This window comes from Lynx rufus, unplaced genomic scaffold (assembly GCF_022079265.1).
Source record: "Lynx rufus isolate CCGP_SWC_20201006 ecotype Redwood Valley unplaced genomic scaffold, mLynRuf1.p SCAF_3, whole genome shotgun sequence".
Classification (NCBI taxonomy): Eukaryota; Metazoa; Chordata; class Mammalia; order Carnivora; family Felidae; genus Lynx; species Lynx rufus.
The window spans coordinates 137,615,705-137,687,793 of record NW_025814845.1 but is presented as its reverse complement, the minus strand read 5'-3'; the positions used below and the strand labels follow the sequence as shown (position 1 = coordinate 137,687,793).

The 72,089-nt window shown below is 36.8% G+C and overlaps 1 protein-coding gene across 1 annotated transcript; it reads left to right on the top strand.

Moving 5' to 3' along the window:
• The first annotated feature begins 15,828 nt into the window (after nucleotides 1-15,828).
• NAF1 (nuclear assembly factor 1 ribonucleoprotein) lies at nucleotides 15,829-58,724 on the top strand. Its single transcript, XM_047091922.1, has 8 exons — nucleotides 15,829-16,288; nucleotides 20,838-21,006; nucleotides 35,890-35,983; nucleotides 39,821-39,903; nucleotides 46,452-46,612; nucleotides 50,005-50,056; nucleotides 54,076-54,178; nucleotides 57,862-58,724. Exons 1-8 carry the CDS (start codon nucleotides 15,960-15,962, stop codon nucleotides 58,323-58,325), a joined length of 1,455 nt encoding a protein of 484 aa, XP_046947878.1. The 5' UTR covers nucleotides 15,829-15,959; the 3' UTR covers nucleotides 58,326-58,724.
• Nucleotides 58,725-72,089: the final 13,365 nt, after the last annotated feature.

The following is a 72,089-nucleotide window of genomic DNA, read 5'->3' as shown; positions in this document are numbered from 1 at the left end:
CTTGCCTCCCCAGGGAAACCCCAATAAAGACTGTGGCCTACACCTTCCCATCCTTCCCATCACTCCTGCTTCTGCCTCCTGACCACCCTGGTGGCTTTCCCACATGGTCTTTGTGGCATGCTATGCCTCCTGTCTGCAGAAACTGTGAATACAATAAACTTTGCTATTTCCTCGGCCAGTCTTCTGTGTCTTCTTGCAGTACATCTGTCTGACCATCTCTTTAAAAAGTACAAAACTGGTGCACGTACAGAAAAAAAGTTTGGAGATCTCTACCCTACAAGTTGTCTAGTTCATGTTCAAGCACAATATAAGACTTTCTTTGAAATATTCCAATATGGTTTTAAACTCCCCCCCCTCCCCCCCCCCCCCCGCCCGCAAAGAAGCTGACTACATTGTTGATTTATGCTGTTTGCAACAAACAATCTTTAAATTGGCAATTCACAGGCCAGAGAAGAATAGACAGAGGTAGTAGGGTCACTGCTTTTACCTTTAGGTATGACACAGAAGTGTTACAAAGTGAGTTAATCATTTCCTGAGAAAAACTGAAATGTTTCTGCCTACCACCATCAGTGCACCACAGTGCCTTTGACAAAAGGACCTCAGGACCTTTCAGGCAAAAGCATCTTTTCTTCACTCCATCATTCAAATTTACTTTCCTCATGATATGCGCAGTAAATAATCCAGCGATTGCCATCGTCATTTAATTCAAAGAACTGAGCAAGAATGACTCTGACATACTTTAACTTGGAATCTAGAGGAAAATAACGTATTTCCTATAAGAACTTCTTGTCGATCATTAGTAAATCTCAACAAGGCAGTGTGAAAACAATTTTCTCTGATTTCACAGACAAACCACCAAACATCTGTTTTTACTGCTTCTTTCCCAAATTGGAAATAATGGCAGCTGCAGCATTCTAACTGGCTGGCTTGTGAAATCATTCAACTATTGACTGACCTCTGTTTAACTTTCATATTGCTTTATTAAAAAGGAAATTTTTTTTTTGGAAGAGTACAATCAATTTTAGTAACTTCAAGATTGAATTATAGATAACAAATTGAAATATTCAATGTTAGCCTGTGAACTGAAATTTAGAAAAAGAGGAATGCAAACCCTGGCTCAGACAGAACTGAAAATAAACAAAAATGAAATGTAAGAAATTTGTCGAGCGTATTACCTTTACACCCTGCCTGGGTATAGCAGTTCCAAAAATACTCACACTTTCTCTTTTCTTACTTCTTAAAATTTCAGCTTTATTTAGGGACAACTAGCATATAAAATTAACTCAAGATTTCTGGATGCTGTCTTCTTCTCTCATACTCCTGTGCCTGTATTCCTGCCTAACTTGATTCAGATCCTGCTCTTTGTCAAACAGCAAAAATTCAACTGAGTAAATTTGAAGATCTCACTGGCTTTGTTCAGTGACTCAAGAATTAAGCAGCATCCCATCTAGCAAGTGGAAGGGAGCTCCTGAGAAGCTGTACAAATAGAAGACTATTATAGGTAGAAGAGGGAAGACCAGATTGTTTCATCTTCCTTTTGAGGATGGGAAGAGTCTGTGCGGCAGATGACCTTATTAGTGCTGGTCAGAATGTTCCAGACTGACCAGTTAACACTACATTCCTGGAGAGAAAGTGGAAATTGCAATTTATTTAGATATTAAGTCTTGATTTGGTGACATGGGCTTAGCACAAGTGACTCCATTTTGGGAAACGGTTTTCTTTTTAACAGTTTCCCCCTTTTGATCAGATTCTCATCTTTACTGAGGGATGTGATACAAATATGAAGCATTAGCAGCACTCTCAGCTACTGCTTGAAATTTTTGTTTGTTCTTTGTGTGCTACCTATAGGTCATGATGTTTTTGCTTAATGTCTGTAATGCTCATAGGTCACAGAGGTTCACAATCTTTAAGTCAGTCATTCTCTTTGTTCCTTTTATGATGTTCCAATCTTAAGGAGATCATTTACTGCTGGTTAGTGGCTGAAAACATGCATTAAAAACTTCTGAGAGGATACAGCACACCAGGGACAGTATTATGATTATTACAAGCAGAATAATTCCCAATGTTTGAAGCACACTTCAGAGTCATGGTCCCCCAGACCCAAACTAATCAAAATCAAATAAGTCAAAGACAGACCTGCTAAAGGAATTATCCTTGTAAGCCAAATGGCTTGCTCTGTGATTGCATATAACTGAGTTTTGACTTCCTCAGAAGCGTTAATCCAGATATAACAGGTAGTATTAGCCACAACACAGAGACCTCTTTACTCAGCTAAAAGATAATTGAACAACTTGGAACAGAACAACATGGAGGCAGAAAAGACCTATAAATACAGAGAACAAACTGATAATTGCCATAGTGAGTAAGGTAATGAGCAAAATGGGTGAAGGGGAGTGGGAGGTGCAGGCTTCCAGTTTTGGAGTGAAGAGTCATGGGAACAAAAGGTACAGCACGGGGAACATATTACTGATATTGTAATTGTGTTATATGGTGATGGATGGTAGCTACACTTGTGTGAGCATAACATATAGAATTGCTGAATCACTATGTTGTACACTTGAAACTAATGTAACATTGTGTGTCAACTATATTCAGATAAAAATAAGATAAATGTTAACATTTGCTTTCAACAAAAACAACAATAGCAACAACAACCGCAACAGCACTTTGGCCAGAGAGTCTAAGGATCTTTGCAGAGCAGCAGTCACCTTAACAGTAGATTCTGCAATATTTACAAGATTTAAGGAGGTGTTTCTAATCATAAGGTCATTTACATTTATTCCTAACCAGAGAAATAGAACCCTGCCAAAGAAAGTGAATCCTGAATCATGAATGCCTTCTGGTAATTATTTGAGATCATGTGAACGTGAAAAATAGTTGGGTTAATTTTTATAAAGTTTTTGAAGATTTTTATGAATGCTTAATTTATATAAGGGTTTGATTTTCTTTAAACTAACTAAAAAGAGTTCTTTTCCAAATTAATTTTGGCAATACCATTCAGAAGTAGAAAATATCACACATCTACAATCTACAACACACACACATATACTATACACATACATGTATATGTATATATGTATATGTACATATGTATATATATGTATGTATATATTAAACTGAGAGACAGACAAGAGAACTTACAGCTTCCATACACACATTTCCCATTAGCCCAAATTCCAAATTACTTTTTTTGATAAGAATTACATCCATGCAGTTTGTATTTTAATATTTATATCTCAAAGTCTCAAGACTTTTAAGAGAAATAGAAGAAGTTTGGGGATTGGTAAGAAAGAATAGGTACATTTTGAACTTCCTCTAGAGTCGCATTTCTAGTTTTTGTAAAGATTTGTAAGATAAAGACAGTTGCTCTCAATTCCTCAGGAAATGGGCTTGCAACTTAAATGGCCTGATAGGTTGATCCACCCATAAATCTTTTCACAAGGGCTTTAGAAAGTTTTTCTTTTCCTCTGAGTATATCGTTTTATTTTAACTTGGGGAGAAGGCCTAAAAAAAATTTTTTTTTCTATCAGACTCTATAATTTGACCAATTTTTTGACCACAGAGCTACTTTGTAGTTTTTAGCTGGAACAAACAATAAATATTTCTGGCAGTATTGAACAACCTCTTGCACTGAGGAGGCGTTCTCAAAGATGGTGCAAAAGATATTTTATTTTCCTCTTTCTGCTAGGTACTACAGCAGAGATCCAGGAGAGCTGACTCCGATAAGGATTCTTAGTCTTAACTGGCTTCTGCCAGTTTTCCTAGGATCTCATCTGTAGTTCCAGTATATTTACCAGAATTTGGCAAGGTTTTTCATTATTTTTAGTTTTAGTTTTCCCTTGGCTATTTGAGAGAATAACAGCAGTTTATCAGAAAATTCCTCCAAGTCAGGTAAACTTCGGGAGGGACCCATTTAGGGTCCCAGCTTTAAGGGTAGATTTGAAGGCACAAATTGTTGAAAATTTTGCAGAGGCCTTTTGAGCACAATCTTTTTTCCAGGATCCTCACTGATAACAACTGAGACATTAATCCCTGGGCCAGTATTTTAACGATGGACCCCAGGAGATTGTGATATGGAGGTGGAAGGAAAAGTGTTATTTTATTTTAGGTGTCTGGCCTTGGAGCTGTCGTAGCTGTAAAGCTAATGGTTTGGTAAACTTTTGTTTATGCTCTTGTGTCTTTAAATTTTCATTAGTCTTTTGCAACGAATTTTTTAATTAAGCTATTTTGGAATCTTGGAGCCTTTGGAAGCTTCCATATACCAATTAAAATAGGTATCCCAGGCGCATCTCGGTGGCTTAGTAGTGAGGGCCAACTCTTGATTTTGGTTCAGGTCACAGTCTCTCATTTCGTGGGTCTGAGCCCTGCATCAGACTCTGTGCTGGCAGCACAGAACCCGCTTGAGAGTCTCTGTCTCCCCCTCTCTCTGCTTCTCCCCTGCTTGCTCTCTACTTCTCTTTCAAAATAAATAATAACTAAACATTTTAAAAAATAAGTATCCCATTCTGTTTGATATAGGGACCCTTACTTTTAAGTATACTTAAGTAAACAATCTTGTCTAATAGGAATATTCCACATAATGAACATTATAATTCTAGGTTGTCTTTAGTAAAATTTTGTCATTTTGGTGGATATTTAAAGCTTCCAGGAACACAGTTCTCAGACCTAAAATGAACAGGTATGCTAGGAAGATGGTGTGCTTGTTGAACTTTGAGATTACTATATAATTACTGTTATTGTTATTATTTTAGCTAAGCCTTTGGGTCACTCAAGCCAAACTAATACTTACGAGGGATGTGCCATAGGGTTGGGGTTGTGTGGTGTTTCACAGTGCATCTCATTCCACACAAATTATCTTGAGGTTGGTGGGTGACCTAGGGTCAATCTAATCCATTGTGTGACCAACTAATCCTCACATAAGAGTCTTTGAAATAGGTGGCAAGTGCTCTAAAACAGCCTTTAAGTTCTCAACTTGTGCCTGCCATTTTTTGTGGCCTTTTTCCTCTCAAGATTCCCATCAGCAATTAGCCTTTATCTACACAAACCCAGGCAAACAGACACATAAGCCTTAATAGATTAGCAATAAGCAAGAGAATGTTACTGCTTCCTGGCCAAGAGAAGAGCTTGTGTATACCACCAGCAAATCCCAGCATGGATTAAACCAGCAGAGTTCAGTAAATGGGGATTGTGGACTAAAACTGGGGAAAGAGATTCCAAACAACTGGGGAGTTTTGGACTGAACCAAGGGCTAGGGACTCAGGTTCCAGTGGAACCATTTGACAAAGCTGATCTCCTAAGCCCTGAAAAGCCAATTAGATCAGGATCTCAATGTAAAGACAGTGGAGCTCAGAACCAATTGGACTTACCCATGGCTCTCATAAAGAGCAAGAAAGACAGTGAATTCAAAGAGGTTCACAGAGCACCATGCCTATGTTTTTCATTGTCCCTGAATGCCATCAGAAGTTTGCTTCAGATCTAGCTGCCACCACCAAATCCATTAAACAATAAAAATTCAATGCAGTAAATTTGAAGATCTAAACAGCTTTATTCAATGATTCATGAATCATGTAATGTCCCATCTAGCAAGCAGAAAACAGCTCTGAAGACCCGTACGAGATGGAAAGCTGTTATACACAGAAAGGGAAGGGATAAAGAAAGAGCAGATTAATTCATCTTCCTTTGGGGAATGAAAAAGGGTTTATGTGGCAAATTACCTCATTAGTGCTGACCAGAAAATTCTGGACTGACTGCTTAAGACTACATTCCTGGAGAAGGTTGAAAGTAGAATTAGGTTAGGTATTAAGCCTTGGTTTGGTGACATGGGCTGAGCACAAGTGACTCCATTTTGAGCCTATTATTTCTTTTTACACCTTGACGCATAGATAAACTGAATTGCAGGCAGCACTGCTCACAGCAATATGTCCTTGGGCAAGAGGTTATTTGAGGTTAAGTAGAGGTTCTGAAGCAATATTAGTCCAGGTTGTTTTGAGCTATGTTGGTGGGATAAAGAGACATTTAAAAGTGTCAAAAGTGCAATATTAATGAATGCTAAGTCTGATGAGATGGGACTACAAGAAAATTACATAGAATTCACCAGAAGAGTAAAGACTTAAAGATAGATTTACAGTATGGTTTGAGTATGGTTTGTGTTACGCGGTTCAATGTGTTACAGACACCACCCCCTCTTTTTGAAAACTTCTTTAAGGCTTTATTTCTTATTTCAATTTTTTAAAGAGATGTTTTTTTTTTTTTCAACGTTTATTCATCTTTTTGGGACAGAGAGAGACAGAGCATGAACGGGGGAGGGGCAGAGAGAGAGGGAGACACAGAATCGGAAACAGGCTCCAGGCTCCGAGCCATCAGCCCGGAGCCTGACGCGGGGCTCGAACTCCCGGACCGCGAGATCGTGACCTGGCTGAAGTCGGACGCTTAACCGACTGCGCCACCCAGGCGCCCCTCTTATTTCAATTTTTAATTGTACAGATATATATTTGGATTTTTAATTTTCTTGGAATAATTTCAAAATCATAGAATAGGTATAAGAATAGTACAAAGAGAGGTGTCTGGATGGTTCAGTCGGTTGAGCCCCCAACTCTCGATTTCAGCTCAGGTCATGATCTCATGGTCATGGGATCGAGCCCTACACAGGGCTCTGTATTGAGCATGGAGCCTTCTTGAGACTCTCTCCCTCTGCCTCTGCCCCTCTCTCCTGCTCATGCTTGCTCTCTATCTCTCTCTAAAATTAAATAAAGAAATAAATAAAGAAGAAGAATTAAAAAAAATAGCATAAAGAACTCCCACTGACTCATTACCCAGCTTACCTAAAATTAACATTACTGTAATGGCACAATCTTCTGATGTAATTTGCTGCCAGAAACACAGCATTGTTTTTGTGATATCCTTGCAAAATAAATATATCATATGAATCAAATAATGAGAAAATATCAGATGAACCCTAGTTAAGAAACATTCTTCAAAATAATTGCCTTGTTCTCCAAAGAAACAATTGATTGTTACGTACAATTGGTAATTTTATTGTGTTTATACGTGAAATGTCCTTTTTATAGGAAACATGCACTGAAATATTTGGGGTAGAGAGGCATCATTTCTGTCACTGACTTCCAAGTGGGGCATAATGTTGTAGACACATGCACAAACAGATGCAGACGTATGTATACACACACATGGGGTGACAATGAGAATATGTAATAAAATGTTAACATTCTGAGACCCTTTTTCACCTGAAGCCCTAAGCTTGCTGTGGAAGCTGCCTTGCCAGGAAAGGCACAATCACTCACTCCTGCACCATAACCACAGGAGTGCAGGGTTTGGAGTGTGCTTGAGGAGGCTAAAGGCCGTAGCTATGCCCCCTCTTGCCCATAATCTAGCCAGGGACTGAAGCTGAGTGTCAGGACAGAGAAGCAAGGCGATATGGAAAAGTAAGGCATAATAAAGAATGAAGAAAAACGAGATTAAGAAAGTGCAAGAGCAAGAAAGTGATGAGAACAAGGACACTAGTTCTCTGGTATGGGTCAGGAACTCAGTCGTTGACTTTGCAGCAATTTGCGTCTTTCTTTGCATTACCTTCAGCTCTCAGCAAAGCATGCTTTTCTGGGGGATTTTGAGGGGTGTTTGGCTTTGGTCATAAAGGAGTACAATGTAGTGGGGAACTCTTCTAGGTTTGGAAGGACAGATGGCTGGGAAAGTCTGGGGGCTAGGACTAGGTAACTGGTATTTTGAACACAATGGACTTGAGCAGCGTAATCCAAAAAATGAACTTTACTTCCTCCATTGTCCCATTAAATCTGCCCAGGGGGACAATCCTTCTATTTGTGTGAAAACTCAGTCTCTCTGACTTTTCTGGTCACTCTGCAAAAAGAGAAATTCCTATGATCTTTTAACATGGCAAACATAAAAATAACAATGTGTCTCACATAATAATCAAAATTCTAAATTTTATTTCAACATAAAATCTTCACACTTCTCTCCAACTGAAGACTTCTTTGAGCTGGTTGCTGACTGTGGGAAGCAGGACATGATTTTCCTTTTGTCTTTTATCCTGTCCTAATATTTCTCCTCCTTTCCAAGGTTGTTATCATGCTAGATTTTTTTGGTCCTTCCTGTGTTGATGAGAAATGGCAGAGCGAAAACAGGGAAGATGGATGGAGAGTGGGGGTGAGAATCACAATAATCCATCAACTTTATCCTTCAACAGTTTTTTTTAATGTTTATTTACATTTGAGAGAGAGAGAGAGAGAGAGAGAGAGAGAGAGAACGCTTGAGTGAGGAGAGGGGCAGAGAGATGGAGACAGAATCTGAAGCAGGCTCCAGGCTCTGAACTGTCAGCACAGAGCCCAAAGTGGGGTTCAAACCCACGAGCTGCAAGATCATGACCTGAGCTGAAGTAGGATGCTTAACCGAATAAGCCACCCAGGCACACTTCAACTTCTGTTTCAAAACCTCTTCATAAAATCCTTTGTCCGTCCTACTTTTTTATATTTTCATTGTGAATAAGGGAAATTTAAGGTTTTCATAAATGAGCATTGGCTGTTTCCTTTGAAATTCTGCCTTCAAGGAAGTCTAGCACTTTCTCAAAGGTAGCACCACTTGTATTCTGGTGCTTTGTTCAAAAGTTCCAATTTAATATCCTGTTAGAACCATATCATGGAATATTGGTGTCTTAGTCAAGTTAGGCTGCTAAAATGAAGTATTGTGGACTTGTTAGCAACAGAAACTTACTTCTCACAGTTCTGGAGGCTTGAAGTGTGAGATCAAGGTGCCAAGTTTGCTTGGGTTCTGATGATAGTTCCCTTCCTGATTGCAGAATGCTGACTGCTTGTTTTAATCTCACATTGCTAGAAGAGCAAGGAAGTTCTCTCAGGTCTTTAATCCCACTCATGAAGGCAGAGCCCTCATGACCTAATCATCTCCAAAGGCTTCACATCCTAATACCATCACATTGGGGATTAAGTTTCAACATATGAATTTTGGGGGCATACAAACAATTAGTCTATAGCAGCAGGTATATATGAATTCTATCGTCAGGGAAAGAGGTAATCCTATAATCATGCTTAAAAAATTTGTTTCCCTGGAGACATTCTTCAAGGACCTAATTTATATGGTCCATCTGGTTGTTCTCATAGCAAAGGGCAATGGGAATGCATACTTGTCTTGAGAGAGCTTTCAACCCTGAAAGCCTGACATCAACTGGCATTCTGAGTGAGATGCATTAGGGTTTGGAGGACTTTAACAGCCATAAAAACAGGGTCAGAAGATGATCTAATGCAATCAACAGATGATCATTTTTAAGGGTCAACAATAATGTATGTGGAGTCCTCAGGGCAGTCTAAGATAAAGTCTATAGTTCCAGCTCTCAAGACCACTCAAGTATCAGAAGATCACATCCTGTATATTTTGACATATTTGAGAACAGTATGTTGAATGTAGAAATAAAAAACAATGCCTAGCCCAAGAGAAGGAAAACCAGCCCAACTTTCCCTGTCTCCTTGCTTTGCTTAAAATAGTCTCTGACAACACTGTCTTCATTCCCATCACCTATTGGGTGGTTGCTTTGCAATTTTGTTTTCATGTCATATTTAGGAGTTTTCTTTTATCTTAAGGAAATGGTGAATTACGGAAAGATTTTTTAAGTCAGAAAAATTATATGATCATATTTGCATTTCAGACATCTTATTCTGGCAAGAGTGTAGAGCATGGGTTAGAGACAGGTGAGACTAACTACTACATCAACAGTTAAGAGAGAATGGAGGAGAAGCCAAAAGTAAAACCAAGAAAATGAAAATAAAGCAGAAAGGGGGAAAATAGAAGAATGTACCATAAATGTCACAGGTAGGTGGAGGGAGTGATAAACAGCTTATAATCGTTATGTGACAAATGTTACAAAATCTTATTTCCATTTAACAAAGGAATTGTATGCTTCTAACCATACATGTGTCTATTCATGTCTTTTTTTTAATCTAAATTTTTTTAAATATTTTTTTTCAGAGAGAGAGAGAGAATGGGGGAGGGGCAGATAGAGACCAAGATAAAGAATCTGAAGCAGGCTCCAGGCCCTGAGCTGTCAGCACAGAACCTGACATGGGGCTCGAATTCATGAGTTGTGAGATCATGAAGTGAGCTGAAGTTGGACGCTTAACCAACTGAGCCACCCAGGCACCCCTATTTATGTCTTTTTAAACATTGAAATAAACAGATCAATCACTGTGTCATATTCTATAAAAATTCCTCAATTCAAAAAACCTGAGAACTAAAAGCAGACTATATGAAATCACAATTCTATAAAAGGTCTTAAGTTTCAAGTTGTTCTTTTTTTTTCTTTCCTAAACCTTTTCTTCAAATGAAATCTTACTTGAAACCCAACACTTGGGGCGCCTGGGTGGCGCAGTCGGTTAAGCGTCCGACTTCAGCCAGGTCACGATCTCGCGGTCCGGGAGTTCGAGCCCTGCGTCGGGCTCTGGGCTGATGGCTCAGAGCCTGGAGCCTGTTTCCGATTCTGTGTCTCCCTCTCTCTCTGCCCCTCCCCTGTTCATGCTCTGTCTCTCTCTGTCCCAAAAATAAATAAACGTTGAAAAAAATTAAAAAAAAAAAAAAAAAAAAAAAGAAACCCAACACTTGTAATCAATCTGGAATGCCAATCTCCGCATTCCCTAACCCTCAGTTTTATTGGCTCCTGATGCACTCTGAGGTCTATCAAGGCCTGTTCTTGTGACCATTCATCATTTAAAACTGAAATTTATAGTGTGAGTTCCATAAGCTCTAGGGCCATTTCTGTTATATTTACCACTTTATTCCCAATACCTAGCACAGCATGTGACACAAATTGGTGTCTGATGAATATTTATTGAATGAATGAGTGACGAAAGATCAGACAGAGAAAATGACATGACTTGAATTAAGTCACACAGCAAATTGATGAGGCTCAGACTTAGTATATAGTGACTGGGTAGGTACCGGTGGCATTACCAGAATAGGAAATAAAGGAGGAGAAATAGAGTGAAAAAGGATGCTGAGGTCAGTTTTGGATATTAGAGTTTGAAGTGCTTTGGGGGCATCCAGGTAGAGGCACCAACAGACAACAAACTGTTAAGTCTATTTAGTTTAGACTCAGTGGTCTAGCTCTTCAACTCCTCTTGCAAAAGGCTTTCATTTGTTTAACTTTCAAGCACTGTGTTTGTCCAGGCATGTATCCCACCCTCACATAGCCACCAGAGCAGAGTTTCCTCAACTTTATTGTACATGCAAATCAACATGAGGAATCTTCTTAAAAGACAGATTCTGACTCAGAAGATGGAGCCTGAGCTTTGGCAGTCTTAACAGGCAGTCTTAGTAAGTTTCCGTGTGATGCCGAGGCTGCTCATCTACATTTTGAGAAGCAAGACCCTGCAAATCAGTGGAAAATGGCACGAAGAGTTGGTTGGCAGTTTGTTTTTTTCGTTCTGTAAAATTTCACTATCTTTATAATAAATAGAGATGGGGAACTTGCAAAGTTTTATTTGCTTTTCAAATGAATTTCTTCTCATAAACTTTTCTTTTGCACTTCAAAGAATATGTTTAGGTGTTTTACATGTTTGCTTTGTAATATAATGTGACTGTTAATTCATAAATTAATTCAAGACAAATTTTCTTTAGTTTTATTTTTTTGTTATTTTATGTATGTATGTATTTACTTATTTATATTTTATTCTTAGGAGAGAGAGAGAGTATGAGCAGGGAAGGGGCAGAGAGAGAGAGAGAGAGAGAGAGAGAGAAAGAATCTCAAGCAGGCTCCACACTACCAGCTCAGAGCCCAACGCGGGGCTCGATCCCACCAACTGTGAGATCATGACCTGAGCTGAAATCAAGAGTCCAATGCCCAACCAACTGAGCCACCCAGATGCCCCAATTTTGATTTATTTTGAGAGAAAGATAGAGAGCAAGGGGGGGAGGACAGAGAGAGAGGAAGACAGAATCCCAGGCAGGCTCTGCACCATCAGCCCAGAGTCCGATGCAGGGCTTGAATATACCAAAGCGAGATCGTGACCTGAAGTCAAGAGTGAGAGGCTTAACTGACTGAGCCACCCAGGAGCCCCAGAATTTTCTTAATTTTAATAGTGATCCCATAAACTGCTTATTCTTTCTAGGAGTTTTTTTTTAGCTGTTAGCCTCAGGCTAAAGATTTCAGGCTAAGTTTAGCAGCTGTTGGAAGTAAAGCTGTTAGAGAGGCAGGCTCTGGAAGTAGGTAAATTCAAGACATTTTGAAACATTCAAGTACTTATAAAAAGTACCAATTGCAAAATAGTAACATAGTTTAAATCTACAGAGAGGTCTAGTTATTCTTATCCTGAAACATGGAGACCATCCCAACTGGAAAACAAAAAGATTTTTATGAGAAACCAGTAGCCTTTCTTAGATATCATTACATTCATCTAAATTGAATGAATGACTTAGGCATCATCTGTACTTTTATCTGTAAGTCATTTTTCTTTTAATGTGATTGCTATACAAAACTTCATTGTTTTCTTTTTCATTCTTCCATTCAAAAAATCTTTTTATGATTCGTTATGCTTCTGGGCACTGAGAGACAGCTGTTGAGTCAGATAAAGATCTTGAGTTCACAGAATTAGTTTTGTAGGAAAAGAGACAATAAGTAAATAAATGCGATCGTTTCATGTGAAAATATGTACTACTAGAAAAATAAAAAAAAGAACAACCAACTAGAGTGGTTCAAGGGTGGTATTCTTAGATTGGGTGGTCTGGAAAGCCTTATCTAGGGTGTAATATGTGAGTAGAGAAATGAGTAAAATGAAGACATGAACCATATTTTTTTATTTTTTTAACTTTTTTTTTTGACGTTTATTTATTTTTGAGACAGAGAGAGACAGAGCATATGAACAGCGGAGGGTCAAAGAAAGAGGGAGACACAGAATCAGAAGCAGGCTCCAGGCTCTACGCTGTCAGCACAGAGCCCGATGGCAGGGCCCGAACCCACAAACTGTGAGATCGTGACCTGAGCCGAAGTCGGACGCTCAACCGACTGAGCCACCAGGCGCCCCAAGACATGAGCCATATTAATAAGAAAAGATATGAGCAGAGCGGAACTGCCATATACCAAGAGTAAGCTTGGTGTGTGGAAGGGAGATTAAGACCAGTGAGATGACAGGCACAAGGGAGGAAAAAGAAAAAGAAGAATGGAAATGAGAGACATAAGCAGCAGCCAGATCAAGCAGAGCAGGGAGAATGGATTTTATTCTAAGAGTGACTGCAAATATGTGGAGTTTTTAACAGAAAATTACATGTAATTTCTCTCTCTTCAGCATTTCCATCTGTACATTCCACTACTATAGTACATGCTTCTATAATACATTTCTTCACTAACGTTATTTATCACTTATTTCCAACATGTCTTTTCTACTAAACTGTTAGCTCCTTAAGAGCAGGGACTGTATTGATTTATCCACCTTCTTGTATGCCCAGTTCATAGTGCAGTGCATAATATATGGCAGTGCTAAGTAAATGATTACTGAATGAACAAATGGGTATTTTATTTGTTCATAAACCTCTACTCCTGGTTGTAACCTTTCTATTGAATTCTGGTCTCATACTTGCAAATGCTACTGGCATTTTCAATTAACTGTCCAATTTTTTTTCCCTCAAGTTCAACTACAAACTCATTATTTCATTCCAACTTCTCCATATTTATTGGTTAATATCAACTTCTTTCTAGTTTCCTCAGTTAGAAATGTTAGAGTACTGGGGCACCTGGGTGGCTCAGTCTGTTTAGGGTCCAACTTCAGCTCAGGTCATGATCTCTCAGCTTGTGGGTTCGACCTTGTTTTGGGCTCTGTGCTGACAGCTCAGAGCCTGGAGCCTGCTTCAGATTCTGTGTCTCTGTCTCTCTCTGCCCCTCCCCTGCTCATGCTCTGTCTCCCTCTCTCTCTGAAAAACAAATAAACACTGAAAAAAATTAGAAATTTTAGAATACTTTGATTCTTCTGATATTGGGAATTTTCTTTACTTCATTGACTCTAGCACTGGTTCAGACTTTCATTATTTAACCTGGAATCATCCAACAGACTTTTATCTGGCTAGGACATTCTGACTTAAATTTCTTCTCTTTTCACATTGACACCACATATCTCTGCAAGATCATTGTCGCTGAAGTGTCATTTTATTCATAAGTTTGTTCATTGTTCTATTTATCAACCATTTTTCACACTAATGTGTGTTTGATATGTGGCATTTTCTTGTATAAATCCTTAATTAGTGCTCACATGAACTATAGGAGATAGTATTTTTATCTCCATTTTATAGGTAAGGAAAATGAGATTTTGGTATGTCAGGCTACCTGCTTAAGGTTACTTTTTTTTTTTTAAAGTTTATTTATTTATTTTGAATGAGAGAGAAGGAGAGAGCACAAGTGTGAAGGGGCAGAAAGAGAGCAAGAGAGAGAGAGAATCCCAAGCAGGCCCATGCTGACAATGATGTGGAGCTCAAACTCACAAACTGTGAGATCATAACCTGAGCCAAAATCAACTGAGCCATCCAGGAACCTCCAGGTTACTATTACACCAATAAGGAAATGGTAGGGCTGAGATTTGAACACAGGTCTATTTAGCTGGGAAAACTAAACTTTAGTTATTGCATTCATGAGTGGTATCTCAAGCTTAAATTCCTGCTTGTCTTTGGAGGTTATCCATGATACAGCCTACCAGTCTTACTGAACTTCTTATGACTGCTGAATTTGCATCCTGTATTTCACATTTAAAATGTTTTTCTAGTTATCTTCTGGGCATTGACCTTTTTACTTCAATTACATTGTAAGCTCCTTAAGATCAGATACAATGTATTACTCTTACGTTTCTGTGAAGGTCTGCTAATGTGTGCACAGGACATATTCTCAGTAAAAAAACTGACAAATCTTTAGCACAGTTCTTGGCACATAGGCATGCTTACTAAATGGTAACAATGATTATTATTTATTATTCCTGAAGAGCTGATACATTAAACTGAAGTTCTAAAAAGATAACTATGGAGAAGCCTGGGTGGCTCAGTCAGTTAAACGTGCGACTCTTGATTTTGGCTCAGGTCATGATCTCACGGTTTGTGGCTTGGAGCCCCATATCGGGCTCTGAGCAGAGCCTGCTAGAGATTCTCTCTGCCCCTCCCCCACTCACACTCTCAAATAAACATTAAAATTTTTTTTGAAAAAGATACCATCGAATTCCGATCTCTGCCTCAATCCTAAGAAATTTTTGCTTACCTTCCTTATGATCTAAACAGTTTTCCATGCTAAGTTTGTTCATTTTAGTCCCATCCTACCCTTTCTATTAAGTGGCATCAACTACAATATAGATCTCACCATAACATCAACAAGCAGCAACATTCCGTCAACTATTACTGCTCTTTTTGAGAGTGCTTTGAAGAAAAACAAGGAATAGTTGGAGTAATTTTTTTCAGATGATTGTTAACGCGCTTGCTATCTATCTATCGATTTAACTTTAATGAAGTTTACTAGAAGTGTCTGTTCCAGACTTCTGGCTCAAGTTTCTTACTTACAGTGACTCGTGCAATCAGGTAACTCCCTTGCCCTACAAGCCCTCCTTCGCATCTCAGCTTGAAGTTGAATTGCCCCAGATGCAATAATTGGAACGTCCAGCCCCCTGACCCCAAGGTGCCCGGGACGCAATAAAACGGAGGGTTTAGGGCCCCGCGGGTCCGCCCCGCCCCCGGTGAGCGCAGTCGCGTCCGGTCACGTCGTACGCTCCCCCGGAAGTGCTGCTGAGTAAACGGCGGGGGCGTGTCTCCAGGCAGCTAGGCGTGCAGTTACCCAGAAACGCGGGAAGTCGGGCCCTGGCGCGGTTACAGACGGGAACCCTGTTGTTCTGTCCTTTTCCCGAGGGACCCGCGAGCCTCTCTGAGGGCCCTGAAGGTGAATCCGACTGGGTCTCCGGCGCGACGCCATGGAAGTGGTGGAGGCCGCTGCCGCTCAGTTGGAAACTCTGAAATTTAATGGCACCAGTTTGGGAGATAGCCAGGGTCAGGCGGTGCTGTCTCCGAGCTGTGTACCTGTCCCAGACCCTCGGCCGCCACCACAGTCGGGTGAGCCGTCCCCGGACACCGGGCAGGCCGCGGAGGCTCAGCCTGCAGAGGAACAGCCGCCTGAACTCGCGCCGCAATCAAGGCCAGAACCTCCACAGGGAGGGAACTGCGTCACCGGCTCGGGCTCCGCAGAGCAGGCGCGGACCCCAGACTCTCTAGAGACCTCGGACTCGGATTCAGACTCGGACAGGTCCGGTGCCTAGGGGTTCCGGATCTCCGGAGGGTGGGGGGAGGCGCGAGGCCAGGGACTGAGAGGGTTCTCGCGTGGGCCCGGGAGGGAGGGAGGAGAGGTAGCTAAGCTTACTGAGCACGTGTTGACAAGTAGCTCGGACCGCCCATTCCTCTCTCTTCTGCAAATCGCGTGGTGAATCCGAGATTAATAATCAGATCCCTCTTTCTTAAATGTGGTCGTCTGAAGGGTCCTATGTATAGATCTTAAAAAAAAAAACCTGAGGATGATGGATTCGATAACCACTCAGTTTGGCGTGTGTCCCTTTACGTTTATGATTTTGAGTTTTGTCGGATCTTCAAACAAACAAACAAACAAACAGGCTTAGAGTGTGTTTTTTTTTGTTTTTTTGAGCCAGATGAGTTAAGGAAGGACCAGTTACAGGATTTCAGACATTTCCCGTTTGGCTCCTGACAATTTTGTTAATTCGTAGAATTCTTGCAGGGAGCACGTGTTCGTGAAATTAGGGAAACGTTGTTATGTAGCATTATTATATGATCTGGATAGATTTTATAAACAGTTTTTTTTTTTTTATAAATATGACACGTGGTGAGAGAGGACTTAAGGTTGTAGGATGTTACTAAACCACACTGAACGTTATCTACACATATTTGAGTGTCATGTGGGATACTGAATAGGTGAATAAAATAGAGAGAGGGACCAAAACTAAAACTAAACACATCAATACATAAATTAGAGGTGGTGAGAATTACAGTGAAGGGACAAGTGAGACATTGAGAAAGTAATAGGAGAGGCCAACCCTGTAGGACCCTGTAGCCATGTTAAAGTTTTCATTCAAAGTGTTAGAGAAGCTTTTGAATTTTAAGCAGAGAAATGGCATTCTCAGGTGAATATTCTAATAAGTTTTGCTCTGTAGAGAAGGAATTGAACTGGAATCAAGAGTGAAAGAAGAGGGGTGCCTGGGTGGCTCAATCGGTTAAGTCTCCCACTCTTGGTTTCAGCTCAGGTCATCATCTCAGGGTTTGTGGGTTCAAGCCCCACATCGGGTTATGTGCTGATAGTTTGGAGTCTGCTTGGGATTCTCTCTCTCTGCCCTTCCTGCACTCGCTCTCTCGCTTTCTCTCTCTCAAAAAAAGAGTGAGAGCAGAGAAGCAAGAGTGGAACAGGGGTTGGTGTGGAAGTAGTTGGAAAGATGTTGCATGAGTCCATGATGTGACCATTGTTGTCTGGGTTAAATATTTTGAAGTTGCCCTAATAGATGGGGCAGTGAGCTAGACAAAGAGACATTGGTGGTGCTGTTTAGTGAAGTGGGGAGTAACCTATCTGGGATGGGGGCTGGAGACAAATAAGAGTGTTTAATTTGAACAGTTAATTTGAGATTTCTTTGACAGCTAATTGTAGATGTCAGGGAAGCATGGGATAGTAAGTTTAGAGTTCAGAGGACAATTCTTGACTAGAGATGTAAAGTTGAACATCAGATTACAAATAGGATTTAGTTTAACTTTTTATTACAGACATTTCAAATTTGTTGAAAGTAGAGAGTAATGTAATGAATGCCCATGTACTCGTCACCACACTTAAACAGTTTCCATTATTTTGCTAATCTTGTTTTATCTTTTTTTTTTAACCTGAGAGTTTTAAAGGAAATCTAAAACAGCATGACACCTTACCTATATGTTCTTTACATTTCTGACAAAGTACTTGTTAAGCAACCACCATGTCATTATCAAATGTAGTAAAATTAACCCTAATTCCTTAATACCACCTAATAGCCAGTCTGTATTCATATTTTGCTAGTTGTCTTTTAATAGTTGGTTTGTTTGAATTAGAATTCAAACAAGATTCTCAAACAGTGCATTTGGATGTTATGTCTGTTTAGTCTCTTTTAAGTGAACGACATTTTTTATTTAATGTTTATTTTTGAGAGAGAGAGAGAGAGAGAGAGAGAGGGAGAACAAGTGGGGGAGGGGCAGAGAGAGACGGAGACAGAATCTGAAGCAGGCTCCAGGCTCTGAGTTTTAGCACAGAGCCCAACGCGGGGCTTGAACTCACTGGGATCATGACCTGAGCTGAAGTTGGACGCTTTACTGACTGAGCCACCCAAGTGCCCCAAGTAAAGGTCATATGTAAAGCCGTGAAGACAGAAGAAGCAACATGAGGGTGGAATACCCCCTTAACATAGTGGATGCCAAAATATGGAGTTTTTTGAGGAAGCCAGTGGGAACCATGTCAAATGTTGCTGAGAAGTTAATTAAGATGACAGAAACATGTCCACTGGACTTGACAACATGGGGAATGTTGGTGATCTTGTCAAGGAGTGGTGGTAATGGAAGCCATTTTGGGGTAAAGACTGAATGGGAAGTAAAGGAGCAGAGACAGCATGTGTTAACAACAACCGTGTCAAGAAACTTTAAGGGGAGAAATCAGGCCATAGCTGGAGGAATTCAACAGAGGTAGTGTAGAGTTTTGATATGCTGATGGGAATGATCAGGGATAGAGGGGAAGATTCCTGATAATAGTAGTAGTGGGAAGGAGTTCACTGGTAACAGAAGGAAAGACCATACTTGCCAGAACTAATGTCTTAATTTCAAGCACTTAATAGCCCATTGTTTTTCAATGAATTATGGAATAGTATGGACTGGCTGTAGTAGGCAGTTTGAAAAAAAAACGCTGTGCTAGACAAAAAAAGAAATAAGTGTACCTTTGGTGGGTAGGGGGTGGCTTCAGAGGAGGTAATATTTGAGTTGAGCCTATAAAGAAGAATGGAATTTTTCTGCCCTGGGGACATTCCAGTCAAATAGCACAAATAATGGCATGAGGTGTGAAAATAAGGGAATTTGGGAAGTTTTATATGCTTCTGTGCTAGAGAAGTGGCAGGAGATGGGATTGTAAAGGTTATCAGGAACCTGATTGCAGAGGGCTCTGAAATACACTAGGAGCATGGCCTGTGTCTTGCACCCAGCATAGATTTATGGAGAAAGTTTTAAAGGTTTTCTCTGTTTAGTGTTTTCTTAATAAAGAAATGGAAAGAATGGTACAAACACACAGCTGTCATCTTGATTTAATACTTATTAACATTTCAGAAGTTAGTTTCAGAGCCATTTTATTTTTTTAAATCTTTATTTATTTTGAGAGAGAGGAGGAGAGAATCCCAAGCAGGCTCTGCACTGTCAGGGCAGAGCCTAACACAGGGCTCCATTTCACCAACCATGAGATCACGACCTGAGCCGAAATCAAGAGATGCTTAACCGACTGAGTCACCCAGGTGCCCCATTAATGAGCCATTTTAAAGTCATTTATAGGTATTATGACACTTTCTCCCTGAGTGTTTCAGCATGCATTTTCTAAGGGGACATTTTCTTACATAATCACAATTACCACACATAACAAAATTAATAATTCCCTAAGATCTGATGTCCAATCATGGATGGTTTTTTTTTTTTTTTTTTATTTTAAGCAAGTGTGAACTAATTAGGGAAGGTCATGAAAGGGTGAAAGTTAACAGCAGTAGAAGGAAGGGTTGACTGTAGTGGAAAGAGACTGCTAGTGTTAACGCCAGTTATACAGTTATTACAGAAAGATAGGTGAGAAATGAGGACCTCCCCCAAATATGGTCATAGTGACAGTGGAAATGGGAGTGAGAAGTGGAGTAGGAGTGAAGTTTGCCATCTGAATGAAGATAGTATTTTATCACTGTGAGATTGCATTAGCTCAAAATGATTCCAACTTTTCTACCTATAGTGACTGGATTGAAGAGTAAGCAATGAAATAAAATAGTAGCTCAAGGAGAGAAGCAGGTTTAATAGGGAGAATGTTTTTTTTTTTTAAACTTGTTGCTAGTATGAAGTAAGTGTAGGTTATTCATACAGAAGTGGCCAGTGTACAGCCAGAGATAAGGGGTGGAGCCTAGAATTTTCAGTATCAAAGCTGATGATTTAGAAGTTATCTATACAGGAGTGATGATTGAAATCATTGGAATGGATGAGGTGATCCATGGGAAGAGGACAAAGAAGAAGAAATGAGGATGGACTTTTAAAAACATAAAATGTACTGAGGGACATAATCAGCAAACAATTTAAACTAAGAGGGTTACTGGTAATTGCTGTGGAAATCAAGGGCTAAGGGAGTTTTTAGAGAGTTGAGTGGTCAGCATGATTGGTAATTTTCAGGAGTTTCCCAAGTTGCATGAAACTGAACATTTTATTGGCAATTAAGTGATCTTCTGGTCATTGAGTAGTAAGAAAGGTCTCTTGTTCAGAGATTTCTTTTGTGAGTGATTTGTCACATGCATAATTACATTAAGACAAATGTATGATGTGTGAGACTATTTTAATAAAAAGGTTTTGGGTTATAGCAGAGGTTTTGCAAATGTTACCAATGGATTAAAGACTACTTTCCAAAAATCATAGTCAATTTCGAGATGCTAGCTTTTGAATTATATCAGCAACAGTAAATACATAGTAAAGTAGATATTTCCTAGTTGAACACTTGTAATTTAGTACTGTTTTACTACTGCTTTACTAAGTTTTCAACTTTTTCTCCCCTACAGTGACACAGATTCAGATAGTTCAAGCTCCTCCTCATCCTCATCGTCTTCCTCATCATCGTCCTCTCGTCTGTCACTTCCTCCACTGCTGTCAGATGGAGAAGATGATTTACAAGTTGAGAAGGAAAATAAGAATTTCCCTCTTAAAACAAAAGATGAGTTACTCCTTAACGTAAGTACTTCTGTTTGTTCTTAAACTTAATTTGCATGTTATAAAAGATGTTACGGTACTAATTCTGGTCTCATTTGGCCTGTATCTGCCTCCATAAATTTGAAGACTTCTCAACCTGTTATTGGGCAGACTTTTGCTATGCCTTGTTTTTTGTTTTGTTTTTGTTTTTTTTTTTTAACATAAAAGCAAGGATTGATCTGGTTGCTAAGGTTTCTAAGGTTGCTTCTAACTCTAAAGTTTGAAAATTGTTCATGCTGGGCATCAACTTTAGTTTGCTACTTTTTTTTAAATTTTCTTAGAAAAGATTTCATATGTGGATTTACAACCTTGGTGATGTGTGCGTGTGTGTGTGTGTGTGTGTGTGTGTGTGTGTGTGTGTGTGTTCACATGTCAGAAAATTTTGTCCAATAGTAATTGAAATCTTTTTTTTTTTTTAAAGTTTATGTATTTATTCCGAGAGAGAGAGTGAGGGGAGAGGCAGAGAGAGGGAGACAGAAAATCCCAGGCAACCTCTGCAATGTCAACTTTAAGCTAGCCGGATGTGGGGCTCAAACTCATGAACCATGGGATCATGACCTGATCTTCAGCCTGAGCTGAAGTCAGGCATTTAACCGACTGAGCCACCCAGGTGCCCCATAATTGAAATCTTTTTATTAATTTATTTATTTTTAAATGTTTATTTACTTTTGAGAGAGCAAGAGTGTGCATGCCCAAGTGAGCAAACACAGGTGGGGGGAGGGGCAGAGAGAGCAGGAGAGAGAGAATCCCAGACAGGCTCCACACTCAGTGCAGAGCCCAATGTGGGGCTCATTCTCACAAACCATGAGATCATAACCTGAGTTGAAATCAAGACTTGGACACTTAACTGACTGAGCCACCAAGGCACCCTTGAAATCTTTTTAATTGATTGCATTTAGAGGAGTAGAAAGTGAAATTAGATGGGTAGAGTTTCTTAGGACCCCTATTTACTTGAGGTTTGGGAACATTTTATTGTTGCAGATGGAGAAAACTTGTTCATTACAGGATGGTATTTATTGGCACCTGATTGGTTTGTAAAGTAGTCTCGTGTGGTTATTTCCTCTTAAACTGTAAACCGTTCCTAGAAGGATGGTGATAGTTTGGTTGAAACCTCATGATCCAATAGAAATATCTCCTCAGAATTTCAGAATATAGGCTATATTGCCCCATGTTTATTCTCTCTATACCCATATGCACTTTACTTATTGCTAATGTTTTTTAAAAATTTAATGATCACTAATTACAGTTATTATGTAATAACTTAAATCAATGAAACATTTTAGTGCAAGGTTTGAAAGCATTTAATTTTTTAATTTTTAGTTTTGAAAACATTTTAAAAGCCTGGAGGTAATTGGGCACCTTTTTATGACCTACCAATATTATTTCTTTTTCTCTACTTGTAGTGAGAAATATCCTATCTTATGCTTTATGTATTGAAAACCGCTTGGATTTTTATGCAGCTTCATCAAACTACAGACATTGATATCCCTTCCTGGCCTTTTTATGCACAGGCTCTCCCAATTTATGACTGTTTTCTGAAAATATTGGGAGACTTCTTTGGTCTTTCTCTTGTATTTTGGTCACCTTTCTAAGTTTTCTCAGATCAACAAATAAAGGACTGCAGTACTCCTGTATATATATCATTTAAAAAATTTTTTTTAATTTACTCATTTTTGAGAGACAGAGACAGAACATGAGTGGGGGAGGGGCAGGCTCACCCTGAAGCAGGCTCCAGGCTCTGAGCTGTCAGCACAGAGCCCAATGTGGGACTCAAACTCACAAACTGCAAGATCATGACCTGAGCTGAAGTTGGACACTTGACCAACTGAGCCACCCAGGTGCCCCTGTATATCATTTTTTAAATTTATCTTACTATACCTGGAATTTTACCTTGTGAATCTCTTGAAATTTAATGCAAAATTTTAGTCTATATGTTTAAGTATTTTTCTTGGTATATTGTGCTCATATTTTCATCAGAAAACCAAAAGGATCCATGTTTACACAGAGGTCAGGAACTACCTTCTGGAAGGCTGAGTTCATATCTCATCTTGTGTAGCTTCCATAGTATCAGGTAGGGTGCTTGATAGATAATGAGTTGTCAGTCAAGAGTAATATATGATTGTAGAATGAGTAAGGGAACTGGCATTTTACATTCATTCATTCTTAAACTATTCTAGCACACCTGTCATATACTAAGTGCTATAAACAAAACCCTCCAGTTTCTGCTCTCATAGTGCTTGGTGGAGAGAGACAGACAGTAAATAAAGCAGAGACAAATATAATTTTGGAAGTGCTATTGAATTGTGAAAGTATGTTTGGTTAGTATCAGAAAATTACAGGTTTGCTGGGAAGGTATGTTAGCTTTTGAAACTTGAACGGTGGGCCAGTCTGTTCCCTTTTGTGCCAGTTCTGAGGGATCTTTGGGAAGGATGGAAGAAGCAATTATAGTCTTTACTTTTCAACTTTGGATTCTTGAGTAGCTTTTCACTTTATTTTATATTTACATGATTAGGAAGTCAATTTATTGGAAATTCCTAATCCTTTAGACTACTGCTACTAGAGTTGAGTGGAGGAACGAGTTCCTTGGTCTGCCATAAATCTTTGACTTAGGGCTGTGAAAGAGTATATATTAGGACTCCTTCAGGACTTCAGCTCTCAAGTTCAGGGAGAAGAATGTCTTGGCCCTGATGAGCAAGGATGGTATGGTTACACATACTGCGTATCTTTAGGACTCTGCCTTTTTCTCTGTTGATCAGTAGGTTTTTCTCCATAGACCTGGCAGTTTGGCCATTGATATTCCTTTATGCGAGTCTTGTGAAGGACTTAATACTGGTTTACCTGGGGCCTGGTACACAGCCCTGAACACATCATTGAGGCTAGTGGAATGTGTCTTCGGATTGCTTGAGCATTAGTCACAGTCACTCCTGTTTATGTGGGAAAGTATGTAGGAGAGTAAGTGCTTTAGAGAAAGTACATGGGCATGTGTGAAGGTGGGAGCATGTACGAGCCAGTTTACAGAAAGGGAGTGTGAATGTGTGTGTATTTTGAGGAGGGTGAGGGTTGTGTGGTTAACACCAAGCCATGCAAACCACAAGGAATGGGTTCTCTGTCATAGGAAAGGGAGGCTTCTATCCATTTCGGAAAAGGATGCTATTTAGTCAGTAATAACAGTTACCGTATTAGAGAATAAAAGGGAAATACTTGGAAGAGGTTATCACACGTGACTTATGTTGGACTCTTGTGGTTGTGAGTAGCAGAGGCTCTCCAATTACCTCGAGAAGGGAGATGTATTGTAAACTTACTTGGGGAGGAAAGCCATTGGGAACTAGGCAGCTATTGAGGATGGTCATGCTGTTTCTTTTATAGGCCTCTTGGATATTCTCCTAGTTCTCTGAGTGTCATTTTATTCTTTCTTTACTTCCTGACTTCTTCTGTTTACCTGTAGATTCATCTTTTTAATTCTAGCTCCCACATAGATTGTGACCTTGGCTCTCTATCTAGTATCTTCTGTCATCTTCCCCTTGACAAACCAGACAGTTAGTGCTATATTTCTTTGCTGACTTTGGGACAGTCCTATTATTTAGCTTATTAGATTTGTTTTTGTGTGTGTGTGATTTTGTTTAAGTAAAAACAAAATAAGTAAAAATAAATAAGTTTATTTATTTATTTTTTTTGAAAATGACAGTCTGCTTTTCTGGGAACTATCCCCTCTTGACAACTAGCTCTAGCCAGTATCAAATGTACCATCTTTTTCAGATCATACTGATATATCCTTTTAGCAGGGATTGTGCATAGAACTGTTTCATCTATGTAGTCTATTTAATTTAATTTCATAATGAAATGCTGAAGAAAATTAATGAGACCTACTATTCATGTTGTCTTTGCTAAAAGGTACACATAAGTTAAAATCGACCAAGCAGTTCTATCCATTAGAGAGTTTCTGCTGGATGTTAGAGATCTCTAGAACATAGACATGCCCAATTTATCCCAGTTTTCCCCGTCTTACCTCTTTATAACATGTCTCATATTCTAGGCTGTTTCTACTGCCATTGAGGCATGCTGAGCATCATTTTTACCTTCAGTTAGTCTGTCAGGCAGGAATGTTGCCTCCCTGGATCTAGCTTTTTAAATCTTTTCTGTTGTTGGAAAGTTAGGTCCTGGTGATCTAACTACTAACTATTGCAGGTCTTTAATTGTAAGTATATGGGAGATAGTGAAGTAACCTCAAGATTGTTCTTTTAGAATTAACCTTAGAGTGTTGCAGTAATCCCTTTGGATCACAAGATATGGTTATAACTTGATTTAAAAAAAGGAGGGGTGAAGAGAAGAAAAAAAAGAGGGAATGGTTAGCCATACCATAGAGGCATTGAAAAGGAGGGTAATCTTAGATGGCTCTATTTATAATGTCACAATTATGTAATATATGCTGTTAAATTTAGCCAAGTGGAATTATTCTTTTATCATATATTCCTCTTTAATGCTGAGAAGGTGTATATTTAACCTCCACAGTAAATGTAAAGCAGCGTAGATATTACAGCTTTGAAACTACATTAGACCACATTGAGTTTATTCAGTGTTTCAGTGAATTGGAAAATTAGGTCCTTTTTGAAAAACTTTCTCAGCAGTTTATGCCCTGAACTGTTTATTCAAATAAATCAGATGTAATTAAAAATTTAGAGTTGTAAAAACGTTTTAAGGGATTGTGACATTTCAAAATCTTAATCAGAAATTAATTTTATACATTAATGCCTATTATTTTCTCTTCTGAAAACCTGAAGGGTTTTACTTAACATTCAAAAGTTATGGTTACAGTGCTTATGGGGATAAAAAATAGATAATGCTGTAGTAGGCATAATAGTATGTATTTATACACATAATATAACATGACCAAGAAAAAACTTTAATGCTTTAGGCAATTTTTGATACCTTCATAATTTAGAGACTGCCTATGTTATATTGTAAAACAAATGCATTTTGTGGTTAGGTTGAGTACACTATATTTTCTTTCTGATTTTGGCAGTGCAGATGCATATCCTAAAACATCCTAACATACGGGTATGGAGACTATCTGGACCACCTCAAGTGGTCAGAAGTTACTTACATCCGATTATTTCATGCCTGTTGATCTCCCACCATCTATGAAACTGTATTGCACCTTGGTCTTCACTTAAAAATCATAGACAGAATATGTTGTTTTTGAGGCCTACCTTGCTTTATAAGTTTTGCCTTAAATGAAGGCTTCTTTCAACTTTAGCTTTTTATGACTCTAGGTACATTTGAAATTACTGCATTCATTGTATCATAGAATACTGATGACACTTCTAACATTCTTTTTGGAATGTTTGATATTTAAGAAATGGCTTATGTACTTAAGAGGAGATATTTTTAAATTAATATGTGGTACTCTTTAAAAATAGTGCTCAGATTTTTTTTAAAAATTAAAATTTCATGCTTCGTTATACAAAATTATTTTAGTAAAGCTTATAGCAAGTAGAAATGATCCCTTAAACTTCAAATAAATAGTGTTTTATCCATTAGAGTAACCATATATGTTCTGTGAATATACCATATGGTTATTATTACACAGAAACATTCCATTTGTTACGTTCTCCAATTCCTCAGTAGATTTTAATAAGTAAGTTCTGATTGCTTTAGAGGATAAAGACAAATGTCTGTTAAAGGGGAATCTAGTTAGAGAGTGACACCAGAAAGTTAATGATTGGATGCCTGATGAATGCTACTAGCCTTAAAAAGCTGTGGGATTTTCTGTAAGAGCAGATAACTTGCACTCCAGGGGTCAAGGAAGTCATCCTGACTTGATCTTAAATTACAAGGTAAGATAGGTATGGAAAGGTGACAGGTGAAGAGAATATGAACTTTCCCACTGAATAGATCCAGGGTGTTGCTTGGCAGTTGTATTCCCAGTGTTGGTTACTAGTAGGGGCTCAGAGAGTGTTTCTTCATTCATTCATTCATTCATTCATTCATTCATCATCCATACAGCTAATGTCGTCAGTTCTAAAATGGGCACTTTTTCATTTGTTAACATTTTAAAATTTGGGACTAATAATTGATGACATTTAAAAATTTTTTGGACAGTGCTTTATCTTTGTGATATATAAAGTCAGTGTCTTATTTGATGAAATACGGACTCCTCAGTTAACAAAAGAATGCTTAGAGTTATATTTATTGCTAAAGATTTTTTCGTATTGAGATCTTACTTTAATGTTTGTGTGAGTGAACTTTTGGAGATACTAGGAACTTTGTTTCTGACAGTAATTTTAGAGAAAAACAGGATAAGAACATTGTATTTATTTAAAAAGAAAAATATAAAGACACTGCAAGGAAGTGTTGACTCATTTTTTAGGTGAAAATATTTAATGGGCTAGTCTCAATCTTAAATTTAGTGTCATGTACAATAGAGTAATTCATGATGGCAATTAATGTGTACTGGTGAGAGATAGCTAAAGAAAAAGCTGAGTCCCATGGAACATTGTAAAAGTACTTTTTGTAAAGTTGATGAATTAGACTACTACTAAATGTTATATGTGGTCATAGTTACCACACAGTGTACAGACCTAATCCATTCTTTTTTCCAATATGTTTTACCAGCTATAGGGAAAAAAAAAAATTCCATTCATGGCTCTCAGTACTCCAGGGATTGGATCCTACTTTCCAACCATATCTGAAAAGTGAAGGCTCACCTAATAGCATCAGGTAATTGGCTGCCACATGCATGTCCTGTATTCTTGAGTAATCTGAGGAAAGTGGCCAGATAATTTTATTCCACTTTCCTCACTTTTAAAAATTCTCCCCAGTCTGCACCAGAAAGGATTAGTTGCCATTTGGAATGTTTGATTCCTTTTCTATTACCCTCTGCTGCCCTTTTTGTAGATTTGTGAATGAAAATCCAAATCAGGGTTCTTTAGATAATTTTGCCTCAGAAAATCATAAATTACTGATCTCTCTTTTTTTTTCTTTTACTAATTTTTTTTCTTGCCCCATAAGTCTTAAAGAAATAGAGAATTCAAGATCATTGTAACGTACAAATGTCATCTTCTCAGAGGGCCATATTTGACCCATTAGCTCCTTCCAATTTTGCGATGGAAGTCTTTGACTAGTGTATCTACAGTTTAATAGGATGGATTTTTAATGTTCTATGGTGCTCATTTGAATATTGTGCTTAATTGAACAACCTTGTAGGCCATACAGATGTTCAAGAATCAGAATACAGTAAGCTTGTAACATGAACAATAATTGCTCTTTCACGGATATTTCAGAAGTGTAGTTAGGGCCATGTATTTCTTTAATGCTGTGGTTATGGGTATCTATTATCCAGAATTACAGTAATTGTGTTTGAGGCTGGTATATAATTTCTATCTTACTGTGCTGTCTTTTTGATTACATGCAGTTAAACATTTTTTAAATTGCATTATTAGCCATTTGTGTGAAATATTCAGAACTTTTGCTCACTTTTCTCACTATTTAGAATAAGAAAACCAGGACGCCTGGGTGGCTCAGTTGGTTAAAAGTTTGGCTCTTGATTTTGGCTCAGGTCATGATCTCACAGTTCATGAATTTGAGCCACCATGTCAAGCTCCATACTGACAGCGTGGAGCCTGCCTTAGGGTTCTCTCTTCCTCTCTCAGCCCCTCTCTGTCTCTCTCTCTTTCTCTCTCTCTATCTCTCAAATAAATAAATACAATAAATAAAACTTAAAAAAAAAATCATCTTTAGAATAAGAAAACTGGTTCCCAGAAAGTGATTTGCCTGAGGGTAGTATTTAAGTAGGGGGAAGCAGATTCAGAACTAGTAACAGATGTGATTCCAGTCTGCTGTATTTTAGTGTTTGTGTAGAAATGCATATGTAGCAATATTAGAATTTGATCATTTGAACTTTGGTTATTTGGTTTCTGAATAATGTAGCATATTTTGTCTTGGTGATAGATGATTGTATCATAATGTAATAAGCTTTCTTAAATTGTATTTGCTTGGACCATCATATTGTCTTTTAATAAAGACTTTGACTTGGAACTGTAGATTGTGTAGGAAATAAGTGGTTGAATTTCTTAGTATGTTGAATTCCCGTCATTCATTTGCCAAATGCTGGTATGTGACTAGGGATTTTTATTTCCATGTGGCCTTTTCTTCTGCTGATGATGTGAATGAAGTATTTTTCTTCCTTTTCTTGCCTATTCTTTGTTATTACAAATACAGGTTTTGAATAAGTATGTCCAGAACTATTTTTACTCTTCTTTGATTTTGAGTCAGTAAACATAACACTCACTGTATTTAAACAGTAGGATAGATATTTATCTCTGGTTGCAGATACTGTACATCCAAGACAGGTTTTAGTTTCTTTTTAATTTTGGGAAGTAAAAGTCATAAAAATAGAGATTGATCACAAATCTTCATTTCCCAGGTAGAGTATTCAGATTATCATTAAGGCTTAACAGTAATATGGTGTATGCTGTTGTAATGTGGCCTTAAAATTATATCTGTATTGATGGCCGAAAATAGATGGGTACTATTATTACCTGGGTGTATGTTTTGTAGTGGAGGGCTTTTTGGATGTCTGAGAACATAAAGCAGTGCTGTTCAGTAGACCTGTCTGCAATGGGGGAAATGTTCTATATCTGTGTTGTGTTAATACTGTAGCTGTTGAGCATTTGAAATGTGGCTAGTCCAACTAAAGACTGCATTTTAAATTTTATTCAGTTTTAGTTAAATTTAAATAGCCAAATGTAGTTAGTGTCTGGTGTTGTATAAGCAGAATAAAAGAAGCCTTTTTACCTACTTATCCATCTTTCCATGAGGGTTGTAGGTTAATCCAGGCTCATACTTTAATCTTCCTTACCTGCAGTATATAGCCTTTTTGTCTTTTATTTTCAGTACACTTGATTTTTGCTTATGTGATGGAGAAGGTCTTTCTATCTCAGATTTCCCTCATCACCTCTACCTTCAGCTTTTTAGTTTATCAGTATGACTTTTACTTTTAATTCTTTATATCCTATGTGTACTGTCAAGAGCAGTAGTGTCCTTCAATATGTGTTCTGGCTATTTTTTCCCCCTTATTGGAGTGTGTCTGTGTTTTTCCTCTTTTTTTGTGACAAATGTATCCTTTCCCCACTCATGGAAAACAAAATGATTGATTTTTATTTCTTTAAAGGAGATTATGTGACTGAGCAGATTTATTCGTTACCTTACCAGGAACAGCTGCCGAACAGCGACTGTGTTATCGGGCAGCCAGGTGTTAATCTAATAATTGTAATGATGTTTGCTGCTGCAAACCTGAGGTATCTATGCATCAGTCCTGGGCAACGAAGCTCCCTTAGAAGCCTGTGTTTCTTACTTTCATTCCTTGAGGATTCTCTTTTGATTCCTGGGAATTACATTTTCATTATTTGATTTTGCCGATTGAAAAAGACTGTGACCTCTTCTGAGAGTTTTGTTTAACTTAGACTGATGAGGTAAGTCATTTCATTTAAGAAATATGTAGTAAGCACCTACTATGTGCTAGCCACTGTTCGGGGTGCCACAGCAATCAGCAAGGCTGACCAAGTCCTGCTTGTTGTTGTATTTATTGTCTAGTTAAGGGAGTGGACTTCAAGCAAGTAATAAACACATGGGATGTTAGACAGTAAAGTGTTCTACAAAAAAGAAAATTAGCAGGGTGATTTAATAAAGAGTAACTAGGCTTGGTGTGGTGGTATTTCAGATTTCATAGTTAGGGAAGAGAAAGTAAATTTGACATCCAAACATCAAGACAAGATCTCCTACTGCCCAGTCTGACATAGCAATCCAAGGAACTTTCCTCTTGAAACTTCTGAAGTTCTGTCTCTTTGAACCTGACAGAAATCTTTATGGAAAGCATATGTGTTTAAAAAGGACAAATACAATATCTCTTCTTCTCTGATCCAGTCCCCAAGATGTTGTCATGTTCAAAGCAAATATACTGCTTTACTTCACTGGACTTTCAAAGGTAAACGCCCAAACATATAAAGCTTTTAATCTGGAATTGTACTAGGCTGATTTCACTTATTTCTTATAAATTTTATGCACAATATTTAGTTTGTTATATACTTCTTGTGTTCTGCAGAGTATTTGTGAGAGAGATTTCATATATCACTTAAATACGTCTTTTACTATTAAAAGGCAATTTAATGCCTTCATTGACCTTTTTTAGGAATGCTTAGAAAACATTCCTATGTTACAAGATACTGGGATAACTGAACTAGAACTAGAGGTATGGTGGTGATCACAGATAACAGTATTTCTGGGTTTTTTTTTTTCCCTGAGTTTGGTTCTGTATGGGACTGGAGATCCTCCTCATTTGTAGGCAGTTTTGTTCTGTTAATACATAGCTCGGAAACAGGATAACAGGAATTAAGGAAGCTTCTCAGACTCTGCTTTTGACCACAGTTGTGAGTTCCTGCCCCACTACAAATATTCTGGCTTTGTATATCTTCCCCTGTCATCCTCATTGCTAGATGTGTCTCATAAACATCCTTAGAGAACATCAGGATTTCATCAGATGTTGAAGCTGACCTGCTGAACTTATAGTAAATTATGTTATAATGATCTCAAATGATGATGAAAAGGCATTAGATAAAGTTCAACAGTCTGATCTAAAAAAAAAAAAAAATCCACACACAAATAGAAACACAAATAGGAATAGATGGTCACTTTCTTAACCTTTTTAAAAAGAAATTTCAGTCAAGACACATCATTACGCTTAACATTAAAACATTCCTAATAAAAACTCATTCATCATGCCCTCTATCATTACAGTTGCTTGACACTTGATATTCTGGAAATAGCAACCAATATTATTTGAAAAGTTAAAAACATGATGTAATGATGTTGAAAAGGAGAGGGATTTAATATGGTAATATAGTGAATACACAAGAAAGTGATTGGACATAAATTTCAGCATGATGCTTTTTTGTGTTCAAATAATACCCGATAAAGAAAGATACATTTATAATAGCAAAGATACTAAATAACTAGGAATTTATAATATCAAATAAGGTAGAAGATCGCTTTAAATAAACCTAAGGACTATTTATGACTTAAAAAGACAACTCTAAACGTGATTTTAATCACTACTAACAAGACTCATATATGACAAAATGGTTTTAAAGTTTGTGTAGTGAAATAAACCTGAGAATAGTTAGGAAAATTTCCAAGGGGAAAAATATGGATGAAGTGAATAGAAGAACTTGCCTTATTCCCAAATATTAAAACATGTAACGAAAGGCACAGTTGTTAAAATAGTTTAGGACTGACACTGAAATAAATCAGTGGAACTGAGTGGAGATTTCAGTAAAAAACCCAAATATATAAGTACATTTAGTACATGTTAAAATTTATTCTTCAAATCAGTAGAGGAAAGGATGGATTGTTCTATAACACATGGGAATAATTGGCCAGTAATATGGATAAAGATAAAGCCAATCTTTGCTTTGCTTTTATACAGAAGTAAAATTATAAATGGACCAAATTGAAATATTAAAAATGAGATTAGAAGCAATGAAAATATCATTGAATTTAAAAAGCGATTTTGGTATAGGGAAGGTCTTTCTTTTTGTGACACAAGTGTCAAAAGCCAAAGAAAGAAAAGCTTGATATATTTAACTACATAAAAATTAAAATGCTGAAGTTTGTTAAGCAACTTAAATGCATTCTGGGAGGTAAGGAAGTGGAAATTTTCTTCATATTTGATAAAGGGCAAATGTTCTTTAATACAAAGCTCTTATAAATTTATAAAAAGATAAATTTTAAAGAAAAATGTATAAGATATACAAACAATTCATAAACAGAGAGCCAGGAAACACATAAAGATGCATAGTCTTCCTGATTAATGAAGAAATTCAAATTAAAGCAAGATGTATTTTATATTGTAGACCTCTCAGACTGGCCAAGGTTTCAGGGTTGTTTCTCAGTGATTACAAGAATCTGGGAAAATCTCTCATCATTTGTGGAATTGTTAATTGATGAACCTTTTTGACCCCCCCCCCCCCAGACAGAAATGTAGTGCAAATGGGGGGAGGGACAGAGAGACAGGGAGACACAGAATCTGAAGCAGGCTCCTGGCTCTGAGCTCTCAGCCCAGAGCTGGACCCCATTGCAGGGCTCGCACCCACGAACTGTGAGATCATGACTTGAGCCAAAGTTGGACGCTTAACTGACTGAGCCACCCAGCTGCCTCTGACAAAACCTTTTTGGAAAGAAATTTGACAGTATCAGTAAAAAATGAAAAGTGTTTATACCTTTGGATCTAGCAGTTCTACTTACAGGAATTTATAACAGGAGTTATGCAAAGATATATGTGAAAGTTCATTGTATCATTAGGTATGATAAAAATTAAAAAGTGGCAAATATATCAGGTGACTGGTATTAAATTATAGTCCGTCTATACAGTGATATACTGTAAGAATGTTTAAAAAATTAGGTGTTTGTTTTGTTGTAGAAAGATGTACAAAATGATAGGTAAAAAGGATAGCTTGCATAATTGGATATTTTAAGTAAAATATTTTAAAGTTAGAAATGTAGAGTTTATATCTGCATAGTAAGTGTATTTAATATCTGCATAGTAAGTGTATTTAAAAGACTGTTAACAGCCATCTTTGGAGAGGAATTGGGAGGTTGAAGGTAATAAGGTTGGGGAATTTTTGCTTTTTGCTTTGAATCCTTCTGTACTGTTTTTTTCCTTTTTTTAAAAAAGGGAACATATATTTTATATTTTAAAGTTAAAGGAAATCAAAACAGTATCAGAATATAGATCGATACCAAAATATAATGACTGTATATTGCATAGATTTTTATTCCTCTTCATAGAAAATGAAAAACAAGGAGCTTTTCATTTTGTGGCCAAATAGCATTTATTTATTTGAGAATAACATTGATTTTTGTGTCCTAAGTGTTAATGGCATGTGGTCTACCTCAGTTCAGAAGTTTTTCCAAAAGCTCTAACAGCGCTTTCTCTTTTGGAGACTTCTTATTCTTTGTTCTGCCTCCATGATCCTGAGTTTATTTAAGCAGTGGGCTTTATCACAATCCAAAAGTGATGAAAATTTTTGTATTAGATTTAACTATAGTTTGGTTAGTCAGTGGGGCAGATTTCAGATTTCATCACTATACTTCTGTATTAGTGTGGTGCCTGGGTGACCTAGTCAGTTAAGTGTCTGACTCTTGATTTTAAGGCTCAGGTCATGATCTCACAGTTTGTGAGCTCGAGCCCTGTGTTGGGCTCTGCACTGACAACGTGGAGCCTGCTTGGGATTCTCTCTCCTTCTTTCTGCCCCCCCCCCAAAAATAAGTAAGTAAACTTAAAAAAAATAAATTTACACTTTTGCATTAGAAAATGCCATTTGCTATTTTTAAGAGGTGCCACTCCTAGAAGCAGAAATCAGTGTGATTTGTCCTCTTAAATATCAGTAAAGCCTTCTTGTCTGCAGTCTCCCAGTGTTACAATTCTCCATTCTTGTATTTAACTGGGTGTGGGATTTCTTTACCTAAGAACTTCTTAAACAGGTCTGTTCTTTGTCACGTGTTCTGTATCATTTCTACCAATTGTACTTCCTTCTCTATTCTAATGTACACATGGACCACTTTCAAACCATGGTCTTGACAAGAAAAGACTTTCCATGTTTAATATGCAAAAATGAACAGTGGCTGTCCTCTCCCTAAAAGAACTCAGAAAAATTCTAACATAAGACAGTCATTTCCTCTACTACCATCTAGACTAACCTTGCAGAGATTAAGTCTTAAGCATTGAGTTGGTTGAGACTTTTAGTGTGGTTTTTCGTTAAGTAATTCTTGATCAGAAAATAGAAGCAAGTTATACACTTCAACTCTGGTTATATGATTTGTTAAAAACCTTGTTTGATCCCTGAAGAGGAAAATGATTACCCAAGATACATTCATCTGCAGTATACTGTATTGTTTAGGTTTTCCCATCTTTTCTGACATTTCTTCAGAAGTTATCTTTTTCCTCCCAGACTAACTCCTGATATGCCATCCATAGGATCTTTACACTTTCAAGCCTTCTTAAGGAAAAAACTTCCTTGTAAAAGTTAATTATGATCTTTTGGAAAAGGTCAAAAATAGAAAGCTCTGTTTATTTACTTTAAAACCTAAGGTCAGTTTTATTCTTAAATTTCTCTTCAACTTCATCTCTACTTCAACGTCTAGTTTCTATAGCAACTGAGATAGGGTCAAAAAAGAGGAATTGTAAAGAAATTTAGTTTTTAACATAAAGAAAGAAGATTCCAGGAACACAGTCACCGCTTTTGCAGGTTGGAGCCTACATTCTGTATCCTAGAAATTCTGTATTTTTTCCTGAAGAGGCCAGACGTTTACTCTCTTTCACAAAGCCCCAGAAAAGATTGCTGCTTGTCTTCAACTGCTTAGTCCCAATCAAATTGATTAACCAAATTAAGACGGCTAAGAGAGAGAACACTTCTGTTGCAGAAGTCGTAGTGACCAATAGAATGATTTTTCTGGGACTCACTGTGTGAATTGTCTATTTTTTAAATCATGCATTCCTTAACAGTGATAGCTTTTTTTTTTCTTTTCTTTGTCTCATTCAAGTGTGATTGGTGGGAAAATCTAGGTACTTTTGTCTGTGTTCTTTGTCTAACTGGATTAAGCTATAGATGTTATTGTATTACTCATGTGGGGAGATATTGGAGGTGGGAGAAATACTGCCAGACACTAACAAGGATAACATCACAGTGATGTTTTGAGTGCCTAACGTTACATCGTCAGACATGTTTATAAAACTTTAAATAGAAATGATGTCCCATTTTTTTTTTTAAGTTGGTGAAGCTGGAGGAAGATCAGTGCTTTTTTATATTATAGGAACTACCTTCTGTTGAAGAACTCACTATTATCCTGCCTGAAGATATTGAATTAAAGCCTCTTGGGATGGTTTCAAGTATTATTGAGCAATTAGGTATGTAAATGATTTTATTAATCAATTTTTTTGTATCCAGGTATGTGTTCATCAAAGAATTTATGACTAGTGAATTTTCTGTGAAATATGTAATAATACTTCATTTTATAGTCACTAAGTTTGAATAGATAAATTCAGTTTTTACTTGTATAGGTTACTAATAAATACATTGTCTTTTTAAAAATTTAAAGTCTACTTTTACTGACATTTCTCCAGAATTTGATTTGGTATCTTTGTTTTTTACTACTATTAAATTACTACAAATTTAGTAACTTTACACAACACAAATTTATTATTCTTCAGTTCTCTAGGCCAGAAGTTTGATATGTGCCTCACTCTGCTAAAATTAAAGGATTCGTCAAGGCTGAGTTTCTGTCAGGGCTCTAGGGAGGATCCATTTTCTTGTCTTTTTTAGCTTCTAGAGGCTGCCTGCATTCTTTGGCCCATGGCACCCTTCATCTTCAAAGGCAATAATATGCCTTATCTCTGACCCTTCTCCCTTCATCATATCTCCCCTGACTACAGCCTTAGAAGATTATCTGCTTTTCGGGACTCCTTAGGTTGGGCCTACACATATAATCCAGGATAATCTCCCCATCTCAAGGCTCTTAACCTTAATCACATCTGCGATTTTTTTTTTTTTTTAATGTAAACATATTTACAGGTTCAGGGATTAGGATGTAGGTATCTTTTGGGTGGGGAGTGAACATTTTTCTGCCTACTGCCTTTGATTTTTATTTTAGAAACATGTAAATTAGCTCTGTGATTTAATGGCATGAAATTTAAAGCTGTTGGTTAAGAGAACTATATATTACAGATTTCTTTTAGCCCTAGGATGTGAGGTAGGAACATGAAAGGCCTTGAAGTTAATGTAGCTACCATTAAGTCTTATAGTAAGATACACCTGAAAATAGAACTCAGCGTTGACAAAGTCAAAGATACTTAAAATGGGTGGAAGACCTAGATTGTCCACCAGCCTCCTTAGTTTACAGGACTTAAGGGACACAGGAAAACCCAATTTACTTGCCCTTATGATCAGTTGTATAATGAGTCAGTGATAGAAATTGGACTTTTGACCTTTTTCTAACAGTGTCCACACCAATATTTTTAAAACTTCATACATTTATAATTTTGTACTTTTACAATTTATTAATCAAAATTTTGATTAAAGTGAAACATCCTTTTTATAAAAATCATGATTATTAAAACTACCTGATTCTAAAATCCTTACATTTACTGGTTTTTGAGTTATCCTTTGGCATTTAAGAATGTACATAAATAAGTCAAATAAATAATTATTTGCTTACATGGTATGAGTTGAGCATCTATTAGGCTTGATGTTTATAGAAAAAATTTAGGTCATAATGTTTATCAAGAAAAAATGTGAACTATTTGATAAGCACAGAATAATGCTCTTTACAGATACTGTTTTGACTAGCATGCCCTAATAGACTAACAAAATTCTCAAGCTGCCGGGGAAAAAAGATTGTATCAAAATTATCACATACTCCTCTCTTTTGAGAGCCTAAAATATCTAACATTATTTGGACCAGATTACAAAAGAGAAAATGAAGTATTAGTACATTAAGCAAAAAATAACATGAGTTCAAATGAGAACCCAAAGAGAAAAAGAGAGGATTTGGCTTTGTACTCTGCAGTTCTTCTACAGGTTATGCTGGTTTGTTCCTCTCTCTCTCTCTGTTTTAATTTGGAAAATACAGGAGGCTAATTAGATATTATTCACCTTGGTAGAAGTAGAGAGATGTCATAAAATTAAGGATCTTATGCTAGTACCTATTTGACTGTTGAAAGCCTTTGAAAATCTTTATCAGTGTATGGTATAAACTTTAAGTTGATTTGTACCCAACGACCTGCAGCTGCCACCTAGAATCATAATAAAAAAAGAATAGTTCTGTAGGCTGTGGAAACAGGGTCAGTAGTTGTGATGTTGCAGGAAGATTTTAGGTTCTGGTGATAACTTGGTCTGGAATTAGCCAGATTATGATTATAAAATATTAACATTATGATAATGTTAATCTCTTGAGTTCTGTTTTCTCATCCTTTTATGAAATGAAGGTATTAGATTAGGTGATCTTTTATTTTCATGTAATTTGATTCTTGGGAAGGGGATTAGGGAAGAGAGATGATTGAAAATGAATTCTCTTAGTGCTCACTATCATTATCAATCCTTACTCATCATCTTTATTCCAGAAACAGATCTAACTCAAAAAATGTTGATCTATATATAATCTGTGACTTATACGTATGTTCAGAACTTAGAAGCAGTAACTGATGGGGACGCCTGGGTAGCTCAGTTGGTTAGGTGTCCCTAACTACTGCTCAGCTCATGATCTCACAGTCCGTGGGTTCAGGCCCTGCATGGGGCTCTGTCCTGACAGCTCAGAGCCTGGAGCCTGCTTCGGATACTGTGTCTCCCCCACTCTCTCTGCCCCTCCCCTGCTCATGCTCTCTCTCTCTCTCTCTCTCTCTCTCTCTCTCAAAATAATAAATAAACATTAAAAAATGTTTTTTTTTTTTTTTTTCAAAAAAAAAATTTTTTTTTCAACGTTTATTTATTTTTGGGACAGAGAGAGACAGAGCATGAACGGGGGAGGGGCAGAGAGAGAGGCAGACACAGAATCGGAAGCAAGCTCCAGGCTCTGAGCCATCAGCCCAGAGCCTGACGCGGGGCTCGAACTCGTGGACCGCGAGATCGTGACCTGGCTGAAGTCGGACGCTTAACCGACTGCGCCACCCAGGCGCCCCTAAAAAATGTTTTTAAAAGAGGTAGTAACTGATACAATTGAAGTTTTTGAAGTGAATTTTAATAATCAATTACTATATTTCGTTTCTCAAGTAGACGTGACATCTGTAATGTGGCAAAGCATTCTTGCTTGTTACTCTAATTTTCTAAGAGCCTACTGCTTGTTTTTTCTCTTTGCTATGTATGGTAGACTGGTTGTTTAACATTTGTGTCATATACAGGAATTGATTATGATAGACTCGTGGGTTAATGCTATTGCTTTTTGAGAAAGAGAGTGATAAAAATTGCTGTTGAGTCCTATCATTCTTCATCTGTTCTGAGGAAGATGCTTTTATGAAGTCTTTAGCGTTTTCATAAAACAGTAAGTATTCAGTTCTTTGTAGAAAAGAATTTCTACAATGAGAAAGAAGACTGATTTTTCCTAAAATAAGAGTTTTGTGAGTAAATGCGATTATACTTTTTTGGATAAAAGTTGCTTGAGAAAATGTACATGACTTAAATTTATTGACTTTTTAATGGGCGATACAACTTTTCTGTGAGATTTTATACTTTAGGTTTTTTTTGTTTTTTTTTTTAGAATTGTAGCTTTTTGGGTTTTTTTTTTGTTTTTTTGTTTTTTGGTGTGTGTTTGTTTTAAGTGTATTTACTTTGAGAGAGAGAGAGAGCATGCACGTGTGTGAGTGGAAGAGGGGCAGAGAGAGAGAGAGGTAGAGAGAATCTCAAGCAGGTTCCATGCTGACTCAGGGCTTAATCTCATGACCACAATGTTACAACCTGAGCCAATAGATAGCAAGGGTTGAATGCTTAATGGACTGAGCCACCCAGGTGCCCCACACAGGTACCCTAGAACTGTAGCTTTCTGTATTAAATAAAAATATGTAGACTCTATTTCCCTGTATAACTTGATAATAAATAGCTTGTTGATGTAAGAGGAATAGTTACCAGATACATTATCTCATCTTAAATTTCATTTTAAATTATGTTGGAATTAAAGGCTAAATAAAATTATTACTTAAATTTTACATTATTGTCTAATTAAATCTTGAAATAATCTGCTCTGTTTCATTTTTCAGTAATAATTGAATCCATGACTAACCTACCTCCGGTTAATGAAGAGACTGTAATTTTTAAAAGTGATCGACAAGCAGCAGGAAAGGTTTGTTAAAAAAAAAAAAAAAATCAGATCTTGAAAATTATGCTGTTTCTTTGTTGATTGTTTTTTCTGACTTTCCCTATCCTAAAAAGAAAGAATTTATTAATTTTAGTAGGTGAGCAATCTAGAGCTCTGAAGTTTTACTTTTTCTTGATTTTCGTCAGTGCTTCTTATCTGTTGATATATTGGTTTAATACTGCTTATCACTCTTTGCTGCTTGCATCATTAAATATAAAATACATTTTTTTCCTGTTTGTCAGGTACTTTGTGAGGCAGTGGTTCTACATATTGAATATCTCCAAGTACTCAAAGTTGAGTGCAGGAAACTTTCTACAGTGTAGTAGTTAACCTTTTTTTGGTTTGTGAGTCCCTTTGAGTGGTGGCTCTCAAAACTTTAGACTTTGGTTTCCTCTGGTGGAATCTGAGGATGAAAAAAAGAAAAAGTAGAAAAAGATTTCAGCAACAGCTGTAAAGTGTCACTGTAAGCACATTCTGGGAAATTATGAGTATGTGTACTTTAGTACTTAACATAAAGTTGAGTCCCTTCTAACATCCTTTGAATGGAACAACTCTGCATGTCCATCTTTAATATGGAAGAGTTCACATGTTACCAAGTCTGTGCAATTTTGAGCAGTCAGCAAAGGATGTAAAGTCAAGAATATAAATACCAACCAAGTGTTCCTTTTTCGGCTGTAGGGGTAGCTTTATTCACCTCAGCATTTCTGCACCATACAGAGTACAGTTCTTTGTGTATTGTGTTGAAGACAGATAAGAAGTAGCTTTTTGGGGTTTAGTTTTCCCCAGGTAGCCAACAGTTGGCTTCTTTTTTTGTTCTAGGACAATTAATTTATATCTAATCAGAAAAAAAGCATATCTTTTTAATTATATTATTGGATCATTCATGTAATTTTCCCTTTTTTCTGCCATTTCCCTACTATCCCATTCTAACACAAGTTGGAAAGAGCTCAGGTTTTTATCAGGATCCTACCACCTTATACTACCTACTTATATTTATATTCAATGCAAGTATATTTAAGTTTATAATATATAAAATTATATATATATATATGTATTAGGTTGACAGGCTAATTTACCAAAGAGAAATGAGTGACTTAGGATTGTAAAGCAATCAGTGGTAGAATTACTTGGAGTCTAGAGCTAATCTATTTTGGCAATGCTGGAGAAAGTCAGTGAGGGGAAGAAAGATGATTTAATGCTTAAAGGACGGTGCTGTACTTTTTTGTCTTTCAAATACCTAAGCTCAGTCCTTTTCTTTCAAGTATGGGTTCTGCTGGTGCCTTTGTGAGGTGTTAGAGATATGCTGGGGGCTGTACCTCAGAGAAGGTTGAGAGAGAAAAGGGATGGGAAATGAGTAGATGATTGTGACATGAGCTGCTCTCCGTGCCCTTGGGCATATATACTTCTTTAGGAGAAACCAGTATTCTTCCCAGTGCAAAAGCAAAGCATTTCTCGCTGTCCTCAAGAAAGATGTAGAAGAAGGGAGAGGAGAAGAGGGAACAGAAACATAATTTCTTCATTTTCTGCCTGGGAGTTGAAAATGATCATTTCCATGATTCCTTTTATTTATGATTTTTGTGACAGTTACCTTTTTCTCTAAATAGCTAGCTTAGACAATTTTAATTTCACAATACCCAACACTAAGCCAGTTAAAAGCCTCTAAATTCACATTTCTTAATATCTCTCATTACATTTGAATTTTTAATTCTATAATCGTGACTAATGTTAATATTCAGCTCTTTTGTCATTTGAATTTGAAAGGTATCAGATAAAAATGTAACATTTACGCCTCTAACTTTAGTTATGTGACATAAGTCTAGAGGGAAAAATTAAATCTATTTCTAAATTTTACATAGAGAGCTATGTAAATTCAAGAAGTGACAAGCCTTTAAGAAATATTTGATCATAAATGGAAGCACTTTGAAATGATTCCCCAATATAATGGCAGGGGAGAGGAGAGTTGGGAATATCAAACCATTGATCAGAAAATGAAATTGAATCTGTTTTAGATCTTATTTGGACACTAAATTAGTTTTACCTTCAATGTCAAACCTTTGTATATCTTTTCTTTTTCCTCTGCCCTTCAACAATAATGAGCCACAGTGATATTTTGTATATTTTTTTATTTTTATTTTTATTTCTTTTAAGTTTATTTATTTTGAGAGAGAGAAAGCATGAGTAGGGGAGGGACAGAGAGAGAGGAGAGACAAAGAATCCCAAGCAGGCTCCACACTGTCAGTGCAGAGCCTGGTGCAGAGCTCAAACTCACGAACTGTGAGATCATTACCTGAGTCAGAGTCGGTTGTTCAGCCCACTGAGCCACCCCAGCATCCCTGTATATCTTTTAAAATTCATTGAAATTCTGTAAGCAAGTGAAATTATCCCCACTTACTTAAAGATCACAAAGTTAAAAAGGAATAAAATTGAGTTTCCAACCCATTTGGTCTGTCTGATGCATTTCCCTTAAACCTCCTCCCCCTTCCCTACTGATATAAGGAAGGTGACCTTGGATTTGTGTTTCTACCTTTTGCCCTTTAATCCTGATGATGAATAGTTCCTTTTGATAAATGAATAAAATTTTATTTTTAATGTTTAGCTCTTTAATATCAGGGGATTTAAAAATTGACCAACCTGTGCAATATATTATCCCTATATAACATGAATTACTTGTTTGTTTTGCATTTAGTCTTCAGTATTTGTTAGAACAGGTTTTGTTTTTTAATTATTATGTACTTTACTTTCTAATGAAACAATGAAATGTTTTCCCTGTCAAATATTGAGCAGAAATTTTTACTGATCTTTTTTTTTTTTTAAAGATCTTTTTAAAGATTCTTTATTTAAAGAATACTTTGTTACAGTCTGGTTGGTAGTATGTGTTGATTTTCTGGAAGTATAGTTTGATACAGTGGTTTTTTTTTTTCCTCCCCCAGCAACTTGTGAAGTAATAATACACAGGGTGATTGAAATAATCATTTAATCTAACCAGTGAACTAGAATACTCTTATTTTCTTCATTTTTATTAATAGGAAGTCAAAATAGTAATTGATAGGAGAATTCTTTATGGCTGTGGAGTGTTGTCGATGCATCTTTAGCCAGCTGTCTCATGCTGGCCCCCAGCCACTAGAACTTTTGCCAGGCTGCATGTAGAACATCTAAGCATGGACTGTGCTGTAGAATGAGAATTTGGGGGAATGAATGTACTTCTCTTCTTGTCAGTTGTTTTCCTAACAGACCCGATGCTAGATCTGTGTAATGTGGTGTAGTGGTGTGTGTTTGTGACCTCTGTGTGTGACAGGAATCCTTTGAGGTCTTTTAGCAGAAAGATACTGCGTTTAAGTAAGAGATGGTAAGTATATTCTAGAGCCAAGTGGAAGGACACTGAAAACTACCTCTCAAATGACAGGGCAAGTATAAAACATTAGTTGGATTAGATTTTTGTGAGTATTTCTATGGAATATGTACTATTTAGAGTATAAAGAAAGCTTTTTGCGTTCCTTAAAGTAAATATCTTAGACATCATTATCCTAAGTTTTGTTTCTCACACTGTTGTCTCAGCCATTCTTTCCTTCCATCTGTAGTCAGGATTTCTTGCAGAATCCTCAAGGGCAGGTCTGAAGACTGAGTAGGGGTAAAACTGTGAGGTGAAGTGGGGCTGGCCTGAGCCCTACTTTGTCTGAAGTCGTTCTTCACAGTTTAGCTTTCAGGTATTAGCCAGTCTAAAATCTATACTTTGAAGCTGATAGTAGTTTAAAATATTGTCAAATCCCCCCCCCCTTTTTTTTTTCTATAATTCTGGGTTAGCTAACTTGCTTATGTGAACTCAGTTAAGTGTTCCTGTGGCTATTCAAGTTAGCATAAATACTTCTCAGTTTTGGTGTAAGCCATATATGGATTCACTAATGGAGCTTCCTGTCACCTGTTATATGTATGTGGTGTTATTTTACTTAAAACTTTATAATGATTTTCTCATAGATACAGCTGATCAACACTTAAGATCTTAACAATAGTGAACTAAGCATGCTTTGATTTTTATCCAAGAATTTTGAATGTTAGTTCAAACTAGTCTGTATATAAACCTGAGGCTATTAAGGCATTGCTCTAGTGAAATCATTTCTCAGGATATGGAATTATTTATCCAGGGAACCATTCCTTGGGAAACAGTTTTATGTACCAGGTTGCAAACAATGATTATTATACTTTTATAGGAAATTTTTCAAAAACTCATTTTATCCCTGTCCAAACTTTGAAAAATGAGATTTGTCTATATTTATCAAAGTTAAAAAAGAATTAAGACTTAAATTTTTTTTTTTTAAATATTTACTTATTTTGGGGAGAGCACAAACGGGAGAGGGGCAGAGAGAGGGGAACAGAGGATCTGAAGCAGGCTCTGCAGGCTGACAGCAGAGACCCCGATGTGGGGCTTGAACTCATGAACCATGAGATCAAGACCTGAGCTGAAGTCAGATGCTCGACTGACTGAGCCACCCAGCTGCCCCAATAATTGTTAAGGCTTTTAAAAAAGTGACAAGACAATCTGTTACTTTATGTAATGTAAACCAGTAAGAGTCATGCTCCAGGATATCCCTTCGGTCCTTTGCGGTTCTGGTTGGAAGAGGTCTGCTCTTTGTATCTAGATCCTTTCAAAGCAAATTTGCTATTTTCTTTTAAAATTAAAAAAGATAAATTTTTATGCTATTAGTGTTATTTCAAAATATGTTGCCACTTGTATTGAATACTACTAGTTGTTTTTAGGGTAATCATGTCTTCAGAATATTGGTACCCTGCCTGTTTTATGCCTAACTGAAAATTTAATAAAACCTTGAATGGTATACTGAAGAGAATAAAATGAGAATATTTACTATCAAAAATCAAGAACTGAGAAGGTACTAAAACATACTTTCAGTGCAGTTGGTTTAAAATGATCAAAGCTATTTGGAAAGTTATTTGGTAATTTTTTTAAAGTTTATTTATTTATTTTGAGAGAGTGCAAGAGCACAGTGGGGAAGGGGTAGAGAGAGAGAGAGGAGAAGGAGAATCCCACGCAGTCTCTGCACGGTTAGCGCTGATTCGGAGCTTGATCTCAAGGTTCCTGAGATCATGACTCACAATCTAGAGTCAGACTCTTAACCGACTCAGCCACCCAGGGGTGCCCCAAAAGTTGTAATTTACATCCAGAGTTTTAATAGTAATAATACTCTTGGCTCCAATAATTCTGCCACTTATCAATGAATTTTCAGGAAACCTGAACTATGTAAATTTACGTAAAAATATACTCATCATGGCATCATTCATCATATTGAGCAAATTGAAAGCTTCCTAAATGTCCTGGGAGACAAGTTAAATATATTGTGCCAGATCTATAAAGGAGTGTGCTATAGCTACCAAGATATACTTACGAAGAACATGGAAAAACTTAATGCAACCTTTGGTTTTAAAAGGGAGTAGTATACAAAACTACAGTGTGGTCTCAAAAGGAAAAATTTATTAATAGAAAAAAAGACTATAGGGGCGCCTGGGTGGCGCAGTCGGTTAAGCGTCCGACTTCAGCCAGGTCACAATCTCGCGGTCCGTGAGTTCGAGCCCCACGTCAGGCTCTGGGCTGATGGCTCGGAGCCTGGAGCCTGTTTCCGATTCTGTGTCTCCCTCTCTCTCTGCCCCTCCCCCGTTCATGCTCTGTCTCTCTCTGTCCCAAAAATAAATAAACGTTGAAAAAAAAAATTTTTTTTAAATAAAAAAAATAAAAAAAATAAAGAAAAAAAGACTATAGAAGTCTACACTGATATTGGTCATGTCCAGTTTCTATAACATACATACATTTATTACCAGAAGCATTATTTTTAAAAATTTAGGTATTTCTTTTGAGAAGAGCTTGAAAACAAGAGGCTTTGTTTTATCATTCTTAAAACATTTTCGGAAATAAAATATGTCTGTACTGAAAGTACTTGCTTTACATAAAAGTTAAAGGCTGTATAGCTTCTTTGGTTTTTGAAAAATAAGCAACTTCAAGTTCAAATCTACTTTTCTAAGTTTTAAATTAGAAACAGTTGTGGTTTAATTTTATGAAAATGTTAACTACCATATGGGAACAGCAGAAATGATTGAATACCCATTAAAGCAGAAGCTAGCTTTTAAGTTTTGTGTCATAAGAGTCCAAGTGACACAGCATTTTATTTCTCAAAAGTTATCCATTGTAATTCTTTTCTTCATACTTTACAACTTAAATGAGGAATAATAAAAAAAATGATAATTTATATCTAATTGGTATACCACCAAAATGATTTGAATTTAATAAGGTACAAACTTGTTACACTTGTTTTAAATTCATAAAAAGGAAATCTGGATTGAGTTGATGCATTTATAATCAAAATATGAAGACTGATTATGCAAAAATGACTTAAATAGAAATACATTTTTATTGTTCTGACATGAGAGAATTACCTTATTATAACAATTACCAGTTTTTAAAAAATATTACTGTTTGAATTACTTTTTTACATATTAAAGGAGGTCTTTATGTTTTTTCTATTTTATAGATATTTGAGATATTTGGACCTGTTGCACATCCATTTTATGTGTTACGTTTTAATTCTTCAGAGCACATTGAGAGTAAAGGTATTAAAATAAAGGATACTATGTATTTTGCTCCATCAATGAAAGACTTCACCCAATACATATTCACAGAAAAACTTAAACAGTAAGTATGTTATTGACATGTTAGTTGTCTGCCTATCTGGTGTTTATATTTTAGGAATAATTTTCAGTGAAGTTCATTCATTATTGTTAAATAATCTGTCTTCCAAACAGTTCATTTATTTTCCTAATAAAATCTTTGAAAGGTACAATTTGTTATCAGACTTTACAGGTAGAAATGATTTATATCTTTAACCGAAAAAGACATAGTCAGCTAGTAGGAATACATTTGGACCATATAAAGTTTCTGAATTCTAATTCATATTTTTTCCATTATATACTTTTCTAACATACATGCTATTTCAGTATTAGTATTACCACCCAAAAAGAATTCTTTTCCATTTTAAATAAAATTATTTAGTTTGGATTACATTATAGGCTTAACTAACAAAACTTTGTAATTCTCAAGAAAAAAAACAAAATGAGTACATTTCAAGTTGCTTACAAATTGTAAGTGTCTAGAAGAGACAACTAAAATATGTCCCTGAAAAGTTATGTATCAAGTTGATAAACGGTTGATTTAACCAACAAACTACTGCTCTCCCTTTTATAAGATGCTAAATGATGCCTATGGCATATGGAGGTAATATTTCTGCATGTTTATGGTACTCATTAATTTTGCATTTCCATGTGTTAATTGTGTTGCCAGATGTTAGCTGTAGAGCTGTTTTTATTAGTTGACCTTGTTATTATAATTATATAATTTAATTTTTATATTAAATCAGTGGCATATAGTTCAAGTAGAATAGCTTTTTTGGGGAAAAAAAAGTTGAATGCTTTGGAACGATGAAATGAATATAAACCATTTAAAAATATTATAAAATTAGGAGTGGAAGAAACACTTCAAAAGATTGGGGGAGGAGAGGGGATCCTAAATCCAAAAATACTTTGCATTCAGTTTGACACACAAGTCCCTTTTAGGTCTAGCTCTCTTTTGATGGGAAACTTGAAGTATAGTTGAAGCATTAGGAGTGTGGTTTTTGCAGAACATACAGGAACTTTAGTCAGTGAGTAGCCTTGGAGCTACATCAAAAGTACTAGCTAGTCCTGATGGCATGGCGAAAAATCTCTTAAGTATTTACATAGTAAATGAAGTCTCTGAATTCATTTATCATTTTAGAGATGAAAATTTTGTTCCTGATAATTCATTAAGCTCATGTTTAGGAATCTACACAATTATCTGAGGGAAACATTTTGCCTGAGTTGGTGAGGTTGATTTTTCTAAATAACTGCTAAAAAGAAAGGTGAATTAAATAGACAGTAAAGTCATGTTTTAAAATCATTCCTTAAGGGGCGCTTGGGTGGCTCAATAGGTTGAGCATTCTGACTCTTGGATTTTGGGATCTTGGGTTGTGATCCCAAACTGGTGTGATCCAGCCTCCTGTGTCACTTTGCAAGCTGAGTGTGGAGCCTGCTTGAGATTCTGTCTCCCTCACTTCCTCTCACTCATGCTCTCTCTCTAAAGTAAAATAAAAAATTAAAACGTTAAAAATAAAATCATGTCTTAAAACAGTATTTCATTCTGCTTTAAATATTAGGATGTTGCTGTAGTTATGGCATCATTTTAACTTAAAAAAATTTCTTTTAATGCTTTTTTTTTAAATTTATTTTTGAGAGAAAGACAGCATGAGCGGTGGGAGGAGCAGAGAGAGAGACACACACACAGAATCCGAAGCAGGCTCTAGGCTTCAGACTGTCAGCACAGAACCTGACACAGGGCTCCAACCTGTGAGCTGTGAGATCATGACCTGAGCCGAAGTCGGACGCTTGACCGACTGAGCCACCCAGGTGCTTCAGCCATAATTTTAACTTTTAACAAATAAAATATTTTAGCTTAAAACAGATACACTTAAAAAGATTTCCTGAAGACATTTACTGAGTAGATTTTAAATAGTAGAAGAAGTTTTTGTTCTTGATTTGCAAGAATAAGAATTTTGTCCTGGAAAGAAAAAATAAACTAAAGAATTGGGAAATTAGGCCCACCCTGCAGAAGCCCCACCTGACAAAGATTATTCTGTTTTAGACTGTATTTTGATGTCTGCATGGGAACTCTGTTGAGTGCTTGCCTTTGAGGTAGAGAAGTTCAGCTCCTCTCTAGTTTATCCACCTCTAGTAAGGCTATTTTAATTTTGGCTTCCCATGAGCTTACTTTCTTGTTAAAAGTGCTTTTTGAAATGTTGCTTGATCTCTTCTTCAGTAGATTTTGATTTTCTGTGGTAAATATACTAATGGGGAACTTTCTCTATTTATGTCTTTAAGCTTCTTGCTAAGGGCACCCCAGGCCATGAGATGGCATATATGTTACAAGGGGACTGGAACTGTGTTAACTGCATAGGTGTAAGCTAATAATTATTGAGTAATAGCTTTTTTGTAAATAGAAAAATCATTGATAGTGCCCTCATATACAGGGTCAAAGTTTTGAACCAAAAGAGCAGACTTCATGATTTTCATATTCTGCTAGCCCGTTGACATCTGCACATTTATTTTTATGGATTGTAGATTAATAATGATTTTAATGAATTAATAACTGAGAACCTCATTTATTTTTGAGATTTAATTTAAAGCAGTGAGGACATCTCCTAAAATTTTGTAACACTTTAATGTAATTGAGTAACAAGATATTGTCAAACTTAAGAAATCAAAAAGATTAAAAAGATAAAGATGAGCTTTCAGAAATCCTAGTCCTACTTAATAATATATGTACTTCTGTTGGTTGTAGAGTATAAAACTGTCCACTAAAAATAGTTCATGCTTGTGATTATACTGTCCTTCAGACTCTTCAAAATACTCCTTACCAAATGAGAGCTTGTTTCTGCCTTCTCTTTTGAGAAACACTGTTGGAGTAAGGTTTGGTTACTCATGAAGTATTATTGATAGCCCTCAGGTAAATACAGGAAGATATCATGTTGTTATCTCTACCATTATACCTGTAAAATCTTAAATAAGGGAATGCCTCCTGGTCATTTTTGTATCCTTGACACTGGAACTGTGTCTGACCTATAGTTGGTGTAGAATAAGCATTTGTTGAAGTGAACTTTATGAACTGAGCTCAGGTATCATCAAAGTCATTGCCTCTGGAGATGCTTATGAACTGCAAAACCACTTTCCTCTGCACACCACACACAGCGTTGGCTTCTTATTCTGGTTCCCTGGTTCTAATATTTATGTGTGTCCAGTTCTTGTGTTTTCCTTATTAGCTTTCCGCATCTTCTGAAACAAGGGAAGAATATACACTTGGTCCTTTTATTTTTTGCTCTTATTTTCACATATATTACAAAATTAAAGTTTGAGCTCATGTCTTCTACTTCATTATTTTCTATACTATTAACTAATAAACACTTAGCAGAATCTTAAGTACTTCTTGTTTTCTTTTGACTTTTTATTTTCTCTTTCTAGGGACAGGGGATCAGATGCGTCATGGAAGAATGATCAGGAACCACCACCAGAAGTAACTATAAGTCTCTTTACACAATATTTTAGGGATTATATAGGACTTGACTTTATAAAGTGTAATACCTGACCTGACCTTAACGAGGTCCTTAATGCTGCTTGGCAGTCACACTGCCGTCCTTGGGCCTACCTGTGTAATGTTTCCATCTCCCAGGTGACTGTTTTATACCCCTCAATGAGAGTTTTTGATTGATCATTTTAGGAAAAAAAAATACTAAAAAACAATTGGGGGGAAAATATTTTTTAAAAAATTTTTGGGAAAAAAATATTTTCAGCCATATTTTAATATTTATCAGTTTATCAGTTTCCTCCTAATTTACTATGTTTTTAATCAGTTTTGTGGACAGCTGGTAAAGGAAGAATTGTCATCATTGAAAACAATTTTATTCTTTAATTTAGTAAATTAACCATGGGAGCATGAAGACATTTATTAATGGTGCATTTTAATAAGCTGCCTTACTTTTGGAGGTACAAAATCATTAGAATCAGGGCACCTGGATGGCTCAGTCGGTTAAGCATCCTACTCTTGGTTTTGGCTCAGGTCGTGATCTCACGGTTCATGGGTTTGAACCCTGTCCAGTGAGGAGCCTGCTTGGGATTCTTTCCCCCTCTCTGTCCCTCCCCTACTCATGGTCACTCTCTCTCTCTCCGTCTCTCTCTCAAAATAAATAAATAAACTTAAAAAAAATTGCTTAGAATCTACCTACCTCTTCATTTTTTTAGAATTACCTCCCTAAAAAGAGAACTCTTTTTTTTTTTTTTTTTTTAATTTTTTTTTTCAACGTTTATTTATTTTTGGGACAGAGAGAGACAGAGCATGAACGGGGGAGGGGCAGAGAGAGAGGGAGACACAGAATCGGAAACAGGCTCCAGGCTCTGAGCCATCAGCCCAGAGCCTGACGCGGGGCTCGAACTCCCGGACCGCGAGATCGTGACCTGGCTGAAGTCGGACGCTTAACCGACTGCGCCACCCAGGCGCCCCAAGAACTCTTGATTTTCTTTCTTGAATTCATGTCAGCCAAATTAGTTTTATGTCTCAAAGTAGCTTGACAGTTTTTCTAGAGATGTGGAATAGTCAGGAGTAATGATTATTTAGCTTTCCATGGAGATCGTTAGGCAAATTTTCTTTTTTTTAAGTTATTAAAATACAAAAATTGCAGCAATGAGTATATATCTTCTTGAAAATAGCATGAATTTATACAATGTAAAGAAAGAATATTATAAATGAGAATTTTTAAATGTACTAATTCTTTTTTTTTTTTTTTTAATTTTTTTTTTTCAACATTTATTTATTTTTGGGACAGACAGAGACAGAGCATGAACGGGGGAGGGGCAGAGAGAGAGGGAGACACAGAATCGGAAACAGGCTCCAGGCTCTGAGCCATCAGCCCAGAGCCCGAAGCGGGGCTCGAACTCACGGACCGCGAGATCGTGACCTGGCTGAAGTCGGACGCTTAACCGACTGCGCCACCCAGGCGCCCCTAAATGTACTAATTCTGATGAAGTTTCTCAGTATTATAAATTCTTGGTATTTGTAGATTTAACTTTGTTCATTTTAGATGTTTTTAAGCAGTGGTGAAGAATCATGCTAGTTTCTAATTTCGCTGAGGCATCAATCAGGTCATAGTCCCTTAGAGAGTCACTTAACCAGTGAGTGATCCTAGTTTAATTCCACATTACCATGGGATTATGTTTTCTAATTTATGTTAGGTATACATGTGATTTCTGTTAAGGCTCTGAGGTTCACTTAGTGTTCTTAGTTATTTTTAGGGTATCTTCATACTGAAATTGTATGTTTTTAAAGTATTTAAGGGGTGCCTGGGTGGCTCAGTCGGTTAAGCGTCCGACTTCAACTCAGGTCACCATCTTGTGGTCCCTGAGTTCGAGCCCCGTGTTGGGCTCTGGGCTGATAGCTCAGAGCCTGGAGCCTGCTTCAGATTCTGGGTCTCCCTCTCTCTCTGCCCCTCCCCCGTTCATGCTCTGTCTCTCTCTCTCTCAAAAATAAACGTTAAAAAAAAAAAAGTATTTGAGAAAATTCACAAAGGTCTTAACATATTTCTTGTGAAATGCAAATATTCTAATACATCCCTGTTGTTTTAGACCTAAGCTTTGAACTTGCTAATTATGGTAATGTTAACTGTTTATAAAATTGGCATGATTAGGTTAATTTTAAAATGAAAACCCAGCATACTTCATGGGGTTTTTTGGGGTTTTTTTGTGTTGTTGTTGTTTGAAGTAGTTGACTGTCCCTTATTTCTGTAATAAGAGAAAACTTCTTGATATTTAAAGTTTATTATGATGAAATTTTGTAGTATAGAATTATTGTCTGACATTAATCATAGATTATGTATAAGGAATGTACTTCATTTCCATATTCATTTCTGATACGTGAATATGTAGTTTGTAGTTGAAGTAAGGTATTTGAGTATAAATTTCAATTAATGTGTATACAAGAAACTGAATTTTTTTCTGACCTTAGGAGATGATAGCAAAATTATTACCTAAAGCACTCTCTAAAATAAACCAATGCCAATTAAAATCCTTTAATACCGGCCCCCTGCTCTTAGGACATGCCCAATGACTGGCTCATAAGGTTCTTTATTCTCCAGTTTCATCATCTGATTTCTCTATATAAGCAGCTTTTACTTTGCCTTACAGAACCAATTTCATGTCTCAACTATACCATGCCTTTGCACATATTCTCACATATTCTCCTTGAAATTTCTCTTTCCTTTATTTTCACTGCTAATTCATTAGAGATTTATCTTGAGTTTCATAACAAACATCTCCCTTGCCCTTTTTTTTTTTCCTTTCTTCAGTCCTATACTCACATAGCACTGAGTCATAGCACTTGTTCATTGGCTTTTTAATCTCATTTGAACAGCTTCAGGGAAAACAGTGTTTTCCATCTGATCTCAATACTATCCTAGCGTTTGGCAGATATCAGATTTAACATGAGCTTAAAAATCTTAGCACTTTGAGATCAGCAATAAAATGTCATGTATTTGAAGGTACTAACGTTGATATTTTCGAATTTGATTATAGATTCTGAGGTATATGGACTCTTGGTTCTTGGAAAATTTGATCTAGAATATATTTCAGCAAGGCTATACTGAAAGTCTCATAAAAAAACTTTCATATACATTTTATTTCTCTTAATGTATACACATGCATACACAGTGAACCTGTGTAAGTAAAACATCTGTTTTTTGATATTAATAGAATAATAAAATTATTCTAAGAAGTCATAGTATATATAGCTTTTAAGCTTTGGTATTTGGGCTAGAACAGTGAATCTCAATTCTTACTCTTGGAAGTAAGACTGACTCTTCCCATTTGTAATTTAAAATGATTTCCTCTTGGATGTCGGATCATCATGTATCTGCTTATCTAATAAGCCTTTCCCCTGCAGTCCAATCTAAATAGCATCCACAGTGATTTTTCTGCCCATATTGTGCCTTATTATTTATTTATAACCCTTAATATACCTGACATTATATTATTAAAAGATAATTATTAACTAAGATTATTAATACCTATAAAGTGTTTAGAACAGTACCTGGCATATAATAGGTATATATAAATTTTTGAATATTTTTTATATTAGATCTGATAATTTATGTTATTTGCTTATTCCTAACTATTCCTTCCTTTTAGCATTGTTTGGTAGCTGGCATTATGATGAATATTGACTCTTAAACTTGAGGTTAGTCTTCTAGCTAAGGAATATCTGTATCTGAAGGTTGTTAAAGTTTGGCATTTTAAAGTTACCAATCTGGGAGAAAAGAAGTTACCTATCTGAAACTTTCTAGAAATTAAAAGATAAAAAGCCTTGAGTACTCTGGCCTGTGTTAATTAAGAGTTAATTCAGATATTGCTAGAAAATATTATCAAAAAGAGTAACATTCTTTTATTATTTGGGGTCAGTGTTAAATAATAGGCTTTTTCTCACTTCCAAGTATGTACCAATGAATTGGTAAATCCATGTGACATAATCTATATATTTTCCTTTGCAAGGCCTTAGATTTCAGTGATGATGAAAAGGAAAAAGAAGCCAAACAGAGGAAAAAATCTCAGATTCAAGGCCGGAAAAAATTCAAGTCTGAGTCTAATGAATCAAGTGAGTAAATGCAATATACAGTGATTTTTTAATCTTCATTTACGTTTATGTTAAGTTCATTACTAATAAAACTGAAATAAACCTCTGAATTCTCTTTTTACCTCCTGGTATCCATCTAACATTGGAGGCATTACATGGCGTGAAATGTGATGGAAGAGAGCCATGAGGAGTATTCAACCTTAGTTTTTTAAGCGTAAGGATGTAAAAATGGCTTCTAGGGATAGATAAAAGCTTGTGAGTCAGTTGTGTGTATAGGCATTTTTTTCTTAAGTAACCTCTGCTTTCATGTTTAGAATTAAATGATATAGTACTTAATATCTAAATCAAGGTATTTTATTTTTTAACATGCATTTTCTTTCATTATACCTTTCCTGTTTCCTTTTCCCTTTTTTAAAACTAAACTTTTTATAGGTTTACATGCAGTGGGAAGAAATAATAGAGATTTCTGGCATGCCTGTTACCCAGTTTCCTGACATGGTAACATCTTGTAAAACTATACAGTACAATATCACAACCTCCAGGATATTGACATTGGTACAATCAAGATTCAGAATATTTCCACCACCCCTCATGTTGCCTTTTTTATAGTCACTCCCACTTCCCTCCCTCCCACCTTCTTAACTCTTGGCAATCACTTATCTTTTCTGCATTTCTGTAATGTATCTTGTCATGTCAAGAATGGTTATATAAACAGAGCCATACAATATGTTACCTTTAGGGATTGGTTTTTGTCACTTAGCATAATTTCCCAGAGATTCATCCAGATTGTTTTATTTGTCAAATTTGTTTCTTTTCATTTCAAAGTAGTATTCCATGGTATGAATATACTATAGGTTGTTTAACAGTCATGCAAGGCATCTGGGTTGTTAATAATTTTGGGTTATAGGAATAAAGTTGTTTTATATATTTGTGTACAGGTATTTGTGTGAACACAAGTTTTCATTTCTCTGGGATAAATGTCTAGGAGTACAATTGCTGGATTATATGATAGTTGGATTCCCATCACCAGTGTATGAGTGACTCAGTTTGTCTGCATTCTCACCAGCATTTAGTTTTGCCACCATTTTTTATTTTAGCCATTCTCATAAGTGTGTAGTGATAATCTAATTGTGTTTTTAACTTGCATTTTCCTAATGGCTAAGTATTTTGAACATCTTTCCATGTCCTTATTTGCTATCTGTAAATCTTCAGTGATGTATTTGTTCATGTCTTTTGCCCATTTTGTAACTGTATTTCTGCTTTTTTTACTTTTTTTTTTTTTTTAATTTTTTTTTTTTCAACGTTTATTTATTTTTGGGACAGAGAGAGACAGAGCATGAACGGGGGAGGGGCAGAGAGAGAAGGAGACACAGAATCGGAAACAGGCTCCAGGCTCTGAGCCATCAGCCCAGAGCCCAACGCGGGGCTCGAACTCACAGACCGCGAGATCGTGACCTGGCTGAAGTCGGACGCTTAACCGACTGCGCCACCCAGGCGCCCCTGCTTTTTTTACTCTTGAGTTATGGGAGCTTGTACATAATTTGTTCCAGCCTGTAGCTTGTATTTTTATCCTCTCAAGAGAGCCATTTGCAGAACAAAAATTTTTAATTTCGATGAATCCCTAATATATAATTGATTTTCTTTTGTGGAGTCTGAGGATTTCTTGTCCAGACATATATTCCAAAAGATTTTTCTCTTATTTTTACTTCTAACAGTTTTCCAAGTTATTTTAGCTATTCTAGTTGCTTTGCTTTTCCATGTGCATTTTTAATCTCTATATTGACAAAAAGTCTTGCTGGGATTTTGATGGGAATTGTTTTAAACCTGTTTATTGGTTTGGAGATAATTAATACGTTAACTGTATGTATTGAGTCGTCCATTGCACAAACATGTATATATCTCTATTAATTTAGATCTTCTTTGTTTTTTTCTAGCAGAATTTTGTGGTGTTTAGAATATAAATCCTGTACTTTTTTTTGTTAGTATACACTTAAGTATTTCATTTTCAATTCATTGTAAATGGTTTTGCATCGTTAATGCCAGTGTCTATGTGTTTGTTGCTAGAATGTAGAAATAAAATTAACATATGTATGTTTAGCTTCTGTCTTGTGACCTTGCAGAACTCAGTAGTTCTAGGAGATTTTTGTTTGAGATTTTCTACTTAGCCAATTACACCAGTTGCAAATAGGGACAGTATTCCTTTTTTGTTTTTCAAACTGTATTTGTTTTTGTTTTTGTTTTTTGGTCTCCCTTAGTAGCTCTCTGGCACTGTTGAATACATGTGGCTTGTTCTTGATCATAAGAGAAAACACTGTCTTTCATCATTAAGTATAATGTTAGGTATAGGGTTTTCGAGAACAGCATCTGTTTTTATCAAGTTAAGGAGAAGTTTCCATTTGTTCCTGTTTTTTGTAGCTTTAAAAAAATTATGACTGAAGAGTATTAAATTTTGACAGTACTTTTTCTGCATTGATAACATGATACAATTTTTTGTCATTAGTCTGTTAATGAGGTAGATTACACTGGTTTTAGAATATTGAACCAGACTTTTCATCCCTGGAGTAAACCAGACGTGGTCATGGTGTATAATTCTTTACATATGTTGTTGAATTCACTTGTCTCCCTCTTTCTCTGGTGATTTTCTTTATTCTGAAACCTACTTTTTCTGATATTAATGTAGTTACTTCTTTCTTTCGATGTATCTTTATCCTTTTACTTTCAACCTAACTATATCCTTTGAAGTGAGTTTCTTGTAGACTTGTGTTCATGTTCTTTAATCCACTCTGCCAAGCATTTCCATCTGTTTTAATTGATGTATGTAGTCCATTCGTGTTTAATGTAATTTTTGATATGTTGGGGCTCAAGTCTGCCCTTTCCTGTTTATTCTCTGGATTTCATTTCTCTGTTTTATTTTTTCTGCCTGCCCGTGGGTACTGTAACTTTTTTTTAAATTCCATTTTGATTTGTCTGTAGTGTTTTTGAATGTGTCTCTTTGTATAACTTTTTCAGTGGTTGCTGTAGGTATTAAATTGTACATACATTACTTATCACAACCTACTGATGTCATTGTTTTACCAGTTTGTGTGCAGTTTAGAAACCCTACCTCTTTATGTCCCTTTATTATTCTCTAGTTTATAATTTGCATTAAATACTTCATATATATACAATTAGAATCACAAAAACTCTTATAATATTTGCTTCAACCTCAAACATAATTTAGAAAACTCAGAGAAGGACACTTTATTGTATTTACTCATTTTTGTTGTGTTCTTTCCTCCTTTCTCATGTTTCAAGTTTTTTATTGTTTCTGTTTACAAAACTTGCTTTAGTCATTCTGTCAGGCAGGGTAGGTCTGCTGGAGATAAATTAGTTTTTCTTTATTGTAGAATGTCTTTGGTTTCCGTTTTCCTCAGGATATTTTCATTTAGTATAGAATCCTACACTGAGTTTTCTTTCAGCCTTGGAAATGTTGTGCCACTTCCATGTGTCCTCCGTGGTTTCTTATGAAACATCTATTGCCCTTCCTCATCCTCTGGCCTTGTGGATTCATTTAAAGTTTATAACCTTAAGACTTAGGCTTTTTTAGCTACCATAAGATATCCTGGAAGTTAAAGAAAAGGCATTACTGAAATTTTATACTGTGTTTTTTGATGTATTAAAATTCATTTTAATTTTGTTTTTAATGCGTTCTTCCTCACTCATAGGTGAAAACTTTTCAGAAGTACATCAGAATTGGAATGCTCATAGCTCTGCTTCAGAGCACTCAAAAGGATATCGCAACAGAGAATTCACACGAGGATTTTCCCGGGGTAGATATCCTCGACCTTGCCATGGCAGGCCTCCATCGCCACAGTTTTATAACTCAGAACAGATGGTGTTTCAGGAGACTTCAGGATTTCCACCTCAGAGACCAGATAATACTATCATGCCACAGTATCCTTTTCCTCCGCCGGTGTTTGACATGCATAATTTTTCACTCCCTCCTCCTCTGCCACCACTGCCACCACCTCCACCGCCTGCATCTGTAAACCTGGGTTGGGCTACACCAAACATGGCACCTCATCCATTAATTCCCTTACCATACTCCATCCCCCCACCCCCTCCCCCGCTGCCTCCACCTCCTTCTTCTGGAGATAGTAATTCTTCTCACTTTGGATCCTACTACTAGGGGAATGTATACATTTCTAGAGAAGTGTAGACTTTTTATATGGGAAGGATTTTTTTTTTTAAAGAAAGCAATTATGGAGCTAGATTTTTAACACTGTAAAATACTAAATGATTCCTTCAGTCGTGACTTGATATATATTTGTAACCTTTGTGAAATTGTATCATTATGAAAATTTCACTTTTGTGGAGGGGGATCTCCAATTATGTAATATTTAATTAAAACTTTGAATCCATGCTTTCCCTATTTCTGCTCAATTAAATAGTGTATATAGGTCTAATAGATCTGGAGCAACTTTCATCATGGGTTAAAGTATATTGAACACATTGTCTTGATATATCTGAAAATAAGATGCTGAAATCCTATTGAGAGTCTTTAAAATAAACTATTTTTACAAATGTATGCTTTGCAAATTGATTTTGATTGTAAATGCAATTTACCAGTAATTTTTAATGTTCTTTAATTTTTTTTTTTCAAGTAAGTGAAGGTACAGAGAAATAAAGCCTTCAATATTGGTAGAAGTTCTGACTATAATTAAAGTTAACATTCATTAATTATGCATAGGCAAACTTTTCATTATCTATGCAGATTTCCATTACTGAGGCATTATGCAGTAGATTTTACTATTTAATTAAAGGAACAGAAGGACTATTCATGATAAAGTATGTTACTTATTCACAATAAAATATATGTAACCCCATATTAGGACACTATGTCTTCTGTATCTGTTTCTCAGATTCTCACGTGCCTGCTGCAGATTAGTGCTTCATAAGTATTTATGGAATGACTGACTGAATTTAGAGCTTTTAATTAAATTACTCCTGAGTATTCTTTTACATGATGAAATGTAAATGCAAGGAAAATTACAGAATTTTAGAAATAGAAGAGGCCTTAGAAGTAGTTTAAACTAGTCCTTATTTAACAAACAATGAGGAACCTAAGGATTCCAAGTTTTAATTAAGATTACCCAGCGGGCCTAGTTTTACTGATTCTCACATCAGTTTCTACTAAATTGTTGTTTCCCGACCTTTTATTCCTTGAAACTCTTAGAAAATAATATTTGTATGCACATTGGGGTAATTTGGAGACCATTCATCACAACCCCGTGGACTGTGGTTGCACCCAGGCCCCTCTTCACATCCCTGAAGGCTGAGGAGACTCTTTGCAAGGTTCCGGGGGCCCAACTGAGAAGCCCTGGCTTTGGCGTACATTGACTTTATCATGTGTTGTACTTCATTTTTCTTTCTTGAAATGTGTTTGTAGCTTCTCTTTAGGAGTTAACTGTCACAGGTTAGTTCATAGGACATTGTTAGAATTAATTGAGATTGTATCTGGAAGCACTGAAAAAAAAGTTTCTCTAAGAATGGAAAGAGTAAGATGTTACCATTCATTACAGTAAATCAACAAGTCGTTAGAATCACCAAGGCATAAAAAGCATTCTTTGAACCTCTGTACCTAAAGTACTAGTATCTGACTTTAGGTATTTATTTTCTGAAGAAACATAGAACTGAATGATACCATTTGGTATCTGCCTTCGATTAAGTTGCTAACTGAAATACTTAATATCCAACTTGCTTCTTCATACATGAGGGATTTTGAAACTTCAGGGTGTCTAGAAATCACATGTAATAATCACCTAAGGTTGGGATAGCTTATTAAAAGTGCACATTCTTGGATTTTATCCCCAGATTCCAATTCAGTAGATCTAAGATGAGACCTAGGAAATCGTGTGTGTGTGTGTGTCTGCTGCTTTCCCAATGTTCTATTTATTGCTTTAATATTTTATTAAGTTTTTAATTTTAATTCCCAGATAGTTAACAGTACGGTGTTTGATTAGTTTCAGGTGTGCAATAGAGTGATTCAGCAATTCTGTACATTACTCAGTGCTCATAGTTAAGTGTACTCTTTAATCCCCATCCCCTATTCCCCCATACTCCCATCCGCCTTCCCTCTGGCAACCCATCAGTTTATTCTCTGTATTTGAGTCCGTTTCTTGGTTTGTCTTTCTCTCCTTCCCCCCCACTTTGTTTTCTTAAATTCCACATATGAGTGAATCATATGGTATTTGTCTTTATCTGAATTATTTCACTTAGCATTATACTCTCTATAACTCCACGTTTTTGCAAATGACAAGATTTCATTCTTTTTTGTGGCTGATTAATAGTCCATTGTGTATATGTGAAATATGTATATCACATCTTTATCCATTCATCTATGGATGGTCACTTAGGCTGCTTCCATAATTTGGCTATTGTAAGTAATACTGCTGTAGATGTGGAGGTGCGGGTGTCCTTTCAAATTCATGTTTTTGTATTCTTTGAACAAATACCCAATAGTGCAATTACTGGATTATAGGGTAGTTCTATTTTGAATTTTTTGAGGAACCTCCATACTGTTTCCTACAGTGACTGTACCAGTTTGCGTTCCTACCTGCAGTTGTTTTGTTGCCTCGTGTGATCTATTCTGGAGAATTTTCCATGTGTATTTGAAAAGAATGTGTATTAAGGATGGAATGTTCTGAATATATCTGTTAAGTCCATCTGGCCCAATGTGTCATTCAGAGTCACTATTTATTGATTTTCTGTCTGGATGCTCTATCCGTTGATGTAAGTGAGGTGTTAAAGTCCCCTACTATTATTTTATTACTACCAATTACTTTATTACTAATTGCATTAAGTATTTGGGTGCATAAATATTTACAATTGATACCTCTTTTGGATGTTACCCTGGCTTGCTTTTTTACTTCTATTTGCATGATTAATGCTGCTCCATCCCTTCATTCTCAGTTTACATGTGTCTTTACATGTGAAATGCAGCTCTTTTAGGCAGCATATGTATGGGTCTTGTTTTTTTTAACCATTCCATCACCCTATGTCTTTTGATTGGTGTGTGTAGTCCATTTACAATCAAAGTAATTATTGATAGGTATATTTTGATTGCCATTTGTTACTTGTTTTATGGTTATTTTTGTAGTTTTTTTCGGTTCTTGCTCTCTTCTTTCAAGATTAGTTGGCTTTCTTTAATGATACACTTGCATTCCTTTGTCTTTATATTATGTATATTTTCCTGTTTTTTGATTTTTGGTTACCGTTTGGTTTGTATATAACATCTTCTATATATAGCAGTCTGTATTAAATTGATGATCACTTAAGTTTGAACCCATTTTTTACTTCTCTTCTCCCCATATTTTAGGTATATGGACTGTACATCCTTTTATTTGTGAGTCCCTTGACTGATTTTTACAGATTTACCTATTTTTACTGCCTTTGTGCTTCCTATTTTACTTATTCTTGCTTATGGTCTTTCCTTTCCACTCAGAGAGTTCCCTTTAACGTTTCTTGTAGGGCTGGTTTACTGGTCATGAATTCCTTGAACTTTTGTTTGGGAAGCTCTCTTTCCTTTTTTTTAAAAAAAAATGTTTAATATTTATTTTTGAGAGACAGAGCTCAAACAGGGGACAGGCACAGAGAGAGAGCGGAGACACAGAATCTGAAGCAGGCTCTGGGCTCTGAGTTGTCAGCACAAGAGCCTGACATGAGGCTGTAACTCGTGAATTGGGAGATAGTGACTTGAGCCGAAGTTGGACAGACGCTCAACTGACTGAGCCACCCGGTGCACCTCTATCTTTCCTTCTATTCTGATTGATAGCCTTGCTGAGTAGAATATTCTTAGCTGCAGATTTTTCCCTTTCAGCACTTTGCATGTATTATGCCACTCCTTTGCTGCCTGCAAAGTTTCTGCTGAAAATCAGCTTAAAGCCTTATCAGGTTTCCCTTGTATGTAACTGCTTTCTTTTCTTTTGCTATATTTGTTTGTTTGTTTCTTTGTTTGTTTGTTTCTTTGTTTGTTTAAAAATAGGCTCCAGGGGTTCGTGGGTGGCTCAGTCTGTTATGAGTCTGACTCTTGGTTTCAGCTTGGGTCATGAGCTCATGGTTTCATGGGTTTGAGCTCCACTGTCTCCCTCCCTGGCCCTCCTGCACTTACACTGTCTCTGCCTCTCTCAAAAATAATATAAACTTCATAAAAAAAACAAAGGCTCTGTGCCAAGTGTGGAACCCAACACGGCGCTTGAACTCCTCAACAGCCTTGAGATCAAGACCTGAGCTGAGATCAACAGTCGGACACTTAACTGACTGAGCCACCTAGGTGCCCCATCTATTGCTGCTTTTAAAATTCCCTGTCTCTACTTTTGCCATGTGTCTTGGAATAGACCTCTTTGGTTGTTTATTTTGGGGGGGCCCTCTGTCCCTCTTGGATCTGCATTTCTGTTTCCATCCCCAGATTTGGGAAGTTTTCAGTTATTATGTCTTCAAATAATATTATGTCTTCAAATTTCTCTTCTTTTGGAATTCCTATAATGTGGATATTATTAAAATTTGATGGTGTCATTGAGTTCCCTAAGTCTGTTCTCATTTTGAATATATTTTTTTCCTCTCATCTACTCAACTTGATTTCTTTATATTACCATGTGCTTCAGGCCACTAATTTGTTCTTCTGCTTCATCTCCTCTACCATATATTAATTTCTAGTGTGTTTTTAATTTCATTTATTGTGTTCACTCTGTTTCTTTTTTGTCTCATTTTTAAGGGTCTCACTGATACCCTCCAAAGTTCAGTCAGTATCTTTATGATCATCATTTTGAATTGTCTATACCTCTGTTTTGCTTAGGTCTCTTGCTCTGATTTTGTCCTGTTCTTTCATTTGGGGCATATTCTTCTGTCTCCTTATTTATCCTACTCTCTGTGTCTGTTTCTGTGTGTTAGGAAAGACAGCTGTATCTCCTGCACTTAAAAGTAATGGCCTTATGAAGAAGAGGTCTTGCAGTGCCCTGCCGTACAGTGTTTCTTGTTCACCAGAACCTGGTGCTTCAAAGGGTGTCTTCTATATCTGATGTGTGTGCCTTGCTGTTGTGGCTGAGCTGCTCCTTCCTTCAGTCCAATTGTCTAAAATGGGTTTCTTTGCTGTTGTGGGTCGGGTTAGGTCCCTGTGGTGTTAGTGGGCCAGTCTGGGGCTGTCTTGGCTTGAATTGAGTCAGACCAGGTGTTTGCCACAATGCAGTAACACCAAATTACAGGGGGCTTTTCCCTTTGTTTTCCTTTGAGAAGCTTTTGCTGGTGGGTGGGGCCTGCAGTCAGATGAGTTGTCTGCCTCCAGCCCTCTGTGGGGCCTCCTGACTGGTATGTGTGGTTATCTCCCCCTCTGCCTCCAGGGTTCCGCCCCTGACCCCCCCCCCGGAAAGTGGTGCTGACCAGTGTAGGGGCTGCTTGCATACTATCAGGCCTGTGGCACCACCATGGGCTCTGGCCAAGAGCGCATTGGAGGTGGCAGTTCCGTCAAAGCACAGCATGTGGGGTGAGGGCAGCAGGGCAGTAGTCTTAGTAATCTTGGCCCACCCCTAGTCCTTTGCAGGAGGGGCCCTGCAGCACCCTTACTCAGGTGGGCTGTCTGGAGGGGTGGATTGGCAGAAGCACAGTGTAAGGGGACAGGGCAGCCGTGCTAGAAAACTTAGGCAGCGAGTCCCTTAGATGGCAGGATGTTAATGCTAGAGGACATGCTGGGGTAGGGATTGGGACAGGGAAGGAGGGGCAGGGAATGGCACCTGCCGGTTCCCTTGTTCCTGGAAGAGTTGCCCAGCAATTACTGCCCCTCTGAGGCATGTTCTGAGATTAGTAAGTAACTTTCCTTCCCTTGTACCCCAGGTGCCTTTGAAACTGCTTCCGGGCTGTATCTCTACGAGCTGCTTGCTGTGCTGTGTCTTTAAGGCAGGGGACTCAGTTTCCTCTCATCCACCAGTTCTGCAGCTGAACCCATTGATTTGTTTAAAAACTCCGAGTTTAAGTTCCACTAGTGGTAAGCACTCATGAAATTCAGCCCCTCTGGTTTTGGAAACCAAATTTTACAGGAATTTGGCTTCTCACAGGGGGCTCCCCTGTGTGGGAGTCTGTCCCCTCTCCATGCTCACTGCATCCCTCATTCCTGCAGACAGTCCTGTGAGTCCATTTAGTTCTCCCAACAGCATCTCTACCCTTCCTACCCTCCTCCACATTTAGTTGTGGAGTTTGTTCTGCCAGTTTTTGGGTCATTTTCTGGTTTATTTACGCCGATGTGAGTGTTAATCTAGTTGCATATGTGGGTTGAGGCAGTAGCAGGGTCCTTTGACTCTGCCATCTTCCCCAGAATTCCCCCAGGAAACTAATTTTAACAGCTATTAGTGGGTGATTAATTTCAGAGTTTATTCTTAGTATTTATAGATTTCTGAGTAAATATATAAAGTTCCAACTCCTTGACCATTTGGAACTTCAAGGAGCACTTTTGGGAGGACAGGTGAAGATGTGAGGGTTGATAGGAAAGAAGAGAGAAATAAAGTCAATTAAGTTATATAAAATCATATAACAAGTTATATTTGTAGCATTTCACTCAGTTCTCAGAGTTTTTGTTTGTTTTTGTTTGTTTTAGTTTTTATTTTATTTTGAGAGAGAATCCCAAGCAGGGATTAGCACTGTTAGCTCAGAGCCAGACATGAGGCTCACACTCATGGACCATGAGATCATGACCTCAGCCGAAATCAAGAATCGGATACTTAACCAACTAAGCCGCCCAGGTGCCCCCTCAGAGCTGTTATTTTTGCCAATTACATCTGTCTTTGGAATTTAAGAGCAGAAACCCATCATCATGTCTTTTTTTATTTTTTTTAAATTTTCCTTTTTTAATGTTTATGTACTCTTGAAGGAGAGAGAGAGAACATGAGTGGGGAAGGGGCAGAGAGAGAGAGGGAGACACAGAAGCCAAAGCAGGCTCCAGGCTCTGAGCTGTCAGCACAGAGCCTGATGTGGGGCTCGAACTCATGATCTTCGAGATCATGACCTGAGGAGTGAAGTTGGTTGCCCAACTGACTGAACCACCCAGGCGCCCTCCGCCCATCGTGTCTTTTATGTAGAAGAAAAATACTAGCATTTTCATCATCTCCACCTTGATCTTACAGTGCTTTTAAAATTCTGTAGTCCACACTTTAAACTACTAGCTGGTATAAAGGTGAATACGTAAAGAGCTATACTCACAGTTTCTCACCTCAAATAGAGAATTCTTTATATTAGCCTTTTCCTATAAGAGGTGGGCATTCACATGATTGAATGTGTATAATGCCTTTGCATGTCTGCAGTTATAAATACAGTAAAATTAAAATGATTGCCTAAGCTAATCTATTTGTTTTACTAAGATGAATAACTGTCTCTCCTCTTCCTTTTTTTTTTTTTTTTTTTTGTCACAGAAAAGATAGTGAAGTTCACGGTGGTAACTGGATGACCTGTCTACGTAATAGAAATAGGTGTTGAAAGAACTGGGTTGAGACTGTCTGTCTAATGAAGACCTGGAATAAAATGTGTAGTTTTAAGACCTACCAAAAAACATTCTTAAAAGCCATGTAGTTAAGTTGTAATGTTAAATACCAAAATGTAGCCATCTCTTTTGTGTAGCTAAATGATTAGTAGATTTAATTATCAATACCAGTTGGTTGTAAGGGAGATGAAAGGAATAAGCAATGGCAGGGGGCCTGTGTGCCCAGCTCTCCTTGTTTTGGGGTAATGAATATAGAAGGCTTTCTCTTCTTTTTCCCTCTTCCCACTCAAATTCTGATTTATTCTTCCCTGCCTTCCACCCCCACTACTTTTTGTGCTACATTTTCTTTTACTTGCTTAGAGTTGGTAAACAGTAAGTACATTACAAAATCTAGAACATTTGATGAATAAGAAATGAGTAGAATCTGAGTTCTAGTCTACTGTAATTTTAAACTAATAAATAGAAGTGGCATTTTAAGTGCTAAAAATCTTAGTGTGTCTTTTTTAAGGACAATGTTTCTTAAGATAACAATCATAATTTGGGAAGAGACAGTCTCACACATAATACATCATTTTTATATGTTCTATTTGAACAATAATGTTAGTGTTTGCATTCAGTTTTATAAAAATTACATCAAAAATTATAAGTGCTTTCAATGCTTTCTACTAGTTCTTTTATACAGTGTCTTGTCATTAAAATATTTTTGTTGCAGAAAAAGATGATCCTCTCTTCTGCGTGACACAAATCAGGACATTCAGTCATGGGAGGAGCAATAATTACTTACATGTCTACTCACCCATTCCCAGTCTGTTTGGCTAGGGTACTTGAGGAAGGCTTGAGAAAATTTTTTACTTAGGATACAGTCTTCCTATGTTCAGGGTATTTAGAATTTTTGAAAATAAATAGTCATGTACCTACAATTAAGTAGTAGGGAAAATAAATTAGTATATTATTAAATACTAGCTCCTTTTTAAAAAATAAAATTTACAAATTTAAACTAGATTATTTTTGTAAAATCAATTAATTTGTGTGTTCACGTTGTAGTACATTCACAAGACCTTTGTTTTGACATTGCATATTTGATACCAATGACAATAAGCTCCCAGGTATCAGTATAAAAAGAAGATATTTTTAATAGAATGCAAACCAGATAAAAATAGAATTATTTATGAGAACTCATTGTCAGGTAATGTTGCAGCCACACTATTTATGATTTAATACATTCTACACTATTATGATTTAACACATTTAGGTTTAACACACACACACACACACACACACACACACACACGTATCTCTTACTGCAGATAAATTGCCAGAATTCCTAAAGCTTTTTTCTGCTTCTCACTCTGAGGCTTCATCTGATCCTAAATTTATGTAGCAATTATGTTCTGGAAAACCAAGGAAACAATTACTATAGTGTACCTGAAATTAAAGTTGAGAAATATCTTCTTCATATCTTCTATTAGACAAAAGTACTTGTTTTGAGCTACTTGCAACAATGAAACTGCATCTCATTTTTGACTCTGTGTGCATTCTCTACCTAAATTGTTATCATTGATGGATTAGACATGTACAGTCACTCAGTGTCCTGGAAACAAGGGACAAATTAGTGTATCAAATGGTAAAATAATGAAAATAGCCAATGAAGAAAAATGTAAAAAATTCTTATGCACATTATATGTATGTATATATACATATATATACACTTTTTAATATATACTTATGTGTGTATATATACATATATTTGAAGGCTAGTACGTAAAAGCCTGATTATTATGCATATTTTAGTTTAGTTCCTTTTGTTTCTACTTACAGGTTCGCTAAAATGGGAATAAATAGTCCATTAGTTTATTTTATAGTTAGTTGCATTACACCATCCCTCAAACAGAACAAACTGACCTTGGGGTGCTTGGGTGGCTCAGTCCAACTTTGGCTCAGGTCATTGTAGTTCATGAGTTTGAGCCCCACATTGGGCTCTCTGCTGTCAGCACAGAGCCTTCTTCAGATCCTCTGTCCCCGTCTCTCTTGCCCTCCCCTGCTTGTGCATGCGCATGGTCTCTTTCTCTCTCTCAAAAATAAACATTAAAAAAAGAAGAAGAAGAAACTGACCTTATGTGGTAAAAGCTTTTTATGTATATTGAGGATATATGGTCTATAAACATTGTTTCTAATGAGAGATATGACCCAAATAGTAACAAAATGTAACAAATACAAAAGAATAGAATCTATTAGCATATAATCCCTACTATAATGTGATAAACAGATGATGGTGGTCTGTGATGTTTAGATGATAGAGATTAACTTCTCAAATGTTCTCAGTATCAATAGTCACTATACTGCAGAACCTGTTATTGCAGCTTTTTACACTGTTGATCATGTGCTTCCATGACGTACAGGAGTGCTGGAAAGCATTTGCTCTCCTGCATCGCACTGCTCTTGCAAATGTCTGTTTGACTAGGCGTCATGCAGTGTTTCATCTTAAATAGGATTTGGGACTGTCAAACTGGGTTATGCAAGCTGTGGGAGTAGCTGGTTCATTGAAAGCCAGTAATTAATTTTCTTTAGTGTCGGTTTGGTTTTTGACCAAGTGTAATTGGTAGTATATTTATTGGCAACAACATGACCTCGAAAGAATTCTGTTTAGCAAGATTATGAACAGACAAATATTTAAGGACAGAAGGGAGTAACTAGGCATTAACTTTATTAACACATTCAAATACCGTTAGTTAGAACCATATGAAATTCCCTACACAAGAGAAATTTCAAATGGTTCAATGTAATATGTGGACTATAAGGTGTATTATTTCTCATATTTATTTTTCTTCGTAGAACATATCTCTGTACCATTACTTTCCAGAACACATTTTTGGAAATACTGTCATAAATGACAGCTGGCAGAAATTCATGGTAGTGCACATTTCTTAGAGATATTTCTAGTCTTGCTAAGAAGACAATCTATCAGAAGATCACGGGGCACAAAAGAACTATTAAAATATTGTATATTAGGTTAGGAAAAAACTGTTCTTTAGTGTAGACTTTGTGGTTCTTGACTTGAGATTTGTTCCCCAGTGTTCTAGGATCCACTAAAAACCTGTGAGATGGACATTTTTCTTGGAGAGAAAGTCCTTGCCTTTCATCTTGTTTTTTAAAGTAATATCTGAAGAAAGAAAGGATGGAGAGAATCTTTCAAAGGCTTTCTCCTTTTGTAGCAGGTACAATAAGTGTTTCTCACATTTGATAATGCACAAATCCTTTAATAAAAAAAAATATGGGGGCGCCTAGGTGACTCAGCAGTTAAGCATCTGACTCTTGATTTTGGCTCAGGTCATGATCTCAACAGTTTGTGAGTTCGAGCCCCATGTCAGGCTCTGTGCTATGTCAACATGGAGCCTGCTTGGAATTCTCTCTCCCTCTCTGCCCCTAGCCCACTCATTCATTCATTCTCTCTCTCTCTCTCTCTCTCCCTCTCTCAAAATAAAGAAATAAACATAAAATTAAAAAAAAAAAGTGTTATGTACCCTGAGAACATATTCATGGATCACAGTTTTGGAAACTGAGTTACTAAATTTCATTCTATGAAAATCTCTTTTCAGATTCTTATAGAATCTTTATACCTGCAAGAATATATCTGTGGACTTCAACTTAGACAGACAATTGTCTTAAACAATATTGGGTTTCAAATGGCTGTACAGGAAAAACTTCCAAATGATTACAGCCAGGAGTAGAGGAAATATTTAATGGTCTTAGACATCTAGAAAATGTCTAGCATGTATGTTTCTGCCCCATGGGGAATTTCTTTATAATTTCAACTATAGATAGGAAATCACTCATACACTAACAGAAAGGGGCACTATATTCTGTTTAACAAATTTAGTTGTCCATCTCCATTTACAGAGCTCAGGCATATTGTGACAAAGGGTGAACTTTGACCAAATTAACGAAGTCTAAGAGCATTCTATAAATACTGGAAATGCCCAAACACAAGAACAGCAGGAAAGGGAAGGACCTGGATGGAACACAAAATAATCCAGAAAAATTCCTGCGGTGAGATACGGTGACTAGGCCAGGATGAAGCCATTCTTTCAGGCACAAACAGCTAAGGCATCTCTCCATCTCCTAAGGACAGCAGATGTGGAAGATTGTATATAATGATCTATTATAACTGTATATTTTTGTTACAGAAATGGAAAATATAGATTGCTCACGACAATGAATTCAGTCATGCTGGTTGATACACTTTTTTAGTTTGCATAAATTTTTAGTCATAATATATCCAGATACTTTTACATATAGTTCTCTGCCCACTCGGTGGGCACTTAAAGGCTGTTCCCAGTGTGGTCAAGAAGCATTATCCCTTTCAAAATGCTCATTTAGAAAGTTTCCTTTTTGTGACTGCAATGTGAAATGTAAGAGTAGACTCAGTTTTCACAGTGTATGCTACTTACAATCTCATAACATCAGGACATTTTATTGTGACTAATTGTATCAATCTCCCTGATTGGAGTATAATTCCTCCAGGACCAGCACTATTTGATCACATCTGTACTCTTAGCACACAAAAGGTATTCAAGAGATGCTAATTGCAACATTGACAAATGCTTCCTGCTGTTTCATAACCTGTAGGACTCTCCTTTGTGTTTCTAGAAAACAGTGGTTTATATGTGTTGATTACAGATGAACGCTACAAGCATTAGTGATAATTCTTTTTATTTAATAACTTGAAAGTATTTCTCAGGATATCAAAAATCTATTTTGGCAAAGATTTTCAGGACAGATGAGACTCAAAAATGGCTCGGAGAGGGGGCGCCTGCACGACTCAGTAGGTTAAGCATCTGACTTCAGCTCAGGTCATGATCTCACAGCTCGTGGGTTTGAGCCCCGTGTCGTGCTCTGTGCTGACAGCTCAGGGCCTGGAGCCTGCTTCAGATTCTGTGTCTCCCTGTCTCTCTGCCCCTCCCCTGCTCATGGTCTGTCTCTCAGTCTCTCTCTCTCTCCCTCTCTCTCTCTCTCAAAAAAAAAAAATTTAAAAACGGCTCAGAGTGATCAGTAGAAAATGAATTCACTTGTTTTTGGAGCTGGTTTTTTTTTTTTAATTTTTTTTTCAACGTTTATTTATTTTTTGGGGGGACAGAGAGAGACAGAGCATGAACGGGGGAGGGGCAAAGAGAGAGGGAGACACAGAATCGGAAACAGGCTCCAGGCTCCGAGCCATCAGCCCAGAGCCCGACGCGGGGCTCGAACTCACGGACCGCGAGATCGTGACCTGGCTGAAATCGGACGCTTAACCGACTGCGCCACCCAGGCGCCCCGGAGCTGGTTTTGATAATACCCTATCAATACAAATATGGAAATTACAGCATTTTGACAGCAAAATTAATGATCCTTTTTCTCAGGATAATAAAATATGCTTAAAATTCAGACTTTAGATGATACTGAAATATGACTCTTAAATTCTTTTTTAAGAAAGATAAATGTTCAGGGCTCCCAGGTAGCTCGGTCTGTCAAGCGTCCAACTCTTGATTTCAGCTCAGGTCATGATCTCATGGTTCATGAGATCAAGCCCCACTGTCAGCACAGAGTCTGCTTAGGACTCTCTCTGTCTCTCTCTGTCCCCCCTTCCCCCCACTCATGAGCTCTCTCTCTCTCTCAAAATAAATAAATAAATAATCATTTAAAAAAACAATGATAAATTTACTGTAGGGTTTTTTAGGTTGATTTCTATACTGATCATCCAATATAATTGTATATATGCTGCTGTATCCATAAAGACACCTTTCAGAGAGCTAACCTCATAGATAGTGAAGAATAATGAATGATATACATATATATAAGGTTTCCAGAGAATTTAAATATTAAGAAGAAAAGGCTTAGTATTCTAGGAGATATCTGCTTTTCTCTCCAAGTTCTCTCTACTTTGTAAAATGGCTTCAGGAGGAGAAAGCCACTTGAGATCATGTACTAGATTTATTTGAAAATACGAAAAAAAAACAAAAAACCAGAAGCACAAATCCATAAATCTCTTGTAACAACTGATAGGGAAGTACATATAATTTGCGGTTAATGGTTTTTTGGGTTAATCACCCTAGTAAAATTGGAGTTACAAACCACTGAACGTTCATCTACTTATTTAATAAACATTTCTTGGGGCGCCTGGGTGGCTCAGTCGGTTGAGTGAGTGACTGACTTGGGCTCAGGTCATGATCTCGCAGTCTGTGAGTTTGAGCCCTGCGTCGGGCTCTGTGCTGGCAGCTCAGAGCCTGGAGCCTGCTTGGCATTCTGCGTCTCCCTCTGTCTCTGCCCCTCTCCTGCTCATGCGCTCTCTTTCTCTCTCTCTCTCTCTCTCTCTCTCTCTCTCAAGAATAAATCAACAACAACAACAAAAATTTAAAACATAAACATTTCTTTTGTGCTTGTTATTAGTCATCCATT

What these genes read in the sequence shown, in the direction of transcription:
- NAF1 (XM_047091922.1), top strand. Translation starts at nt 15,960, where the DNA reads ATGGAAGTGGTGGAGGCCGCTGCCGCTCAGTTGGAAACTCTGAAATTT. An exon ending in TCGGATTCAGACTCGGACAG is followed by an intron (nt 16,289 to 20,837) that starts GTCCGGTGCCTA and finishes TCTCCCCTACAG; the next exon opens with TGACACAGATTCAGATAGTT. An exon ending in AAGATGAGTTACTCCTTAAC is followed by an intron (nt 21,007 to 35,889) that starts GTAAGTACTTCT and finishes TTTATATTATAG; the next exon opens with GAACTACCTTCTGTTGAAGA.